The sequence below is a fragment of the Lathyrus oleraceus genome, chromosome 1, assembly GCF_024323335.1.
Source record: "Lathyrus oleraceus cultivar Zhongwan6 chromosome 1, CAAS_Psat_ZW6_1.0, whole genome shotgun sequence".
NCBI lineage: Eukaryota > Viridiplantae > Streptophyta > Magnoliopsida > Fabales > Fabaceae > Lathyrus > Lathyrus oleraceus.
This window is the reverse complement of record NC_066579.1, coordinates 461,696,320-461,768,408: the sequence shown is the minus strand read 5'-3', so window position 1 is coordinate 461,768,408 and position 72,089 is coordinate 461,696,320. Positions and strand designations below refer to the sequence as shown.

At 34.1% G+C, this 72,089-nt stretch overlaps 3 protein-coding genes and 1 non-coding gene across 4 annotated transcripts; all 4 read right to left on the bottom strand.

The window, feature by feature from the left end:
* Positions 1–34,563: 34,563 nt before the first annotated feature.
* Positions 34,564–35,143, bottom strand: LOC127085805 (60S ribosomal protein L27-like). The gene has a single exon (XM_051026361.1). The coding sequence runs from the start codon at positions 35,082–35,084 to the stop codon at positions 34,677–34,679; it is 408 nt and encodes a 135-aa protein (XP_050882318.1). The 5' UTR covers positions 35,085–35,143; the 3' UTR covers positions 34,564–34,676.
* A 4,144-nt stretch (positions 35,144–39,287) lies between these two features.
* On the bottom strand, positions 39,288–39,842 carry LOC127085797 (60S ribosomal protein L27-like). The gene has a single exon (XM_051026351.1). The coding sequence runs from the start codon at positions 39,771–39,773 to the stop codon at positions 39,366–39,368; it is 408 nt and encodes a 135-aa protein (XP_050882308.1). The 5' UTR covers positions 39,774–39,842; the 3' UTR covers positions 39,288–39,365.
* Positions 39,843–50,384: 10,542 nt separating this feature from the next.
* LOC127085791 (cleavage and polyadenylation specificity factor subunit 3-I) lies at positions 50,385–53,908 on the bottom strand. Its single transcript, XM_051026340.1, has 2 exons — positions 53,277–53,908; positions 50,385–52,278 (listed from the first exon to the last, which is right to left on the bottom strand). Exons 1-2 carry the CDS (start codon positions 53,712–53,714, stop codon positions 50,608–50,610), a joined length of 2,109 nt encoding a protein of 702 aa, XP_050882297.1. The 5' UTR covers positions 53,715–53,908; the 3' UTR covers positions 50,385–50,607.
* On the bottom strand, positions 53,880–53,953 carry TRNAR-UCG (transfer RNA arginine (anticodon UCG)). Its single transcript has one exon. It is a non-coding gene; the product is annotated as a tRNA-Arg (tRNA).
* Positions 53,954–72,089: the final 18,136 nt, after the last annotated feature.

The following is a 72,089-nucleotide window of genomic DNA, read 5'->3' as shown; positions in this document are numbered from 1 at the left end:
ATTCAAATAATGAGGTGACCAACTTAGCGACTTGGTGATGCAAAGGCCCCAATCTTGGGTTCCAACTCACTGTATCAACGTCATCTACTTCAAGATGATGCATTGTAGCTAGGGTGAATGGTTCCCTTGTTACTTTCAAGCTACTTGGGTAACACTCTTGGATGATCGTCTGATATCCTCTAACCATACCCACACACCCACTAGGTAGTGGATATTTTAGGCTTAAGTGAAGAGTGGACAAAACCACCCTTAATAAGTTGAGAGCGAGCTTCCGTAGGAGGATGTTGTAGGGGATGTGGTTTCTAATATGAGATGCTTTACTTATAGGGTTCTATCACAAGCCCATTAACTGAATGTTGTTTAAAGGAAGATATGGCCATTGACCTGCACATGTTAGCCCGACAGGCCGATCAGGAACCTTTCGAAAGGTACAATGCTTTAGGGATCCAACTAGAGCCTTTAGAAGGTGCTTCAGAGAAGGATGTATGTTGAGCTTTCAGGGTTGATTAACACTCGTCTCGCATCCTAGTTGGCATGTTAAACCGTGATGGCCATGTGATAATTGTTATGGGGGAGTACGCCGATTGCGTATTCTCTTGAAAAGGTGATTCTAAGCTCCCAGTGTCCAGATACACCGAGAGCTTTTACAGGCAAAATTTTGGTGTTAAAACCTGTCAGACATATTTTCTCTTGTAGGAGCTAGACTCCCGCCAGCGAAACCTCAACGATGGTGTTAGTGGTCTTCTTGGAACTTTGCTCGAACATCCTCATGAGAAGGTGGTGAAAGAAAATATGGGTAGATGATGTGTGTGGCCCATCTTAATTTTTATAGGGCCACACGGTGGGAGCCAATTGTACTCGATAAATATATAAATGCCTGACAATCCCTAGTTAATAAGGGTTGATAGAGACATGCATGCCTAAAAAGACCTAATAAGCTCACAAGGAATCTGTGCCCTAATAATCCAAGGCAGGCGCCCATTTCAATGGCACATAAAACAAGGTATGTGCTCAAGCCTTTGGCGCCTCTTCCTTGCATGCCTAAAAGGGCATGCATGCGCCACTAGCCTTGTGGCATGTGACCATGCATGTCATAAAGCAATCACGTGCCATAGCCTTAGGCGCCTACTCTCTTGTCACATGCATGCATCAAATCCAAAGATTCACATGTTGTATACCTATTCAACCTATTCAACACTTACTCATCTATAAATAGGACATCAACTCACAACATCTCATCATCTGCAACACTAACAATCAACCTATGCAACACTCCATCTTTACGATACTCAGCCTCTGCAACACTCAACCTCTGCAACATTATGTCTCTATTGACTATGGGTGATGAACACCGAGGAACAATCGACAATATCTCGTCATTTGTATGTTATTACTTCTTTTTACTTATGTTGTATTTATTTTGTATTTATTTATTATATATGTTTTTATTGTATATTACTTCTTCTTATTTTATTTCTTAATTATGATTTATTAGAACCCAAAACAATTTCGATGTCGTGTACATGAATAGGTACCCCACGATCCTTTGATAGAACCATATCTTAGAGGATATGATTTTGGAAATCTCCTCAACATAGTCTCGTACTCGGTTGACTACAAATTTATTCTTGCTTTATTGGAGAGATGAAAACCCGAGACCACCACATTTTATCTTCCTTTCGGTGAGTGTACCGTCACACTTGAGGACGTGTACATGTTGTTGGGTCCACGTATCGATGGTAAGGCCGTGAATGGTAGAGTTAGCAAGGATAACTCTATCTGCAATGAATTATTGGATGCCCCTTTGTGTGACGACCAAGCTGCGGGAGAGACAGTCGGTCAAGCTAGGGGGCAAGGTATAAATTTAAGATATCTCAAACAATATTATGCGAGTATAATATTGACCAAAGAATCTACCGAGTATGAAAAATAATTAAATTTCGGTGTTATATTATAATTTTATTTGGTAATTTTTTTATTTCCAGAAAGTACTGGTAATACGGTAAATATTATGTATTTACTGTTGTTATGAAACATAAATAAGGTAAGCACATATAGTTGGGGTTCAACTGTTTTGGCCCATCTATATAGTGCGATGTGTAAAAGTGCTAAAAAAATACATGTACTTTTTATTCTTGCGCGTATTTGCTACAAGCACGGGGTTGGTCAAGAATGATGTCACTCGCCCTGATAAACGAGAAGTCATTCATATTCCCGTTTGCAACAAAGTAAGTTTAAAACTTTACCATATAATTAATTAGACTTTATATTACAATTAATTATAAATAATATTTTTCAATTGATTTTGAACTAGGTGGTCCGTTAGAGGGATGCACTACAATAGGTGTCTGAAACACGCTACAGTAGTCTATCACAATCTATTGGATCAAATTGGACCAAACGATGTAATACTCCTACACAACTCTATTTTAATTTAAAAATACTTATCAAATTATTTATCATCTAATCATGTTGTATTGTTGTACAGTTTATCTGGATGCCATATCAGGGTCTTGATCATCAGGTTAACTATGATGAAGCTGCAGTTTGGACAACAAAAACACCAATTATCTGGTTCATTGCTGTGGAGATGCACCAGAGTGACCGGGTAAAACTGCAGTTCGGCATGCAGCAACAAATTCTAGAACTTCCGACGTGTTTGGGAGATTGGCATAAAAAAAGAGTCGATGCACAATGGGATTATTCCGGCTTGAGAGACTTCGCAAAAGAAATGTATCATCATTGGAGGAATCGACGACAACACATCTTAAACGAACCAGTCATACAGGGTGGTAGACCAACTCAACAATATATGACATGATTTAGATCGGTTAAAACACAACAATTTGTGTCTTAGCCAAGGTATTTTATTGATCCCCGCCAACTATCTTCGTCATCATACGCCCAATAACAAGTCCCCGTCCAACACCAATGTCAAACCACCCAAACCCAACAACTAACGTCACACAATCACCCTACCACATACACCCAACAACCAAACACCGAACCTCGCAATCCATTCATGCCAAACACTCAACCTCGCAATCCATTCATGTCACACACCCAACCTCAAACCAAGAATCAAACCCTACCCACCATCATTGTTAAAATATTAGTTCAAATTAATCTTCCACAACTGCATTAAGTTTAATCCCACTTTATCATTTTCATCTTCCTCTACCCATTTTTACCAATATTAGTTCAAATTATAATAAAAAATAATTAAATTTATTCTTATAAAAGAATGAAGAATTATTTACGTAACCAATTTAATTCAATTCAAATAAGTCAATTCAATTAAATAATTAAAAGAGAAATTTTATAGAACTATTTACGTAACCAATTCAATTCAAATAAGTCAATACAATCAAATAATTAAAAGAGAAATTTTATAGAATCATTTATCTATAAAATTGACGACAAAATTTGAACTATGGTGAAGAGAATGTTTCACAACAAAATTTTAATTTTTTAGTTTAGTCACTTTATCACTTAATCAAATTCTCATGAAGGGTGGAGAGAGGAAGAGAGAAACAATTGTCTAAGATCATACATTTCTAAATTAAACATAATTTATATAATAACACAAATTTCTCAAACTAAACGCCACAATTAATTTTTTATTAAATAAAATGTTCATATACATTTATCATAATTAAATTAGAGATTAATTATCATATATTATCAATTTAAAAAGTTTTACACCGTCGATTCATCACCATCACCCGTTTGTATTACTTTACACCGTCGGTTCATCACCATCATCCGTTTGTATTATTTTATAGATTTTTAAAATAAAAGTCAAACTTCTTTTAATATCCAACGTCTAAATGGTGGTGTAAAACCCTTTTACACTGACAGTGTATTTCAATTAATCTCATTAAATTATACTTTCTCTAATTTTATTATAAATTATTTTTAAAAAATAATTTGTATTAAGTTATAAATAGCTTTAAGATACTAATGAATTATAGATGTTATTATTAAGTGGTTTTTATTAAATTATAAATAGTTTTTATTATAAATTATTTTTAAAAAATAATTTGTATTAAATAATTTATATAATAACTCTTAATTTTTTTTATATCAGTAATTATATAAACAATTTTGTAAAATCCTTGTTTTTTAAAGTTTTCAAAAATTACAATAATATTCATATTTTTTAATGTATGTTGAACCGTGACTAAATAAAATTATATCCGATTGATCATTTGATCATAAGGATATATCTAATTGTTCAGTTATCCAACATGTGGCGATTAAGCAATTTAATGGCTCGTATTAAAAGTGAGTTTTTATTATTTCTATATGCATTATATTTCTATAAAGTTTTATTTTTTTTATATGCATTATATTTTTATAAAATATATAATTAAGAAATATAATGCATATAAAAATACAGCTGCAAATTGACTGAATTTCTTTTTATAGAATTAGGCACATGCAAATTTCTATAGAATTAGGCATATATTTTATAGAGTTAGGCACGTGCAAATTAACTTTAAAAGATCGACTCTTAGTTATACACCGCTATTCTTTTTAATGACAAAATTAATGCTTTTAAAGATTATATTTATTGTGTTAAGTGACAGTAAAAAATTTTATTGAAATTTCTTTTTTATGTATTATATTTCTAGAATTTATATAATTAAGATTATACACAAATTTTGATCTTCTTTTATGTGGGTCAATCAAAAAATTTACTGGTGTTTAATTCTTTTATAGACTTAAATATATCAAATTAGACATTTCTAATCTAGCCATATCGGTATCAGAATTCTGGGAACTCTTTGCAATAAATAACATATTCCCAAACGTACTCAAGCATCCTTTGCGGGCATATATAGGACAAACCTCTTCAACATGAAATAAAGGAATCATAAACCAATATTGAAGGATTGTACGATATTCTTTCGAAGATATATGTTTGTTTATGTAACACCCCGATAATAATAAAATAATTATTTAAAATTGAGTTAATAATTTATTTATTAATTTAATTAAATAATTGGGAATTTTATTATTATTATTTTTGGATTATTATTATTATTGGAAAATATATATACGTTGGAAATAAGAGAAAGAATTCCATTTGGTAAAAAGAAAGTTTCACGTGAAAACAGAGAACGATCGTGAAAGTGGAAAAGGGCAAGAGGCAGAGCAAGAGGAAGGGGGTTGAAGAAGAGAAGAGCTTGGAGCTTGAGATTCGCCAGATTACTCAAGTAAGGGGGGTTTATCGTCGATTAATGGGTATTATGGGATAATATGTGATGGGTAGTGATAAGCTGTTAATTTGACCCTAATTGGGATTGTTGATGCTGAAGAATTGAGTTGGATAAATTGTATTTAGACTATAATTGAATCTGTGTTTGGGTTGGTTGTGAAATTCCGAACGTATAGCTTTTTACGGAATCGGAATCGGAGGTCCGGAAGTCCTCCAATGGCGGAAAATGCGGAGAATCCTGCATTCTGCCTTGAGTTAGCGCAGGAACAGCTTCTGTCTTGCGTTAACCGGTTAACCCAGGGTGTTAACCGGTTAACACTGTTTTGAATTGTGAATATTTGTTGTTTTGTCTGCGTTAACCGGTTAACCCAGGGTGTTAACCGGTTAACACTGTTGTGATTGCTGAAAATATTGCTGTTTGTGCTGCGTTAACCGGTTAACCCAGGGCGTTAACCGGTTAACACTATTAAGTTTTGGGCAGTGAGCGTGTTTTGCCTGCGTTAACCGGTTAACCCAGGGCGTTAACCGGTTAACGCTGTTGCAGAGTGGAAAAATGTTAATTTAAAATGTTGTGTACATAATTGAGAGTTGGCCTATGTTGGCGTATGATGTAATAGGGATTATATCCCGCTGTTTTGAGCAGTATAGGTATTAGTGGAGCGTGCTAATACGGTGTTTAATTATTTGACATGATATAATGTTTTGATACATGTGTTGAGGAATGTATGATTGTATGCATAATGCTGTGAATGTATCAGTTGTGTATGCATTTGTGAATAGACTGTGTTATGGCTTAGAGTGTGAGCATACGTCTATTCTTGAATTGTTGTGGATGTTGCATTGCTAGGTGATTATCATGCATATTGTGACCTTTATGGTGGTAGCTAATTCCCGTGGTGAGGAATTAGTGATGTTGGTCATTTTGGACTGTTGTTGATGTTTGCATGCTAGGTGAGTTAGCGTGCATAGCATGGCCCTTGGGGTGGTAGCTAATTCCCATAGTGAGGAATTAGTGATGTGAGTCACTAGGTCTCAAATGAGTGGGACTAGTGAGCTTGGTAGCCGTACCTGGATTGGTCGGTGAAGTTGAACTATATGTTCACGAATAGTCGGTACCGCATGTGTAGAGTCTCATTGCATAATGTATGTATGGCGTATAATATGAATGGATGTATTCCAATATTATACGTGTGTTTGTGATGTTATGGAGTATGATTTGAGATGTGATTTATGTTGGTGTGAGTATGATGTTGAGTTGATGTGCTGTTACTGATTGTATGTTGTGATTAGGGTGATTAATGTGTTATTTACTTAGCATTACATGATATTTCATAATGCTTATTATATTGATTGAGGAACTCACCCTTACAACTATTTTTCAGGTAACGAGAAATGAGTTGAGTAGAAGCGAATGCTTGGAGTCTAGTGTAGTCTCCTTAGTGGGTCGTGCTCTGATAGATGTAACATCGGGATGGGATGTTTTATGTTGTTGAATAATTTACATGTGAATGTTACATGTTTTACATGATTGAGGAGATCTCTATCCGCTGCGTTTTATGCAAACGTTTATGTTTTGAATTAATAAAAGAGCATGACCGTTATATTGTTGAATGGTGTGAATATTATGTGTGACACCCTTGACGGGCATAATTACTCTGAATTGTTATATGTTTATTATTTTTAATTAAATATTTTGGGTATTTTAGAAGGGTGTTACATTAGTGGTATCAGAGCATAGTCGGTCGAGTCGAGTCGTAATTATTCTGTTCCCTGTATGTGATAGGTGTTGTGTAACCCTATCCGTACTTGTTGTTTTAGCTTGTTGGGTTTCAGAATAGAGATGGCTGGAAGAGGTAGAGACGATGCTGCGATTGCTGAGGCTCTGGGTATGCTAGCTGGAGTACTTGGAGGGAATCCGAATGTTGTGGGACTGGGAGCTGCTCGTCAACTGAGTGAGTTCCAGAAGAACAATCCTCCAATGTTCAAGGGAGCATACGATCCAGATGGTGCTCAGAAGTGGTTGAAGGAGATCGAGAGGATCTTCCGAGTGACTGAGTGTGCCGATAACCAGAAGGTCAGGTTCGGTATGCATATGCTGTCAGAGGAAGCAGATGATTGGTGGGTTGCTGCCCGCACTGAGTTGGAAGCTGCTGGGAGTGCTGAGATCACTTGGGCGGTGTTCAGAGAGAGATTCCTGAGGAAGTACTTTCCAGGGGATGTCAGAGGAAAGAAAGAGATAGAGTTCTTAGAATTGAAGCAGGGCAACCGGTCTGTTACTGAGTATGCTGCTAAGTTCACAGAGTTGTCGAAGTATTACACTCCCTATGATGAGGCAGTAGCAGATGGGGCAGAGTTGTTTATGCTGTTAGCGACTTTGGAGGCTAAAGATAAACTGGTGATTTGCGATCTAGCCGTGGTGTGTGATTTTCCTGATGTGTTTCCTGAAGAAGTGAATGAATTACCGCCAGAGCGTGAAGTTGAGTTCTCGATTGATTTGGTACCTGGTACTAGACCGATATCGATGGCTCCGTACCGTATGTCTGCTGTTGAGTTAGCTGAATTGAAGAGTCAGTTGGAAGATCTGTTGGATAAGAAATTTATTCGTCCGAGTGTGTCACCGTGGGGTGCACCAGTGTTGTTGGTTAAGAAGAAAGAAGGTACTATGAGGTTGTGTGTAGACTACAGGCAACTGAATAAAGTGACGATCAAGAATCGGTATCCTTTGCCGAGGATTGATGATTTGATGGATCAGTTGGTTGGTGCGAGTGTGTTCAGCAAGATAGATTTGAGATCTGGGTATCATCAGATACGTGTGAAAACTGAGGATATTCAGAAGACTGCTTTCAGAACAAGGTATGGACATTATGAGTATTCTGTGATGCCTTTTGGTGTGACTAATGCGCCTGGAGTATTCATGGAGTATATGAATAGGATTTTCCATCCGTACCTAGACCAGTTTGTTGTGGTGTTTATTGATGACATTTTGGTGTATTCAAAATCTGAAGAAGAGCATGCTGAGCATTTGAGAGTGGTTTTAGAAGTTCTACGAGAAAAGAAGTTATTTGCTAAACTATCCAAGTGTGAATTTTGGTTAGAAGAGGTTAGTTTTCTTGGTCATGTGATTTCAAGAGGTGGTGTTGCTGTTGATCCTTCTAAGATAGAAGCGGTGTCTAAGTGGGAAGCTCCTAAGTCTGTTGCTGAGATTCGAAGTTTTCTTGGACTTGCAGGTTATTATAGGAAGTTCATTGAGGGATTTCCTAAGTTGGCGTTACCGTTGACGATGTTGACCAGAAAGGGGCAAGCGTTTGTTTGGGACTCGAAATGTGAAGAAGGTTTCCAAGAGTTAAAGAGAAGGTTGACTACTGCTCCTATTCTGATATTACCGAGTTCGTCGGAATCATTTGAGGTTTACTGTGATGCTTCATTGTTGGGCTTGGGTGGTGTGTTGATGCAGAATAAGCAGGTTATAGCTTATGCTTCGAGACAACTGAGAGTTCATGAGAAGAACTATCTGACACACGATTTAGAGTTGGCAGCTGTGGTGTTTGTTCTGAAGTTGTGGAGGCATTATTTGTACGGGTCAAGATTTGAGGTTTTCAGTGACCATAAAAGTTTAAAGTATTTGTTTGATCAGAAAGAGCTGAATATGAGACAGAGGAGATGGTTAGAATTTCTGAAGGATTATGACTTTGGTTTGAATTACCATCCGGGTAAAGCAAATGTAGTGGCTGATGCGCTGAGTCGGAAATCATTACATATGTCTATGTTAATGGTTAAGGAATTGGATTTGATTGAGCAGTTTAGAGACTTGAGTTTGGTGTGTGAGAGTACTCACAATAGTGTTAAATTGGGAATGTTGAAATTAACAAGTGGTATTCTGGATGGGATCAGAGAGGGTCAGAAATCCGATATGCTTTTGGTTGATAAGTTGACTTTAGTGAATCAAGGTCAAGGTGGTGAATTCAGAGTTGATGAGAATGGCGTTTTGAAATTTGGTAGTCGGGTGTGTATTCCGGATGTTACTGAGCTTAAGAAGAGTATTCTTGAAGAAGGACACCGTAGTGGCATGAGTATTCATCCTGGAGCTACGAAGATGTATCATGATTTGAAGAAGTTATTTTGGTGGCCGGGAATGAAAAGAGAAATTGCGAGTTTTGTTTATTCTTGTTTGACTTGTCAGAAGTCAAAGATTGAGCATCAGAAGCCGTCTGGGCTAATGCAACCGTTGGCTATTCCAGAGTGGAAGTGGGATAGTATCAGTATGGATTTTGTTTCTGGTTTGCCGAGGACAAATAAGAATTTTGAAGCCATTTGGGTGATTGTTGACAGGTTGACAAAATCGGCTCATTTCATTCCGATCAGAATGGATTATCCGTTAGAGAGATTAGCCGAGTTGTATATTGAGAAGATTGTAAGCTTGCATGGTATTCCGTCTAGTATTGTTTCGGACAGAGATCCTAGATTTACATCGAAGTTCTGGGAAGGTTTGCAGAGAGCTTTGGGAACTAAGCTGAGATTGAGTTCTGCATATCATCCGCAGACTGATGGTCAGACTGAGAGGACGATTCAGTCATTAGAGGATCTTTTGAGAGCTTGTGTTTTGGAAAAAGGAGGTGCTTGGGATTGTTATTTGCCTTTGATTGAGTTTACCTACAAAAAATAGTTTTCATTCGAGCATTGGTATGGCACCGTTTGAAGCTTTGTATGGTAGGAGATTTCGGACACCGTTATGTTGGTATGAGTCCGGTGAGAGTGCTGTGGTTGGACCGGAGATTGTTCAACAGACTACAGAAAAGATTAAGATGATTCAGGAGAAGATGAGAATTGCTCAGAGTCGTCAGAAGAGTTATCATGATAAGAGGAGGAAGTCACTTGAGTTTCCAAGAGGGAGATCATGTGTTTCTTCGTGTTACTCCGATAACTGGTGTTGGTCGAGCTTTGAAGTCGAAGAAGTTGACACCTCGATTTATTGGTCCTTATCAGATTTTGGAGAGGATAGGGGAGGTAGCCTATCGTGTCGCTTTACCGCCGTCGCTTGCGAATTTGCATGAGGTTTTTCATGTGTCTCAGTTGAGGAGGTACATTCATGATCCGTCGCATGTAGTCCAAGTAGATGATGTACAGGTGAGAGATAACCTGACTGTTGAGACATCACCTATGAGGATCGAGGATCGAGAGTTGAAGCAGTTGCGGGGTAAAGAGATTGCCTTGGTGAAGGTAGCTTGGGGAGGACCAGCAGGTGGCAACGTGACTTGGGAACTGGAGAGTAAGATGGAGGAGTCTTACCCAGAGTTGTTCGCTTGAGGTATGTTTTCGAGGACGAAAACTCTTTTAGTGGGGGAGAGTTGTAACACCCCGATAATAATAAAATAATTATTTAAAATTGAGTTAATAATTTATTTATTAATTTAATTAAATAATTGGGAATTTTATTATTATTATTTTTGGATTATTATTATTATTGGAAAATATATATATGTTGGAAATAAGAGAAAGAATTCCATTTGGTAAAAAGAAAGTTTCACGTGAAAACAGAGAACGATCGTGAAAGTGGAAAAGGGCAAGAGGCAGAGCAAGAGGAAGGGGGTTGAAGAAGAGAAGAGCTTGGAGCTTGAGATTCGCCAGATTACTCAAGTAAGGGGGGTTTATCATCGATTAATGGGTATTATGGGATAATATGTGATGGGTAGTGATAAGTTGTTAATTTGACCCTAATTGGGATTGTTGATGCTGAAGAATTGAGTTGGATAAATTGTATCTAGACTATAATTGAATCTGTGTTTGGGTTGGTTGTGAAATTCCGAACGTATAGCTTTTTACGGAATCGGAATCGGAGGTCCGGAAGTCCTCCAATGGCGGAAAATGCGGAGAATCCTGCATTCTGCCTTGAGTTAGCGCAGGAACAGCTTCTGTCTTGCGTTAACCGGTTAACCCAGGGTGTTAACCGGTTAACACTGTTTTGAATTGTGAATATTTGCTGTTTTGTCTGCGTTAACCGGTTAACCCAGGGTGTTAACCGGTTAACACTGTTGTGATTGCTGAAAATATTGCTGTTTGTGCTGCGTTAACCGGTTAACCCAGGGCGTTAACCGGTTAACACTGTTAAGTTTTGGGCAGTGAGCGTGTTTTGCCTGCGTTAACCGGTTAACCCAGGGCGTTAACCGGTTAACGCTGTTGCAGAGTGGAAAAATGTTAATTTAAAATGTTGTGTACATAATTGAGAGTTGGCCTATGTTGGCGTATGATGTAATAGGGATTATATCCCGCTGTTTTGAGCAGTATAGGTATTAGTGGAGCGTGCTAATACGGTGTTTAATTATTTGACATGATATAATGTTTTGTTACATGTGTTGAGGAATGTATGATTGTATGCATAATGCTGTGAATGTATCAGTTGTGTATGCATTTGTGAATAGACTGTGTTATGGCTTAGAGTGTGAGCATACGTCTATTCTTGAATTGTTGTGGATGTTGCATTGCTAGGTGATTAGCATGCATATTGTGACCTTTATGGTGGTAGCTAATTCCCGTGGTGAGGAATTAGTGATGTTGGTCATTTTGGACTGTTGTTGATGTTTGCATGCTAGGTGAGTTAGCGTGCATAGCATGGCCCTTGGGGTGGTAGCTAATTCCCATAGTGAGGAATTAGTGATGTGAGTCACTAGGTCTCAAATGAGTGGGACTAGTGAGCTTGGTAGCCGTACCTGGATTGGTCGGTGAAGTTGAACTATATGTTCACGAATAGTCGGTACCGCATGTGTAGAGTCTCATTGCATAATGTATGTATGGCGTATAATATGAATGGATGTATTCCAATATTATACGTGTGTTTGTGATGTTATGGAGTATGATTTGAGATGTGATTTATGTTGGTGTGAGTATGATGTTGAGTTGATGTGCTGTTACTGATTGTATGTTGTGATTAGGGTGATTAATGTGTTATTTACTTAGCATTACATGATATTTCATAATGCTTATTATATTGATTGAGGAACTCACCCTTACAACTATTTTTCAGGTAACGAGAAATGAGTTGAGTAGAAGCGAATGCTTGGAGTCTAGTGTAGTCTCCTTAGTGGGTCGTGCTCTGATAGATGTAACATCGGGATGGGATGTTTTATGTTGTTGAATAATTTACATGTGAATGTTACATGTTTTACATGATTGAGGAGATCTCTATCCGCTGCGTTTTATGCAAACGTTTATGTTTTGAATTAATAAAAGAGCATGACCGTTATATTGTTGAATGGTGTGAATATTATGTGTGACACCCTTGACGGGCATAATTACTCTGAATTGTTATATGTTTATTATTTTTAATTAAATATTTTGGGTATTTTAGAAGGGTGTTACAGTTTAGACCGTCAATAAAAAGATAACAAGGAGAAAATCTTAATTATGTGCAGCTTGCAAACAATCAAAAATTTATTTTTATCTTTTGGTCATGTCAAACTTTACATTTATATTCTGAACAATTTTACTAAAAATGACACTTGCCAAAATATATTATACTTTAAAAGAAACATTGTCCTTTCTATTAAAATCACTAAGATCAAAATACAAAATCAATACACTAAGACCGCTCTATTGAAATCAAGATTTATACTACCATATATCCCAATGTCTCTCTTTATATGATCATGCAACATGTTTTTTCCCATTTCAATGTACTAAAAATTGTCTTTCTCCAAATTCATTTCCACTTCAACATTTCCATTCCTTACCAAATACATTAAGAATGTCGCTAAATACATCAAACTTACATCAAATACTATTTACCGTATAAATATAATTTTTGTTTTTTTAATAAATAAAAAAAAAAAATTTATAAAAAAATATTTTTATCTTTAAAATTATTTTTCTAACACAAATATAAAGTTTGTCATTAACCAATTTTATTATTGTATTAACCATAAAAATATAAGTTATTAACCACATATTTTACTTATAATTCATTAACCAAATTTATTGTTTCATTAACCAATAAAATATATAGTATTAACCAAACTCTGACATAAAAAATAAAATATAATATAGTTTTTAATTATTTTATATTTTAATTTTAAATTTTGATTATTTTATTGGTTAATGAAATAGTAAATTTGATTAATAAATTATAAGTAAAATATGTGGCTAATAACCTATATTTTTATGGTTAATATAATAATAAAATAGGTTAATGATATATTTTATATTTGTGTTATAAAAATAATTTTAGAACTAAAAATATATTTTTTTATTTATTAAAAAAATAAAAACACTATTTATCATATAAATACGGTGAACAATATTTCATGTAAAAATTTGGTGTAGGAATAACATTATTCTTTTTTTTTTCATAGATACAAAAATGACATAAAAATTAGGCTCCATACTTTTCTTCAATCTAGTCACTCAATAGTAGTATAGACATGCGATGGAAGATCAAAACAGAGTATAAGTGACCCGTGGTGTGGTATGTATTGGATTTGTAAAAGAGAAAATAAAAAAAAATGTTAAGAATATTTGACTAAGGCAGAAACTTTTATTAACGGAAGTAATTTATATAAAAAAAAATAGTTTAAAATTAAATATCATATTTATGTTATATATGGTTTTTTATAAAATAATTGTATTCAACTGTTAAGTTAATATCTACTTTTAATATATAAAAGTTAATTACCACCATAATTATTTAATTACCCTAATTACAATCCATAATACAACTACTTTCATGTTCCTATAAGTAATTTCGTACTAAACTCTATTTATACTACTAAAAAATATTACCGTTATTTTATTGTTGTTGCAATCTTATCATTCCAAAATGAAATTAATATTCTGAAATCAAATTAATTATTATTGTAGTTTTTTTCCCAAATATTATCGTTACTTGATTTTCTTTAAATGACAAAATGAATATTTAATTGTATAATTATATGTTATTAAATTATAACTTTAAAATTAAAAATAACTATTTAATATAGTTGATTAATATTAATTGAGTAATTTAATATTATTGTTAATTTACATACCAATTAATTATTATTATTGTTATTATTATTATTGATATTTACCCGCCATATATGATAAGAATATTTTTAAAATTTAAATAGTATATTTATTATTTGATTTGATTTGATTTAATTGAGATCCAAACTCTATAAATTAAAATCGGTTACTTATTATGAAGAATAATATAGGGTCATTCCAATGTCAATCTATTATTAATTGAATTTTACATAGATGTAATTTTGCAATAACACGCTGGCATATTGAATCTTATACCGCTGTTATCTTTGCACTAACATATTTTATCCTTTCAACAGAATAATTATAGTAAATACGTACATTCTGTATACCGAATCATAATAAAAATGTATTAAAATCAAAAGCAATAAAACTGTTTACAGTAAATAAAAATATAGAAAAACATCTTAAAATTCTATTCTATTTGATTATTCATTTACTTATTACTAATTTATTTATTATATAAAAATATATCAAATAAAATTTTAAATATATGTTGTGTCATTAGCATTTATTTCAACTTTTGATTTATTATTGATTTTTTATTTCAATGAATTTTTCTTTAAATATTTATGATCATGAAGAAATTAGACTATATTTTTATTTACTGTAAACAGTTTTATTGTTTTTGATTTTAATACATTTTTATTATGATTCGGTATACAGAATATACGTATTTACTATAATTATTCTGTTGAAAGGATAAAATATGTTAGTACAAAGATAACATCGGTATAAGATTCAATATGCCAGCGTGTTATTCCAAAATTACATCTATGTAAAATTCAATTAATAATAGATTGACATTGGAATGACCCTATATTATTGTTCATAATAAGTAACCGATTTTAATTTATAGAGTTTGGATCTCAATTAAATCAAATCAAATCAAATAATAAATATACTATTTAAATTTTAAAAATATTCTTATCATATGGCGGGTAAATATCAATAATAATAATAACAATAATAATAATTAATTGGTAGGTAAATTAATAATAATATTAAATTACTCAATTAATATTAATCAACTATATTAAATAGTTATTTTTAATTTAAAGTTATAATTTAATAACATATAATTATACAATCAAAACGATGTTATATATGTGTAACATCAAAGGTTGGATCATTTTCAGCATTTTGCCACACACCTCTATCAAATTTATATACTCTTTTTTTTTCCAGATTATTAGGTTTGTAATTTTATAGTCATCTAAATTTGCAGTTACATTAATTTTTGAATTTTTTTCCAGTGAAAATGAGTAAAAAGATTGATTCTGTGAAAGACATCAATGACTCAAAAGAAACTTGGCGTCTTGCTGTTCGAATAATGGATGTTTGGAGTGTTGTGAATAATAAGGGTATTGAACATTTGGAGATGATTGTTATGGATTCCTTGGTAAATTGCTTTTCTTTTTTTAAGTATAAATTTTTGTATGATAGTTAGTAATTACAACAAAATGCTTTTTTGTATAACATATAAAAAGAAGATTATTTTCATTTTGTTAGGGTGATCGGATTCAGGTCCTTATTCGTCATGACCATTTACTGAAATGGAAAGAGGTCATTAAGGAGAATATGACCTGCATTATAAACAACGGCAGTGTCTATAACAATGATTTTCAGTGAAAGGTATGTGATCATTAAAAAAAATTGTGTTTCTTGGTGGTACCACAATGAAGGCAATCGAATTTCAAAATATTCCACCTAAAGGATATTTCTTTAATGTAGATATTATTGGTGCTGTTAGTGAGATAAACCATATCCAATCCAACACTCTGGGGAAGAAAGTTATTGTTTCTGTTGTGCTGAAAGATTTGAACTAATGCGCATTGTTTTCCTAACTTATGTGTTTGATAAATTTATATATTTTGCATCACTGAATCCCATCATATAATATTGTTTATTTATATTGCAAAATATGGGTAATTGCATAAATTGCAATTTATGGGAAATCTATGGATCAAAATTTTTGGCTTACTACAATGATCCTAAAAACAATGGAGCTATTGTAATTCTGCTCACTCATGCAATGGTAAAAGATGGTCAAGGTATTACACTATCAGACTTTATAAATACATAGCTGATTTGTATTTTTTATTATACGTTCAATAATTTTTATAATAATTATACAATTTACAGTGTCAAATGCATGGAGTGGTTCCAAATTGTTGATAAATGTAGACATCCCTGAAATTCAAGATTTTATGTCTAAGTATGGATTTTATTTATTTATTTATATTCAGATTATTATACATAATTTTTAATTTCAAAAACAATCTTATTTCTATAGGTTGCCTACTAATGAACAGAAGGAGAAGTCTACTCAATCTGCAAAATCTCTTTCTAATTGGTCTGGTGGTTCTCAGTATTCGCCAATAGAAAGGTTTGTTCATAATGCGAAATGTATGTCCTTAAGTCAGTTCTGCAAAATCAAACATGTAAGTTGAATACTATAGAGCCGAATTTATCTTTACTATTACAATTATATTGTTTGCTTTTTGAAATTAATATCATTTTTGATTTGCTTTTAGGAAACTTTATGTGTTACTGCAGCAACCACATTGAAATTTGCTGTCTCAAAGTATGGATGGTTTTATTATGGTTGCACAAGGTGTTCTTCGAAGGCACCTAATCCTGAAAAAGCTTATGAATGTTCATGTGGGCAAAAAGTCGAACAGCCTATACCAAGGTACATATAATCTAGATGAATTGCAAATAAATTTGGTAATGGATTTGTTATTAATCATATTATTTTCTTCGTTTAAAATACTATAGGTACAAGATTGAGATATATGTTAGCAATGGTGAATCAAAATATCGATTTGTATTCTGGGATTCCGAATGTGCTGCTATACTTGGAATGACTGCTGAATTTATGCATAACTCTATGGTGGAGGTACATTGTTATACATAAGTTAAAATGTTAATAGTTTATCGAGTTGTAAAGTTCAGATTATCACTCATGGTTGATATTTTATTTTTCCATTAGAATGGAGAAGATGATCCAATGGTTTATCCTGATGAGCTTGAAATGTTGTTGAATAAGAAAATGGCTTTTAGAGTTAAGGTGCAGCCAACGTTTTCCCAAGCGTTTGTTTGGAAGCTTTGTGATGATGAAGCCTTTGTTAAAGAGATTGAAAATGACTACATAGTAGAAGACGTATAATATTCACTTAATTCATGTATTATTTAAACATTTAATAAGTATAATAAATATTCGATGTTTCAATGTACAGAATCAGTCTAAAACTGAATATGCAAAGTTGGTCCCTAACAAAGAAAATTTGGAAACTTCCACAGTAAGTATCTTCATTTGTTAACATAATAATTTTCTATGATAAATATTGTATTATTATAATTCATTTTATATCTGACAATTAATTTTTTATATTGCAAGCAAACATTATCTGCATCTGGTGAAAATGATCCAGAATCAATCATTCTAATGACTCCGGCTAAGGATGTTGTAATTGCTGACAAGGGTGAAGAAGTTGATTTTGAAGCGTCTGGCGCTACGCAATTATCAGGCACCAAACCATCCAAGAAATTAAAGATAGAACCATCTTCTTAATTAGAATTTTCGGAAATTTGATATTGAAATATATTTTATGAACTTTTTAGCACCAGAATGAGTTTAAGCATGAAGTTGTTAAGAACATGATATGTTTTGGTTGTAGGATGTGTTCTTACTTTTTTGAAGTGTTTATTTTGTAGGATTACAATTGACATTTATATTTCATGTATGGTTTAAAGGATGATAATGAGTATTTAATTCATGTGTGTGAAATTATTCAAAATCCTATGTTGATATGTTGAACATTGTGTTTTGTGTGTTCTTTCAACTACAAAATTTATATGAGTATCATATCTTCAAATGTTAATAAGTATTTTAGATTGATAACAAAATACGTTGTCATCTTATGAAATATGTGTATACGACTAAATTATAAATAGATTATTGCATGTCATGTTTGGTTTCAGCATGCCTAATGGTGTTAGAAATTAAAAAAACAATTACATAAAAATTTATTATGAAATCCTTCAAAACTAATTATAGAAAACACATAGAAACATATTTTTTTACAATTTTTTTCAAAGTCTAATACATATGTTAAAATTGCAGGTAGTTCAGAAATGTTGGAGCAATGTTTGAATCTTGCATTCAACTGAATTAAGGATTTATAAAAAAACAAGGTATAATTATCAGTGAATTGTCTTTTGATTGGTAATGGAAAATCTACATTGTTTGTTTGAAATGATTAAGTTAAGCATGCAACTATACTTTTTACCAATCTCACGTCATCATATATAGTATTATAACTCAACATATTTAAATTATTTATTTGCCAAAATATAGTTGGGGGTTGAAATGAATAATTATGTCCACTGTCTCCTTTCTATTGGCTAGGTCAGTGGAATATTAAAATAATTCAGCCGTAAGATAATTAATGTTATGCATGATTGGTAATAAATCAATAAGAATATCAATTCTTTATACATTTAGTTGTACAAGAAAATGATTGTAAATAATTAAAATGGGCTAAAAAAATGGGCCCCACTAAATCCCACTATATATTATATAAAATATAATTAAAAAATTGATTCAAATATATCAAAATACATTAAAAGAGAGTTTTTCATTGGGTAAGGTGATGTATGATATGAGTAATTTCCAATGGATGAATTATTTTATGGATTTGGGATAAAAAGAGAATTTTGAAATCTTGAATTATGGTGTGGATTTGGAATAAGAGGTGGATTTCCAAAATATGGGGTGTTTTGTTGATTTGGGATACAAAGAGGACTTCCATCATTTTACATAAAATTGGAGTATGTGTTATGTTGATTGAGGTTCATTTTCAAATGAAATGTGTACACAAAAAAATTAAAATTAAATAAAATAAATTGGTCAAATTTAGATTAGATGTGAGTGAAAAATGTGATAAAATAAATTACCTATTTATACTACTAAAAAATATTACCGTTATTTTATTGTTATTGCAATCTTATCATTCCAAAATAAAATCAATATCCTGAAATCAAATTAGTTATTATTGTAGTTTTTTAAGGTTGCGGACAGGTTTTGAATCATCACTTCCTAAAAGGTTGCGGACAAGTTTTGTATAAACCCAGTTTTTTAAGGACCAAAGAATTATACGAAGTTAAATCATTTTTGTTGCTGTACTTATTTCTCACAATTTTAACTAAAATTGTGAACCTTTTGTTTCAATATCTTTTGTTGCATTTAAACCTTACTGTATCAATTGCAATTAATTTCAACATTTGGTAGTATTCATTACTATATTTTAAAACAATTGAGGTTCTGGTATTTCTTTTACATGGTTTATGTATTTTTGTTAAATAATCATTTATTATGAAGGTTAATATTTGCGCATTTATACCTCAAATTAGTAACAGATTGAAAAATTTCATCCATTACTAAATAAATATATTTTTATTTCTTATGTCCAAAATCTCAATGATAAATGGAATGTTTATTCATAACATTAACAATGGAATGTTTATTATATATCAATATATCAAAAAATTATAAAAATATTTTTGTATTATATTTTTTGATTATTTCCTTCATATAGTATACAAAAAAATTAAGCAAATTATATTATTATAAATTAATAATGTTTTACTTTATTATGTCCCAAACTGGAAAAAGTTATTTGTGGAAATTTTTTGAACCCATTTATTGATCATTTAACATCCATTACATTAAAAAAAACTCTTATGCAATAAATTTGTGTACGTTGATCCAACTATATATATATATATATATATATATATATATATATATATATATATATATATATATATATATATATAAATAAAAAAATATATTATATTTTAATTTTTTTAAAATAAATAATTGCACTTGCGCGACCCGTGCGAACGCACGGGTCCTTTACTAGTTGTTTATTAAAAATAATAAATAATAAATAATAAATATTATATTATTATTTTAAAATAAAAATTATTCTAAGATAAAAAATATATATATAACATATTGAAACAACAATTTCACATTAAATTGTGATATTCATACTTAAAACAATTCTCAATTAAACTTTCAATAACCTTAAATATAACTCTATTTAAAATTTAAAATTTAATTATCATAAATTTTATAATAAGATTTTTAAAACTATAAACATTTCAGTCTCTCTCTTTTTACTCAACATGCATCAATATTTTACTAACCGAAATATATGTATCATTATAATTAATATTAATTATAATAAATATTTAAAATATAGTAGGGGCACTAATCCATACGACTGTTTGCCTCGAATTGAAAAGAAATAGAGGTGACGAATGCAAATCTTTATTGAAGAATTTCTTTCATTTTCTTATAATTAAAACAAACATATTATTTTAACTTTTAATATTAATGTTTACACACCTTTATTATTCAACATAGAGAAAATATAACAATCCCCTGTATATACACAGGAAAATAACAACATAATCCTATAAACTAGAAAGTAACGGCTAGTAGCTTTAACCGGTCATAATGGTTAAAGAGATAAAAATATAAACTATGTAATATTTCCTATATGTGATTACATTTCCACAAACAAGACTATGATTGTTCAGTAGTTCAAGTTTGGAAATGTGAGTCTCAAAGGCTGCTGTTTGGTTAGGAAATCTGGTATTTGAGTCTTGAAACTGATAGGAATCAGTTTTATTGAGCCCAGATTTTATCTTTTCCAGAATCACATGACAATTGAGTTCCATATATTCGAATTAGGGCTTGTAAAACGGGTCGTGATCCGTCGGGCCGGCCCGTGCACCCGTTCAAAAATGGTGGATTAGGTTGGGATTTGTATCCACTTATCCGCTCAGTCCGTCCCACTTTAAATCCGTCTCGTCTTAAGTCCGTCAAAAAAATGGGAGGGTTGGCCCGTCAGCCTGCCAACCTAGTTATTGTTGGTGATTTTAATATCATCAATGTATTTTAGTAGTAATGTGATTTACTATAGGCCGATGCAATTATGCGTTAAAGCTTGGAAACGAGTTAGGGGTAGTGCGGAGTGCACGCTCGTCGAGTAAACGTATAATTGAAACGGGGTTCCAACGTTCGAAGTTTTCTTTTGAATTTCGAATCCTTTCCCAACCGACGTAACCGTTTCTGAACAGTTGCGTCTTTTCGGTTTCTGTTATTGATCTCCTATATAAGGAGTCATTTGGCCTCAGTTTAAAAGAGATAACGAAATCAAACTTTCTCTCTACATTCCTGAACATCTCTCTTTGCCAGAAACAAATTGTTCTTCAAGAATTATCCCCACAAAGATTTCGTGAACCCAGGCAAGAATAAGGTCGAAATACTTTGTTCGGAAAGTGTACGAACACGATTCTTCGAAGTTATCCAGGATTATCATACCCATTTTCTAACAAACGAACAAAGTATTTTCTGATAATCATGGCTGGAGGAAGCACCGTCAAGGAGATGACTACAAACTTCGGAAAATTGGACAAGTTTCAAGGACAAGACTTCAGGCGTTGGCAAAAGAAGATGCATTTCATGTTGACAACATTGAAGGTGGTGCACGTCCTGTCTACACCGATCCCAGAACTTCTGGAGGAAGACACGGTTGAAAATCTGAGACGTAGATCAAAATGGGAGAGCGACGACTACATATGCAGAGGGCACATTCTTAACGGTATGTCTGATCCCTTATTTGATATTTATCAAAACATAGAATCTGCAAAGGAATTGTGGGATTGTCTCGAATCCAAGTACATGGCAGAGGACTCATCCAGTAAAAAGTTCCTGGTAACCGATTTCAACAATTACAAAATGGTTGAATCGAGGTCTGTCATGGAACAATTCAATGAACTCCTCCGAATCCTTGGACAGTTCACACAACACGGATTGAAGATGGATGAAACAATATCTGTCTCAAGCATCATAGACAAGTTGCCTCCTTCGTGGAAGGATTTCAAACACAATCTGAAGCATGGAAAAGACGAATTGTCTTTGATCCAACTTGGAAGTCACTTGCGCATAGAAGAATCTCTAAGAGCGCAGGAGGATGACAAAGGAAAAGGCAAAGAAATTGTTGGACCCTCGGTTAATATGGTCGAAGAGGGTGGTAAGAACGGTAACAACAAAACCAAAGGAAAGAAGTGTGCTTTCAAGAACAATAAGGGCAGTTTCGGTGCTAAAAAGAAACCGAAACTAGAATGCGGGAAGTGTGGCAAAACAGGCCACTTCAAGAAGGATTGTCGTTCCGGCAAAAAGCATGATAACGCGAATGCAAGTGGTTCAGGAAAGGGGTCTAAGGACCAATCCGAAAACCAAGGTCAGAAATCAATTCGTGATTTGAATAGTTTGATTAAACATTCGGTTTCACTAAATTCTGAACCATTCTATGTGCAGGATGATGCTATCGCGTGGTGGATTGATTCTGGCGCTACAACACATGTTTGCAAGGATCGTTTCTGGTTCAAGACTCTTGTTCCAGTGGAAGATGGTTCTGTCCTCTACATGGGAGATGATCACTTCGCTCCCGTTGAAGGCAAAGGAAACATGGTGCTAGAATTCAGTTCTGGAAAGACTATTACTTTGTTTAATGTTTTGTATGTTCCTAAACTACGTAAGAATTTAATTTCTGGTCCTGTATTAAATAAGTTTGGATACAAGCAAGTGTGTGAATCCGATAAATATGTTTTATCGAAGTCTGGTGTGTTTGTAGGATTTGGATATTATAATAATGGTATGTTTATGATGAATTTGAATGGAGTTCCTAATGATTCTGGTTCTGTATTTATGTCCTCTTCAAATGTTATCAATTCATCGTTATGGCATGCTCGTCTAGGACACGTACATTATAAAAGAATGCATGAAATGTCTAAAGATGATTTCATTCCTGTTTTTGATAAAAATGTAGAAAATTGTAAAACTTGCATGTTAACAAAGATCATTGGGCAACCTTTTAAAAGTATAACAAGGAAATCTGTCATTCTTGAGTTGATACATAGTGATTTATGTGATTTGCATGCTACTCCATCATTAGGACATAAAAAATATTTTGTCACTTTCATAGATGATGCATCTAGATTCTGCTATGTTTATTTGCTGCACGCTAAGGACGAATCCTTAGATAAATTCAAAATTTATAAAACTGAAGTTGAAGTGCAACAGAATGTGTTGATTAAAACATTACGTACAGATAGAGGTGGTGAATATTATGATCCTGTATTTTTCCAATCCGTAGGAATCATTCATGAGACTACGGCACCTTATACACCTCAACAAAATGGTGTGGCTGAAAGGAAAAATAGAGTGCTTAAGGAAATGGTGAATGCCATGTTATCTTACTCTGGTTTGAGTGAAGGGTTTTGGGGAGAAGCTATGTTAACGGCTTGCTATTTGTTAAATAAGGTTCCTAATAAAAGGAACAAGACTACCCCATATGAACTTTGGTATAAGAAACGACCCAACTTAACATTTCTACGTGTTTACTCCCGGACCCAAAAAGGAAAACTTTGGGTGAAAAGGGTGTAGCTTGCATCTTTGTTGGATATGCTGAGCACTCCAAGGCCTATAGGTTTTATGTTATAGAACCTAATGACTCGATTTCTATTAACACGATTATAGAATCGAGAGATGCAATATTTGATGAGAATTGTTTCTCTTCTATACCTAGACCAAAGGACTCTATACCTAATTCAGATGAATCTCTAAGGGATGATCATTCAAATGATGTGCCAAGTAAGACACTTGAACCCCGTAGGAGCAAAAGAGCTAGAAAATCTAGATCTTATGGATCTGATTTTCAACTATATTTAGTTGAGGGATCAAAGGATCAGATTGACACTCAATACTATTATTGCTATAGTATAGAGGAGGATCCAAGAACGTATGATGGAGCTGTGAAATCTCGAGATTCTGCTTTTTGGAAAGAAGCAATTGACGAAGAGATTGGTTCTATCATGGAAAATAATACTTGGGTATTATCTGATTTACCACCAGGTTGCAAACCATTGGGTTGCAAATGGATCTTCAAAAAGAAGATGAAAGTCGATGGTAAAATTGACAAGTTTAAAGCTAGATTAGTTATCCAAGGCTTCAGACAAAAGGAAGGGATTGATTATTTCGATACCTATGCTCCTGTTGCCCGTATCACTACTATTAGATTGTTGATTGCCTTGGCGGCTATTCATAATCTAGTGATTCATCAAATGGATGTCAAAACATCATTTCTGAATGGTGATTTGGAGGAAGAAGTGTATATGAAGCAACCTGAAGGATTTGTAATGCCTAGTAATGAGCATAAAGTGTGTAAGCTAATTAAGTCGTTGTATGGGCTGAAACAAGCTCCGAAGCAGTGGCATCAAAAGTTTGATGAGGTTGTTTTGTCTAATGGTTTCATTCTAAACCAAGCTGACAAATGTGTATATAGCAAATTTGATACTTCCGGTAAAGGAGTTTTCATTTGCTTATATGTTGATGACATGTTGATCTTTGGCACCGACCAAAATCAAGTTGATAAAACGAAGAATTTCTTGTCATCAAAGTTCTCCATGAAGGATATGGGAGAAGCGGACGTTATTCTTGGTATTAAGATTAAACGGGAGAATAAGGGGATTGTAATTACGCAATCTCATTACATTGAGAAAATACTCAAGAAGTTCAATTATGAAAGTTGTTCTCCAGTAAGTACTCCCATGGATCCGGGAGAAAAGCTTATGCCAAATACAGGTAAACCTGTGGATCAACTCGAATATTCAAAAGCTATAGGCTCTTTGATGTATGCTATGATTAGCACTAGACCGGATATTGCTTATGCGGTTGGAAAGTTGAGCAGATTTACTAGTAATCCTAGTAGACATCATTGGCATGCAATAACTAGCGTATTCAAGTACTTGAAGGGTACAATGAATTATGGATTGTCATATATGGGATTTCCTTCGGTGTTAGAGGGTTATTCGGATGCTACTTGGATAAATAATGCTGAAGATTCATCCTCTACAAGTGGATGGGTGTTCTTGCTTGGGGGAGGTGCCATCTCATGGGCTTCCAAGAAGCAAACATGTATAACTGGTTCCACAATGGAATCTGAGTTTGTAGCATTAGCTGCTGCTGGTAAAGAAGCGGAATGGCTAAGGAATTTGGTATATGAGATTCCGATATGGCCTAAACCGATATCACCAATTTCTATCCGTTGTGATAGTACTGCCACATTGGCTAAAGCTTATAGTCAAATATACAATGGAAAGTCTAGACATTTGGGTGTTAGACATAGTATGATTAGGGAATTAATCATGAATGGGGTGATATCTATTGAGTTTGTTCGGTCGCAACAAAACTTAGCTGACCACTTGACGAAGGGGTTAGCTAGAGACTTAGTGAAGAAGTCGGTAATTGGGATGGGATTAAAGTCCATTTAAATCTATTAGCTATGGTATACCCAATTCCCTTCTAATACAACATTAGAAGCAAAATTCAATGTGGAAAGATCATAGTTAGAGATTGGAGCAATTGTGTTTATCTTCCCAAGGTATGTGCTCAGACCTGCAAGTGATGGCTAGGTTGAATTATATCTTCTTAATGGTTCTTTTGGAAAATTGCAAATGCAGGTGCAAGATTAAAAGAATCACCTATGTGAGCATGAAGTTTTGCCGCTTCAAGAAGCTTGGACTTGGCTTCCTATATGCTTATTAATGGATAAGGACACATGGCTTGTAAAGTGTCAAGTATGAATAGTAGAGTATTGTAAGAAACATATGTGTACTATATCTTCAGACACTCAAATGGATTGACGGGTTCAATCGCTATGACACCCCGATTTTCGAGTATTTGGAATGTGTATTTGTACTAAGATGAAAATTCAATCGCAAGACATTTTCATTTATGCATTTGTTTGATCGTTATACCTGTGTGTTATACCCTTGTATATATAATTGTATATACTGAGTAAATCAAGGATTACACTAAAATGGGGGGGATTTGTTGGTGATTTTAATATCATCAATGTATTTTAGTAGTAATGTGATTTACTATAGGCCGATGCAATTATGCGTTAAAGCTTGGAAACGAGTTAGGGGTAGTGCGGAGTGCACGCTCGTCGAGTAAACGTATAATTGAATGCGAATAATTGAAACGGGGTTCCAACGTTCGAAATTTTCTTTTGAATTTCGAATCCTTTCCCAACCGACGTAACCGTTTCTGAACAGTTGCGTCTTTTCGGTTTCTGTTATTGATCTCCTATATAAGGAGTCATTTGGCCTCAGTTTAAAAGAGATAACGAAATCAAACTTTCTCTCTACATTCCTGAACATCTCTCTTTGCCAGAAACAAATTGTTCTTCAAGAATTATCCCCACAAAGATTTCGTGAACCCAGGCAAGAATAGGGTCGAAATACTTTGTTCGGAAAGTGTACGAACACGATTCTTCGAAGTTATCCAGGATTATCATACCCATTTTTCTAACAGTTATCAAACACTTAAAATATTTATTTTTGTTGGTTAAAGGTTAATACTTGAACTCTAATTTTGAAATACTTGTTGATAGTTCTATTTTACTTATTTATTTATGAATATATGCAATATTTTTTTAAATAAAATTTGTTAAAAATACGCTTTATAAAAAATTATTCTAAAAAGTAAATGAAAAAACTAATTGAAATGTAAAAATAAGCATATTTATTTATTAAAAAATAATAATAAATAGATAAATAAATAGACTGACAAGCCCGCCGTCGGCCAACCCGCCACCTTGGCGGGGCGAACTAGATTTTCAAGTCCAACCTCACTTGACGGGCTTGTCCGTCCCGCCCTTGTTTTTGGCGAACTAAAGATGTGGCGGGACGGGACGGACGACCCGTTTTGTCACCCCTAGTTTGGACCGTTCATGAAAAGGAGGATTGTGAGTGGGGTAGATTAAAGAATTGTTGTCACAATATACTGAAGTTGGTTGATCAAACGAGGTGTTGAGATCGTTAAATAGGTAGTGTAGCCATTGAATTTTATTGGCTAGGCTTCCCAAAGCACCGTATTCTGCTTCTGAACTACTTCCAGAGATAGTGCCCTGCTTTTTAGATTTCCATGAGACTATAGAAGTGCCGAGAAATACAACATAATCCGTGACAGATCTTCTAGAGGTTGGACAAGTAACCCAGTCAGAATCTGCAAAGTTAGATAAGCATAAATCAGCTGATGCAGAATAAAAAATACAAGTACCTGGAGCAAATTTTAAATATTCTAAAACACGAATAGCAGCTTTGAAGTGAACTAACTTTGGTTTGGAGATATATTTACTAAGCTATTGAACAACAAAGTTTATGTGGGGTCTAGTAGTATTTAAATAAAAAAGTCTTTCTATAAGTCTTCAAAATTGAGATTCATCCTCATAAAGAGGGGAATATGGACTAGCTAGCTTAAGGGAAGGATCATATGGGGTGTTAGAAGGCTTGGTAGCAAGTTGGCCAGAAGTGTATCTTCTTTATTTATCATGATTCCTTTGAAAGAGCTAGCAGCTTCTAAACCAATAAAGAATCTAATATTGCATAAGTCCTTGATTTTAAAACAATTGTGGAGATAGGCTTTAACAGAGTTGATTTCAGATAAATCATTTCCAGAAAGAACAATATCATCAACATAAATTAATAAAGTGGTATATGAAGAGTTTTCGTGTTTTATGGAAAGGGAGTAGTCAGCCAGAGAATGTTTATAACAAATAGAAATTAAGGAATCAGACAACTTTGAATACCATTGTCGACTAGCTTGTTTGAGTCCATAGATGGACTTTTGAAACTTGCAGACTTTGGTAGTTGAAGATGAAGGAGTATTAATAATTAATCTTTTAGGTAAAATCATGTAAACTTCGTCACTAAAATCATCGTGTAAAAAAGTATTATTAACATCTAACAATTTGGCTATTGAGGAAAGCTTTCCCTTCTAGCCTGGCAGGCCTAATTAGGTTAGCCGATTGTTGAAGCATTTGGATGAAGGGAAATAATACTTCATTTCAAGGTACAGTTTTCAACATAGAAGATATACACTTATCTATTAAGCTTCTTTCTTGGAATTGGACTGTTATAGGTAACAATAATAGCTTTGTTTATAATTTCTACGTCTGGTTTACATCCCCCTTGAATTGCTTGATTAGAGGGTGACAGGTTGTATATGTATTGTTGGGCTAGAGTACCCATCGTACTCTGTTTATTGTAATGAAATTTTGCTTATAAAAAAAACTCAAACACATTCTTAACTACTAAAATATATTGTTTGTTGGATTACTTTTTATTTTTCTTAAGAATATGGTTGTTGGGTTTCTTTCCACACTAAATTGGCCTATGTTATTGATAAATTTAGGTCTAATATATTTGATTTGATCAAGTTTGTTTCCCATTTCTTATGTAAAATACGGATTATGAACATGAGTTGTAGTTCACCTATTTTATTCCTATTTATTTGATGTACTCTTCTAATTCAACACATAAGTTAGTTTTTGCATCTAACATTTTGGTATCAGAGCAATAGTTTAAGAGAAAACATGTAAGGGAATGAAGGGAGATGGGGACAGAAGTAAAAAGTTTTGCAGAACCTTCCATTCTGAATTTTAATGGCGACTACGATCAATAGAGCATGGTCATGAATAATCTCCTTTGATCTAAAGAATAATGGGTTGATGTCGAATTAGGCGGCTCAGAATGTGAGAGTATGTAAGGGATGACAACAACAGAAAAGCAAATCTTAGAGGAGATAAAGCTGGAGGATTTTAAGGCTAAAACTAACTTGTTTCAATCTCTTGGAAATTCAATTCTAAAGACGGTCACACAAAAGGAAACATCTATATAGCATATGGACTCCATGAAGATCAAGTTTCAATGCTACACTTGAAAGAAGAGAGCTTAACTCAACCATCCATAGAAGAATTTTGAGGTTCTAACAATGAAGTAAGATGAGTTGATCACTGATTACTTTAGTCAAATAATGACGATTGCAAAGGGCATAATAAATTATGGGGGAAGATATGAGGGATGTTAAGATCATTGAGAATATTTTTTAAATTCTTTACTAATAAATGGAATTACTCCCTCCGTTCCTTTTTAAGTGTCACTTTTTTACTTTTTACTCATACCAAGGAAGCTAATAATTATTGTTACTTTTCAAACAATAATTCTTCTTTTACCTATAATACCCTTAATTATTTATTACATTCACTTTACTTTTTCTCTCTCTGCAATCATTATATAGGGGTAATTTTGACAAAATAGCAATTAATACTACCTTGAACTTTGCAAGTGACAATTAAAAAGAAACAAATTTTTTTGTAAGAAAGTGACACTTATAAAGGAACGGAGGGAGTACATTGTTTGTTGCATTTAAGAATCCAAAGATATAGATTAACTCTCTGTGGATGCCTTAAAAAGTTCTTTGCTCGTTCGTAAGCAAAAGTTCAAGATAAATGGAGAAGAAGAACACATTTTGAAGGTGATTCACGAAGAGACCTCTGATGATAAAGGTTGTGGAAGAGTCACTTTTAGAAGAGGACATGGACAAAGCAGAGACTGAGGCAATGGTCATCAAAATTGGAATAAAGAGACCATTTAATGCTATAAATGTCATAAAATCAAACATTTCTAATACGAATGTGAAGCAAATTATGCATTCTTGGAAGATTCAAAGGAGGTGGTATTAATGGTGCAGGCCAATACACATGAAACTAATCAAGATGATGAGTGGTTTATTGACTATGGGAGCAACAATCACATGTGTGATAATTAATCACTTTTTTACAACTTAAAAGAAGGGTTCAATAACCTCGTCAAGTTGGGGAATTATGCAAGCATGCACATTGTTGATAAAGGAAGCATCTAATTGAGAGTGAACAAAGAAAACCATCTAGTGAAGATGTGTTTTATGGGCCTAAATTAAAGAACTACCTTCTCAGTGATGAGCATTTGCAAGATAAGGGTCTATTTGTTTTAATGAAGCCAAATTCATGTTGAATCTACCATCCTACAAAGGGATTGTTTATTCAAACCAACATGACAACGAACAAAATGTTTATGTTGTTATCAAACGCACAACCAATGGAGGGGGAACCTAAGAAATAATGTTTTTCAAGAAACCACTCAAGACTTGGCTTAACTTTGACACTAAAGATTTGGTCACCTCATCTACAAAGGTTTGAAAACTCTAAAAACAAAGGCATGGTGAGAGGTTTGCCGAGTTTTTTTTAGGTTGAAGTTATATGTACTGATTATCTGAAGGGGAAGCAACACATAGAAATTATCCCAAATAGCAACACATAGAGAGCATCAGAAAGGTTGGAGCTCATTCCAGAGTTATTTATCCCAGATAACGAAGCGGAGCGGCAGACTCATAAAATGGGATAACGGATATTAGGATAATTTTTTTGACTAATAATATGAATAATCTACCTATAGATTTAATGTAGATTAAATAATATTTTTGACTAGTTATATAAATAATCTATATATATATTAATCCCAGAATCAATATACTTTAAAAGAAAGAAAAAAAACAATAATATGAAAGAAAAACTAACCTGAAAAGGAATAGAAAATTAATTAATAGAAAAGAAAAGCAGAAAATCGAAATAGGGAAGAAGGAGAATAGAGAGAACCTTGAAGCAGTTGAGGCGGATGATGAGTTATGGCATAAGAAGCAGCACGTGAAAAACACGAGAAGTAGCGAACAAAAGAAACGCGCGATGGAGAAAGGTGAAAACACAAATGAGAGAGGAGAAAACACTAACGATTATAATAATTTTTTTCATTTTTTTTTAGGATTAAAAGGTTTTTCTGCACTCCAAAAAAGTCTTAAAAGCAAAAAACTGCTCCGGACCGGGAAACGCTCTGCTCCCGCAACAGGTTATCCCAAATTTTCCCGCCGTTATCCAAAACTGGGATGTGCGCCACTCCTTCGTAGCAGAGGGTTGCCACACCTGGAGAGAATCCCGGGATAACGCCTGGAGCGGCCGCTATTAATAATATTGTGGCTAGTTCATGATGATATTATGGCCAATATTTCCAATATCAGAAAGTAGCAAAATGTGTCTCATTTCCTTTGTTGATGATTATAGTATAAATGAAATCGGTGTATTTTCCTTTGTTGATGATTATAGTGTAAATGAAATCAGTGTATTTTCTTGTCTCAAAGGCTTTTCTGCATTCATATCTTTTAAGTTATTTAAAGTTCTTGGGAAAAAAGAAATTTGTTCACCCATTAAATGTTTAAGAACAAATCATGAAGGTGAATTTATATTAGAAGAGTTGAAGGAATATTGTAGAACGAATGGAATCAAGATGAAATTAATTGTTGCATATATGTCATATCAAAATATAGTCGATGAGAAAAACAATAAAGAAAAGTGATGAACATGGTGAAGAGTTTATTGATTGAGAAATAAGTCCCAAAAAGGTTTTGGCCGGAGAAATATAATTTTGAAATGTCCAATATTTTTAGTAAAAAAGATGACGTCAAAGGGAAAATTTTACCTTGTACCCCTACAATTAACCCCATACCCCTACAAAAATTTAAAAATTTCCATTTTACCCTTAATTGGTTTTAACCAATTTACCATTTCATTTTTACCATTCGGTTGAAAATTGCAAAAATTACACTTTCACACCCCTCGCACCGGAACTCCTGCAAAAAGACTTCCGGTATGTATTTTTCCAAACCGAAAGACTTTAAGAAAGACTTCCGAAACACAAAAAAAGCAAACCGGAACACTTAAGGAAAGAGTTCCGGTTCATATAAAAAAAATTCAAAAAAATTTGCATACCGGAACTCTTTGGAGAAGTGTTCCGGTATGCATTATGTGTGTTCCGGAAGTCTTTCCTAAAGTCTTCCGGAACACACATAATGCATACCGGAACACTTCTCCAAAGAGTTCCGGTATGCAAAAATTTTTGATTTTTTTTTTATATGAACCGGAACTCTTTCCTTAAGTGTTCCGGTATACAGTGCAAAAACGCCAAATATTTGTCTTCTCCGGAAGTCTTCAACGAAAATGGTAAAAAAAATTTGAAAGGGAAAATATATCCTATTTATATGAGGGTATTTTGGTCAAAAAAAATTTAATGTAGGGGTATGGATACAATTGTAGGGGTATAGGGTAAAATTTTCCGCCAAAGGAAGCTTGTTATATGGTAAATCCTTCAATCTAACACTCGAGAGATTTTTGCAGTATAACATAGGCTCATGTACCAAATTTTCGACGGACAAAGATAAGAGTCGCAATTGTGTTTTATTTGAGGTTAACGACAAATAAAAAATATACATACTATATGATCACGTCTCAAAGTGGATTGTCATCAATCGAGATGTCATTTTTGAAGACAAAAAGTGGAGTTAGGGTGAGAGTTGTGAAGAGGATAATACATTGGAATTAGAATATGGAGATGACAAGGATGACAGAGAATCTAGAATACAATGAAGAAGATAATTTGACTCCTCAAGGTGAAGAAAAGTATACTTCCCCTGTTACGAAAACCTAAAAGAGAAGAGCATCGACATGGATGAATGAATGTCTATGGAAAAGGCCTTTCTGAAGAGGAAAACACATACTTAACTAGCTTTGTTTGCTCATTTTATTCACTCTGATGAATTTCTTCTGATGAAGATAAAAGATGCAACTGTGTTTTATTTGAGGCTAGCAAAGAATAAAAACATACAAAATATATGATAACGTCTCAAAATTGATTATCATTAGTCGGAATGTCAATTTTGAAGAAGACAGAGCATGGAATTGAGATGGGAGATGTAAAGAGGGAATACATTCAAATTAGAATAGGGAGATGATAAGGACGGAAACAATGAAGAGAATGGATAATACAATGAAGATTTCTATGCTTCCCCTGCGATGGAAACCCAAAAGAGAAGAGAACCATGACATGGATATATGAATATGTCTCTAACAAAGGCCTTTGTGATTAAGAGGGGACACACAAACTCTACTAGATTTGTTTGTTCATTTAGCTCACTCTAATCCAACTTCTTTTGATGAATGTGTGTAAAGGATGAAAAATGGACAGGCATAGGTTTTGAAATAAAATCAATTGAGAAAAGGATGAAAAATGGAAGACAAGAGAACCATGGGTTTTGAAATAAAATCAATTGAGAAAAATAAAACGGGGAAAATTACTGAACTACCTACCGCCAGGAGCAAAAAGGATACAAGTCAAATGAGTCTACAAAGTTTGGAGAAGTCGAAAAGTTGGTCGCAAATGGATATGCTCAAGAATAGTTATTTATGAGAAGCACAAGCCCCATGTTGCTTGTATGGACACAGTGCAAACAATCTAAGCAGTAGTTGCTCAAAGAAGTTGATGTGTTCCAACTTGACATAAAATCAGCCTAACTTGACATAAAATCAGCCTTTCTTTGCACAAAATTAATTAGACAGAAAATTAGTTAGAATTGTGTGTGTAGAGCAAACAGTGGGTTATCAGATAAAGAATGTGGAACAGAAGATGTGCAAGCTCAATAAAAGAATTTGATTTGGTACGTTTGATTTGGGTAAGATGATGTGCTTTTTTGATATTGAGGTGCTATGTTCATTAGTCAAATAAAGTATGTCACATGAATGTTAAAGAAATTTGGAATGCATTCAAAATCTTCTAGGATGAAAATGCTCTTGAGATGGACGGTCCATTAACAAGCAGCTAGTCAAAAGCTTGATGTAGCCCACAACTACAAGGCCGAATGTAATGCATGTGGTTATATTTCAATGCCCATTGATTATACTTCAATGCAGTTTTTTCTATTCTTTTCCTACGACTACGGAGGATAAAACACATTTCAAAAAACAACTAATAGTCTAAGCAACTCAAATTCATAATTTAGAGCAAAAAGCAACTAATAATGACATAAGTAACACAGAAGCATAGTTTTTTATGCTACAAGGTGTAGTTGTCAGGCTATACGAGTGAAAAGAGTGCCAAAGAAGATAGGCTACAAAGTGCTTTTTGTGATAAATGATGCATGAAAGAAGATATCAGGAGGTAGCCTTTTCGAGAAATTAGAAGGAGGATGGAGTTTGTGAGATGCCTGCAATTGCAATCTAACTTAAAGACAGTTTGTTTATTCAAACACAAAAAAAACACATTTATCGTGGCCTATTAAAAATTACCGTCGCTAAAAACCTACTAAGCAAGGCAAGCTTAAACAAGCAGTAATAGTATAGCAGATAGAAAAATTGTATAAAATACAAAATCGTGACATTTCCTGCATTCCTTGTCTTATTTTCTGAATTAACCAAATTAACCACAATTTCAAAATGTAAATAACCAATCTAATCAAGCTAATATATGAGATAGATCAAAGATGCATAATATAATACCTTCATAATAATCAAAACTATAAGCCACGAGTTCATCCATAATTCATTGATAATAATCAAAAGCCAAAATGTATAACTAGAAACAAAACAGTGAAAATTCAAAACCTAAGCTTGGTGAAAAACCACCTGTTCTTCCCTGTTTTGAACCTCTCTTCAAGCCTCTTCTTAGTTTCTTTCAGTGCAGTCACCTTCTTGTCCTTTGATTGAAGTACATCAGGAACAACAGCATCCTTCAGATCCACATCCAGAGTGTAACGAGTAGGCATCAGATGTTGGTAATTCACCAGCTTCACGAATGCCTTAACCCTAGATTTCTTCGCCGTCTTCTTCGCTGAGTCTTTCTTGATCACTTTGCTAGGGTACTTCTTGATTCCAGCTACAAGACAGTGTCCGTAAGGCTTCTCGCGGGTTCCGTCGTCGAAGGTTTTCACAATCACGGCTTTCTTGCCGGCATATCGGCCTTGCAAGAGAATGACCGCCTTGTTAGGTTTCAAGAACTTCACCATTTTCGCTCCCTAAGCCTCTCTGGTTCGGAATCTGCTTCTTCGTCTCTCTTTGGGGGCTAAAAACCCTAATTCTGTATATATATTGTAGCTTAAACCCAATTGGATCCTGGGCCCGTTATTTAGAGCCCAATTTGCTATTATTACGGCCCAATTTATAAAACAAAAATGAAAAACAAAAATACATCTCATTCATAAAAGTAAATAAATGGAGTAATTACTTTAAAATTAGATTATAGTCTAGGGCCAACATTTTTTGTGCAAAAGTATGTCTATTTATTTACAATATGATTTTTAAAGAGCTTTATTCACATTCTTATAATTTTACTTATATTGTACTAACAAATATTTATATATTGTACCATAATAAATAAATAAAAACTATAATTAATAAAAAAAATGCGAGTCGTCTTGATATTAATGATTCGTTGTGATCTCAATTAAAAATAAGATAGATTAATTTTTAATGGAATAAATAATTATGAATCATCATGCAAAAGTTTCACACTAGTCAATAGATGTAACATATTGGATTAGGTTGGATCGGGATTTGTCTAATCTATTACTCAGTCCGTCTAGACTTTAAAAAATTGATTTATCATCTAATGTGCAATTTTATTATCAAAATCAAATCAGAATGACTCATTCGTTTATATGTTGGAAGATATGGTTAGGTTCGCAGGTTGTATTTTAAATATAAAAAATCTTATCATTTTTTTCAATTATAAAAAATTAAATACAATTATGCAAGTTTCTAAGGTAACATGAACATTAAACCGATATAGACATGGGTTTAGAGTTTTAAGGTTTGATCGGGGTTAGACCGAGATTGGACAGTTATTGTGTAGGTTATATCATTTAGCACTAGTTCTCATTTAGATCAATGACTTTTATTACATCTAATTTCTTTATGAGAGTCACCTTAAGAGAGAGTTAAAAAATGATAGAATCATGTGGTTTAGGTAAAATATAGGCTTAATTCATCTTTTGGTCTCTTAATTTTTAATTTAATGTTTCATTTTGGTCCCTCAATTAAAAAAATTACACTTTAGTCCCTTAAAAATGTTCCATTAGTATAATTGGTATTTTCGTTAAATTTTATAGAAAAATGATAAGTATTTTCTATGTGGCAATTTAATTGTCATTATATTTATTTAAGGTGGCTTTTTATTTATTTTATATTTTATTTATTAAACATTAGTAATCTCCTTCTTCCCCTTTCCCCAAACCAAAACCCTAGCGGTCACAACACCTTTCTCATTTCTCTTTTTCTGTCGATTCAACTTTCAATTAAATCAATAACATATTAACTCTCTCTCGAAACCTCTTCTTCTACCTAGGTTCAAACAACTGTCTCTTTTTCTCAAGGTTCATCTCTTCTTCCTCACTATAACCATTTTTCAGAAAATGAACAATAAACATCATGCTCTCTCGGTTTCACTTGGATTCACATTCACCCAATTTTATTTTCAACTATGATAACTGAAGAACATCAATAGCAACAAACCAAATTAAGATTCAAAATTAAAATCTAAAAGGGGATGGAAAATACTGATGGATCTGATGTGGGGTGTTGTTGTTGTGTTGTTGGTGGAAAATGTAGCATTGTAGAAAGTGGTTATGGTTATGCTTTGTGTTGTTGTTGTTATTGTAACAGGTTCATTAATGAAGGTCATGAATATTGTTGTATAACATTGTGAATGGTTGTTGTTATGAGATGTATCAGTGATGTATGTCAATGAATTGATGGTCCACTTATTGATAAGTTTTGTTTGGTTTTAATATTTGTTGAAGATACTAATGTTAATGAGAAAAGTAATTTTTCAAACTTCCAAGTGGTTTTGATTAGTACTTTCTCAATTAAACATTGTTGTGTATTGTTGGTGTCATATTTTTTAAGCACCATTAAGAAACCCTCAAATTTAAATAAAATATTAATTTTTAAAATAAATTTGCTGACTCAATATGCTAGTTGACATACACATTTTTTAATTAAAGGATCAAAGCGAAATTTTAAATTAAGTTAAAAGACTTGGGGAGTAATTAAGTCTAAAATATATTAGTGAGATGTTTGTTATAGAAAAAATAATATTAGAATTTAGAACGAAACATATTCTTTTTAAGTGTTGTTAACTTTTTGAAAAAACTGTCATAACATTAATATAAAATTAAGCCTGACATTAAAAATATTAGAAACTAAAATAGAGAGTGTTATTTATAAATATAAGTCTCTACTTTTCACTAAGAAAATCAAAATTTTGAAGGGGTTAGAGATATGCCTTCAACTGTAAGGCTCATCTAATTTTATCGTACCACATTGATATTTTTTTCACCGCTAAAAAATGTTAAAATCCAATTCAACCTATGTGATTGGAGAAACCTTTGGTTTTGATCGATTTTCCCGATTTTCATCTGGTTTTTGTCCCGATTCTTTGGTAGACCGGTTATAAGGGTTTAATAGACTGTATGTAGGCTCGATTCCAAGTCTAACCGGTTGAACTGGCCAATCCAATATGATTTCCATAACCTTGTTTCTAACAAATTATATATTGTCTACAAAATTTACAAAAACACTTAGGGCTTGTTTGATTCAATTTTAATTTTTTGTTTTTAAAAACTGTTTTATAAATTAGTTTTAAGAATTATTTTTAGAATGAAAACAAAATAAAAATTCTTTTGGAAGCTGTATTTTGTAAAATAATTTTTGAGATGATGAAAGAAAAAATTTGTTTGGTTGATTTGTTTTTAAACTAATAAATAATGTGATTATAAGTAAATGATAAACAATTATTTATATTAAATAGTTATTAAAAAAGTTATAAAATCATTTTTTTCAATATGTATAATAGTAATCACAAAATAAATACACAAAGAAATAATAATTAAATTTTATTTAAAAAAGTAAAAAGTAGACAAATATATAATGTACATGTTATAGACATGAAGATATTCAACCAATTAAAATATGTTTCCTTATGCAAACATAACATTTTCTATTTGTTGAATTCTTCTTAAACACAACAAAAACAAATTAAAATATGTTTCCTTATGCAAACATAACATTTTCTATTTGTTGAATTCTTCTTAAACACAACAAAAACACATTTTTTATTACATATTCATATTTAACAAATCAATATAATTATAATCATACCATCAATAAAAATTTATAAATTTTGGTTTTTTAGTTTTTAACACTAAAAAACAAAAACAGTTTTCAAAATCACGTTTTTAAAAATTATTTATCAAATAAGTTTTTAATTTTTCAATTTTCAAAAACTAAAAAATTATTTTTGAAAAGGAAATCCAAAAGGCTCTTAATTTCCATAAAATTCTTGAATTAAAAATATACAAAGGAAAATAAGATAAAATAATTAGTCTTAAAATTATTTAAACTCGTTAATCTAGTAGTAATATTGATGATAAATAATTTTTTTTGACAAAATTGTGGTTTGTAGTAATAGATTAATTTTATATACATTTAAAATAATAATAAAAAAAAGAAATCACTAATGTCACGTCAACAAGTTGGGTCAATGGGTCAACGATTCAGAAACTCAAACCTAATATTGAACCAAAATTATATGAGTTGTTGCACGTTGGATTAGGTACACACATAAATAAACAGGTTTTGATAATTAATGGATTGTTTTGGTTTAGATCGGTGGATTTGTGGGTCGACTAATAGACAATATTCGAATACTCCCTCTGATCTTTTTTTATAAGAGACAACTTACTTTTTAGATTTATTGAATAATCAATGTATTTGCTATATTACTAGAGCAAATACATTGATTATTCAATAAATTAAAAAAATAAATTTTCTCATAAGACAAAAAAAAAAAAAAGTTTTAGTATTAATATTGCTTCAAGCCTTATTATTTCTCTGCGTGGAAAACGTGTATGTATATTTTGGGGCGATTTCAAAATTATATAGTGTGGCAATTGGCAGTAGCATTTCTTGATTTTTTTTTTAAAATAATCACTATTTCAAAAATAGTATCAAAATAACATATTTTGTGATAAATGATGCATGAAAAAAGACATCAGGAGGTAGTCTTTTCGAGAAATTAGAAGGAGGATGGAGTTTGTCGGATGCCTGCAATTGCAATCTAATTTAAAGACAGTTTGTTTATTCAAACACAAAAAAAGACATTTATCTGTGACCTATTAAAAATTACCGTGAAAATTCATAATAATCAAAACTAAGCCACAAGTTCATCCATAATTCATTGATAATAATCAAAAGCCAAAATGTATAACTAGAAACAAAACAGTGAAAATTCAAAACCTAAGCTTGGTGAAAAACCACCTGTTCTTCCCTGTTTTGAACCTCTCTTCAAGCCTCTTCTTAGTTTCTTTCAGTGCAGTCACCTTCTTGTCCTTTGATTGAAGAACATCAGGAACAACAGCATCCTTCAGATCCACATCCAGAGTGTAACGAGTAGGCATCAGATGTTGGTAATTCACCAGCTTCACGAATGCCTTAACCCTAGATTTCTTCGCCGTCTTCTTCGCTGAGTCTTTCTTGATCACTTTGCTAGGGTACTTCTTGATTCCAGCAACAAGACAGTGTCCGTAAGGCTTCTCGCGGGTTCCGTCGTCGAAGGTTTTCACAATCACGGCTTTCTTGCCGGCATATCGGCCTTGCAAGAGAATCACCGCCTTATTAGGTTTCAAGAATTTCACCATTTTCGCTCCCTACGCCTCTCTGGTTCGGAATCTGCTTCTTCGTCTCTCTTTCTGGGATAATAACCCTAATTCTGTATATATATATATATATATATATATATGGTAGCTTAAAACCCAATTGGATCCTGGACCCATATACATCAGTGACTTTTATTACATCTAATTTTTTTTTGGGTAATACTTATTTGTGGAGTTTTTCTTCAAATGTCCTATTATTGAAATTTTATTTTTAATATGCTCTATTCTGAAAATTATTTTCCAATCTACCTTTTTCCAGTTATGGCTCGTCACCACTTGAAGTGACGAGGGGATGAATAAGTTTTTTCGTTGGGTGAGCTCGTCACTTCACTTGAAGTGACGAGGAGATGAAGAATTTTTTTTTTTTAATATTTTAAATAGTTTATTAAATACTAATAATAATTAATCTAATTGATTTTTAATTATTAATTTTATATTTAATTAATATAATTGATTTAATTAAAAATAATAATAATTTTTTTATAAAAAAATATCTAAAATAAATAGTAAATAATTATAGTTTTTCATGATAATAAAAAAATTAATAATATAATAATATTTATTTAATCAGTTTTATAAAATAATTAGTCAAAAATTATATTTCTTTCATTAATTATTTAATTTTTTTTGTAGTTTTTTTTCAATCTCAGTCTTCTAATATTGTGTCATATTCTAACATATAAATAATTATATAATTTTTTTTATGATCATATATCAATTGTGAGTTTTTCATATTATATCATAATTTTAATAATATTTAATTCATATATTACATATATATTTAAGAATAAGATGAACATAAATTGCATTTAATTCTATTTATTCTAAATTCCATTTAATACGATTGATATTTTTAATGTTCCACAAAAAGTCCAATCATTATTATATATTTTCTTATGATAAATTTAATGTCATTAATTATATATTAATATATTTTATTATTTATAATTTTTTATAACACTGTGTTGTGTGCTCTCCATGACAACTATAGATCAATTCCTAATTTCTTTCTGAGAATTTAACACTATGTTATATGTTATGTGCTCTCTATGATATTATTATCCCTTAATGTTATCATCATAGCAATATTATTACAACAATCATCAATGATCATCATTTATAACTTACATATAATTCGTATATTCGTAGATTGTAATAAAATTAACATTACAATTATTAATGATATAGTTTAATAATTAATTCATGATTAATTTATTTTAAAATAAAAAAATATTTATTTACTAATAATTAAAATATATGTAATATTTATTCAAAATTTCTTATTTTTCCAGTAAATTTTGTCTTATTTACATCAAAGACATAAATTTCTCCCCTCAAATATATAAAAAAATTTAAATAATTTCAATAAGTTTTACCGCCTATATAAATGTTAATTTAGTAAAAAAAAGTAATTGGATAATTTAATAATTTAATAATATTTATTTAATCATTTTTATAAAATAATTAGTCAAAAATTATATTTCTTTCACTAATTATTTAATTTTTTATTGTATCTTTTTCCAATCTCAGTCTTCTAATATTGTGTCATATTCTACTATTATTTGATAATATAACTATATAACTCACATAATTAATAAGATGCCAAAAATATATAAATAATTATATAATTTTTTTATAATCATATATCAGTTGTGAGTTTTTCATATTATATCACAATTTTAATAATATTCAATTCATATATTACATATATATTTAAGAATAAGATGAACATAAATTGTATTTAATACTATTTATTCTAAATTCCATTTAATACCATTGATATTTTTAATGTTCCACAAAAAGTCCAATCATTATTATATATTTTCTTATGATAAATTTAATGTCATTAATTATGTATTGATTATTTTTAATTAAATCAATTATATTAATTAAATATAGAATTAATAATTAAAAATCAATTATATTAATTATTATTAGTATTTAATAAACTATTTAAAATATTAAAAAAAAAAAATTCTTCATCTCCTCGTCACTTCAAGTGACGAGCTCACACAACGAAAAAACTTCTTCATCCCCTCGTCACTTCAAGTGACGAGCCCTAACTGGAAAAGGGGGTAGATTGAGAAATAATTTTCAGAATGGGGCATATTGGGAATAAAATTTCAATAGTAGGGCAAGGCAGGAAAAAACTCTTATTTGTGTTCCTAGGGCAAAAGATAAAAACTAAATAAAGTAATAATGTATTGGAAATTGTGTATTAATTTTAATAAAGATATATAATTGATTTTTTAATTGATTTTTTCAATACAAACTTTCTACAAATGTGTGTCTTATCTTGTGCCCCTAGGACACAAGTTAGCATTTATCCTTTTTTTTTATGAGAGTCAGCTTAAGAAAGAGTTAAAAAATATAGAATCGTGTGGTTTACGTAAAATATAAGTTTAATTCATTTTTTGGTCCCTTAAATTTAATTTAATATTTCACTTTAGTCCCTCAATTAAAAAAGTTACACTTTAGTCCCTTAAAACTATTATATTAGTATAATTGATATTTTCGTTAAATTTTATAGAAAAATGTTAAGTATTTTCTATGTGGAAATTTAATTGTCATTATGTTTATGGGTCTTGCTAACTTGTGCCCTTAAGGCACAAGTTAAAGATACTACAATTAGAAAATTCGTGTGGAATAAAATAATGATTTAAGTTTCAAAAAATTAAATACACGCATTCCAAGAGAATATTTCTACAAATAAATCATTAACTTGTGTCCTTGGGGCACATGTTAACATTAGCCTATGTTTATTTAAGGTGATTTTTTTATTTATTTTATATTTTATTTATTAGACATTCAGAAATTTCCTTCTTCCCCTTCCCCAAAACCCTAGGGGTCACAACACCTTCACTTGGATTCACATTCACCCAATTTTATTTTCAACTATGATAACAACAGAAGAACATCAATAGCAACAAACCAATTTAAGATTCAAAATCAAAATCTAAAAGGGGATGGAAAATACTGATGGATCTGCATTAATGGATCTGATGTGGGGTGTTATTGTTGTGTTTGAGGGTGTTTGAAGAGGCGCGACGGTTTCTGACAAAAGTTGCGGTCGAGTTTTTTTTCTCAGATGATTTGATAGCACAAATAACTAATGTCGAAAGTCTCGCAACTTGTTGATTCTCTGTTTCTTTCTGCTTATATTTTTTTTTCATATTTCTTTGCTTCTTAAGTTTTTTGAGACATTGATATCACTTTGTTGTTATGAGATTATGAGATGTATCAGTGATGTATGTCTGGGAAATTGATGGTCCACTTATTGATAAGGTTTGTTATGTTTTAATATTTGTTGAAGATACTAATGTTAATGAGAAATGTAATTTTTCAATCCTGCAAGTGGTTTTGATTAGTATTTTCTTAATTAAACATTGTTGTGTATAGTTGGTGTCATATTTTTTAAGCATTATTAAGAAACCCTTAAGTTTAAATAAAATATTAATTTTTTAAATAAATTTGATGACTCAATATCCTAGTTGTCATGCCACGTTGGCAAAAGTTAACTGTTATCTTTTAAATAAATTTGATGACTCAATATTAATTTTTTAAATAAATTTAAGGGACGGAAGTGTTATCTTTTTTAATTAAAGGACCAAAGCGAAACTTTAAATTAAGGATCAAAGCGAAACTTTAAATTAAGTTAAAAGACTTGAGGAGTAATTATGTCTAAAATATATTAGTGAGGTGTTTGTTATAAGAAAAATAATATTAGAATTTAGAACGAAACACATTTCTTTTTAAGTGTTGTCAACTTTGCGAAAAAACTGTCATAACATTAACACAAAATTAAGCCTCACATTAAAAATATTATAAACTAAAGTAGAGAGTGTTATTTATAAATATAAGTCTCTACTTTTTACTAAGAAAATCAAAATTTTGAAGGGGTAAGAGACATGTCTTCAATTGTGAGTTGAAGGGGTTAGAGACATGTCTTCAACTCTGAGACTCATCTAATTTTATTGTACCACATTGATATTTTTTTCACCTTTAATTATGTTTTTATTTTAAATAAATTTAAAAAAAAAAGCTAAAAATATTAAAATCCGGTTCAACCTATGTGATTGGAGAAACCTCTGATTTTGACCGGTTTTCTCGATTTTCATCTGGTTTTTTGGTTTTTGTCCCGATTCTTTGGCAGGTCGATTATAAGGGTTTAATAGACTGTATGTAGGCTCGATTCCAAGTCTAACTGGTTGAACTGGCCGATCCGGTATAATTTCCATAACCTTGTTTCTAACACATTATATATTGTCTATAAAATTTCCAAAAACACTTAATTTTCATAAAATTCTTGAATTAGAAATGATACAAAAGAATATAAGATAAAATAATTAGTCTTAAAATTATTTAAACTCGTTAATCTAGTAGTAATATTGATGGTAAATAATTTTTTTTGACAAAATTGTGGTTTATAGTAATAGATTAATTTTATATCCATTTAAAATAATTAAAAAAAAAAAGAAATCACTAATGTCACGTCAACAAGTTGGGTTGACGTTTCAGAAACTCAAACCTAATATTGAACCAAAATTATATGAGTTGTTGCACGTTGGATTAGGTATACACCTAAGTAAACAGGTTTTGATCATTTATGGATTGTTTTGGTTTAGATCGGTGGATTTGTGGGTCGACTAATAGATAATATTTTTTATAAGAGACAACTTATTTTTTAGATTCATTGAATAATCAATGTATTTGCTATATTAGTAGACCAAATACATTGATTATTCAATAAATTAAAAAAGTAAAATTTCTCTTATAAATAAGACAAAAAAAATAAAAGTTTTAGTATTAATATTGCTTCAAGCCTTATCACTTGGAGTAAGTTTTTGCACATCACTAGAAAGATCCAACACCTTTATTATTTCTTTGGGTGAAAAACATGTATGTATATTTTGGGGCGATTTCAAAATTATATAGTGTGGCAATTGGGAGTAGCATATCTTGAATCTTTTTTTAAATAACCATTATTTCAAAAATAGTACTAAAATAATATATTTTTCAAAAAAAAAAACCAATATAACCACTTTTCAATGGTGCCTGCATGCAGCATTATGGTGCCTGCATGCAGCATTATGCCATTAAGAATCTGCGTCATTGCAAGTGGAGTATCCTTTATTTTTATTTTTATTTTTATTTTTAAAAAATTTAACTTATAATTAAAAAGAATTGAAATAAAAATGAAAATGGAAAATAATTAATAATACAATGTTATAAAGCTAAAATACACAATAATTGACAAGAAAATCAATGATTCGTCCGATCGAAACATTCACATGTTCTACATCCTGATGCATTAGCCTGCCTTCAGAGTCTCTCACGCTTTCCTTAAGGTATTTGAGGTCTTTGAGTATGATGAAATATTGGTTGGATGAGATGATGCCCTGTTTAGTCTTGGTGTCCGTACTCTCCAATCCCAAGCTACTATTTAAAAATTTTATTCCAAAATTATCCTTATTGATAATTATTTTTGTATTAAAAGAGTTTTAAATTGAAAAAAGAAAAACCAAAATCAAACAATCCTATTAAACCAAACTGGTCACTTGTTAAATTCTAAAAATAATTTTATTGACATCTCGACAAAAAATAAAAATAAAAGGATTTAAAATAAATAAAAATTGAACACAAAAATGTTTGAAGTATTAAAATGAATGCACTAAAATAATCAGTGCGAAATATACTTTCGAAAAACAGATAGATTTTGAGCAAATTTTCAAGTAAAAAATGTCTAGTTGAAAAGGATTAGAAATTACACGAGCACGTCGGATGAAACTACACGAACCGTAAATTAATTAAATTGACATCTACATGAACCGTAGATTAATTAATTTCATTTACATACATTTTGAAATTTGATTCAACCGATTTGTCTGTAGATCCAAAAATTTATTTTGATGATCTTGAATTGCTTTAAAAAGATGCATGAGACGATAGAAATGTACGGAATGTAATTAAATGAATTTTTTATATTTTAAAACGGAATGAAAGTTTATTGAATTTTGACTTTTATTAAACTAATGAATGACTAACTGGAATATGATGCAAATTCTTCAGTGAACAAATGCTTGGGGAAAATTTGAGGTATAATAAATATGATGGTTGATAAACATAGGATTGCAGGTAGAAATGAGGGTTTAGCAGTTTTGTGGAAAGAAAAAGTCAAGTGTAGTGTGATGAACTTCTCAAGGAACTTTGTGAATTTTCTGATACAAGATGAAGTGAAGGGGGGTGGACACTAATGTGCTACTATGGCTACCTTGAGAGGGGAAGAAAAACACAATCTTGGGATTTGCTTCGTGAACTGCAGGATATGTCGAAAGTTTCGTGGTGTATCATTGGTGACTTTAATGACTTTTTATCTCAATAAGATAAATGAGGAATCCACCCTCACTTGAACTGGTTATGCATGAGATTTTGAAATGCGGGTAGTAACTGCGACTTAACTGATATTACACTTGAAGGCCATCGGTTTACATGGATTAAAAGTAAATGAGTTGTCTAGGTAGTGGAAGAGAGACTGGACAAAGATTTAGAAAACTCATATCGGATTGTTAATTTTCCTAATGTCAAGCTATTTAATTTGATAGCCTCACACTCATATTATAACCTTATTTTATTGCAATGCGGGCCAACTAAAAGAACCAGCAACAAATATTCATTCAAGTTTGAAAGCAAGTGGTTGAAGGAGGATGAAATATATAATATCGTGATGTATGGTTGGATGCAAGGCGAGAATATTGATGTAATGCAACATATAACATCGTGTGGAGTAGAATTAGAGAGATGGAATAAGATGAAATGGAGGAAAACTAAAGTAGAGGTTGCAGGATGTTTAGAGAAGATGGAATCGTGTCATAATAGCCATGAACCTGGGTCAGTTGTTATGTTTCTCGAAGCGCAAAGGGAGTACAATCGTGTATTCATCCAGGAGGATACTTTCTAGAAATAAATAGTGAAAATTCATTTGCTTCGAGACGGAGACCTTAAAATTAAGTTCTTCCGTATGTCAGCAACCACAAGGATTTTTTTAAGAAAATTCGTATGCTCATTGATGAGGAGGCAATGGAAGTGAAAGACCAAGCTGGCATGTGCGAAGTTGCAAAAAAGTATTTTGAGATTTTATTTGCAGTTAAAGACGGTGTGTAGGAACCGATTCTATCTCTAATCCAGCCATCGATCTTAAGCGTAGATAATGATAAGCGGGTAGCTTTACAAAAGAGGAGCTACACGAAGTTCTTATTCATATGCATTCTGATAAGTCCCCGGGACCTGACGATTTTAACATGGCTTTCTATCATATGTTTTGGAACATGTGCGGGGAGGATATTTTTGTTTACGTTACCCATTGGATGGATGAGGTTTCTTCCATTTGTCTCTTAATGATACAAACATTTGTTTGATTCCAAAGTGTGTGAAGCCTAATAATATGAAGGATTTAAGACCTATTTCGCTGTGTAACATGGTTTATAAGATGGTTTCGAAGCTCATTGCTAATAGAATGAATGAGCGTTTGCCTAAATGTGTGTCTGAGGAGTAATCGGATTTTGTTGAAGGGCACTTTATTTTGGATAATGCCTTGATAGCCATTGAAACTATTCATGCATTAAAAAGAAAAAGAAAAGGAAACAAAGGTGAACTACAACTTAAAATAGATATTAGTAAAGCATATGATGTAATGGATTTGAGATTTTTTGAAAGGTGTTTTAGTCGAATGGGGTTTGTAGAGAGGTGGGTTCATTAGCAGATGATGTATGTTACTTCGATTAATTATTCTATTCTGGTTAATGTAGATAGAGTCGGACATATTCAGCCAGGTGGGGGATTAAGACAAGAGAACCCAATGTCCCTTTATCTTTTCATCCTATTGGAGGAGGGCTCGTTCGCTCCTATCAATAGAGTTGTGGCTAGGGGAGATATCCATAGAGTTCAGATTTGTAGAGGGGCACCTCGAGTGTGCCATCTACTTTTTGCTGACGATTAGTTTCTCATTTACAAGGATAATTTAATAGAGGTGACTAACCTCATGGAGTTTCTTAAAGTCTATGCAAAAGCGTCGGGTCAGGAGATTAATATGACTAAGTCTGAAGTGTTTTCAGTCGAAATATTAGTAGACTGGCACAGGAAGATTTAGCTCGTATCATGGGGGTCCGCCAAGTGTTAGGTACTAGGACATATACGTGCTTACCTTCGATGATTGGTAGAAGTAAAAAGGCTACTCTTGCTTTCATCAAGGATCGAATTTGGAAGAGAATAAATTCTTGAAGGGGTAGGTCATTGTCTAAAACAAGGAAAGGGGTTATGATAAAGTCATCGTTTCAAACAATACCATCATATGTTCTGGGTGTTTTTGTCATCCCTGATGTTATTGTTAATGATATTGAGAAGATGTTGAACTCTTTATGGTGGTGAGGAGGTAATAACAATAAGGGTGTAAGGTGGCCTGCTTGGGATAAGTTAAGTTGTACCAAGAATAAAGGGAGGCTTGGTTTCAAAGATTTCAAACCTTTCAACTTGGCTATGGTTGCAAAACAAGGTTGGCATTTAATGACAAAGCCAAAGAGTTTGTAGTTAGAGTTTTCAAAGTAAAGTATTATCCCATGACCTTTTTCTTCAAGCTTACCAGGGTAACTATCCAAGTTTTGCTTGGAGAAGTTTATGGAAAGCAAGGAAAGTCTTGACCCTTGGATGGAAATAGAGTATTGGTGACGGGAGTAAGATTAAAGTGATGACCGAACCTTGAATAATAGGTAAATAAGAAGTTTGCTTAGGAGGCCCACAAAGGCAAGGTGCTTATGATATTACTCTTAATGACATAATGTTGGCAAATGTTAAACAATGGGATGTTTAGAAATTTCGTTGACTATTTACCCATCATGTTGCTAATGAAATTCTGAAGGCACCTCTCTTTGAGGAAGTTATAGAAGATGGTAGGGTGTGGAAAGAAGAACAAAATGGAAATTATAGTGTAAAAATTGCTTATAGGTTGATGAAGAGATCCCACACAAATCAGGATGAGGAGATCTCACACAAATCAGGTAAACCATTGTGTGGAAGTGGATTGGTGTAGCTTGTGGAACATTATGGTGCCACCTAGAACCAAACATTTATTGTGACGCGTTTGTAGGGACTGCCTCCCAACTCGGGTTAAGGTTCGACAATATTGGGTAAAGTGCCCCTCAAACTGTCAATTGTGTAATGATATCGAGGAAGATGAGTGACACGTGTTCTTTGATTTCACTTCAACTAATTAGAGCTGGAGAGTAGCAGGTTTGTCTCCTATTATAGAACTTCGTCTTCATATTTTTAATTATGTTAAATTCTTTATCATTGATATTTGTAGTAAAGAATATAAGAGGCCTGTAGGGAGAGTTGCGGTTTCGATGTGGGTACTTTAGAATAACAAAAATATTGTGATATTGAATAATGATAGAGATGAGGAGTCGAAGTTAGGTATGAAAGCCTACCATACTTGACATGATTGGTTTAAAGCTCAAGATAGACATATGAGTGATAACGATGCCCACAACTTCCAAACAAATTGGAACCCCCCTAATGAAGGGTGGGTGAAGTGTAATGAAGGGTGGGTGAAGTGTAATATCAATGCGGATTTCAATAAGCAGAGAGGGAGAACTAGTAGGACTTGGTGTGTTAGAGATTGCTTTGGTAGATTCATCATTTGAGGTATGTCTTGGGATCTTGGCCTTTTAACGATCATAAAAGCAGAAGCCTTAGTCATGAAAGAAGCAGTTCAAGCAGTCGTCCAGATGCAACTGAATTATATGATTTTTAAAAGTGATTCTCAAATAGTGGTTCAAACTATCCACTCTAACCAAGGTGACAACTCGGAATTTAGCTTACTCATTTTGTCTACTAAGAATCTTTTACATTGTATTCCCAACTTTGATGTTAAATTTGTTAAGTGCCAAGTAAATTTGGTTGCTGATGTATTGACTAAAGTGATCAATTCTTAAACTAAGCATACGTTAAATTTATTTGTGTAAAAAAATCAATTTGGTCAATAAATATTTTTTTTACTTCAACTCAAATTGTTAAATGCCCATGTGATTAACTTGTTGGCAAAGAGTAAAACATATTCCCATCGTTTCAAAATGAGTGTCGGTTAAAAATTTTATATACAAATTAAGAATTGTGTTAATATTGTCATAAGACTTTGCACTATTTCTAAATTAACCTTGTAAATTTGTTAAAAGTAGTGTAAAAAATAATTATCAAAAAATACAATTAAAAAAATAATCATCATTTTTAAATTGAGAAATGAGAATAAAATTCATTTTGAAACAAATTTTATTGTTGTTTGAAACTGAGGGAGTAAATGATTGTATTACTTAAACTTAATAAAGAGTGCACATTAATGGTTCTGCATGTCTGTGACCTTGTGATTCTATTCAAGGAGGGGATTCTCTCCTGTGGAATTTTCATTGAACAAAACTACTGCACAAACCCTGAGGGGAGACTTCACAAAGGCTCACCTAAAAGTATGCCAAAACTAGATACGATAACAAACCATTAATACCAAAATTTAATCATATATAAAATAAAAGAAACTGAATGCTACCATTAATACCAAAATTTAATCATATCTAAAATAAAAGAAACTCAATGCTAAAATGTATGATACAAAGAACATTGGGGGCTAACGCCAATTAAATAAAATTGGAGCAAATAATGTTGTGCCGAAGTTCATGTTACATGCCAATAAGTACAATTTATGATAAATGACTTACATGTTAGTGGAGCATGAGGGCTAGTATTCCTAGGACAGCATATGGAAAAGAAAGAACTATGGCGGTGAAAGAGGAATCGGCTTCACAGAATTTTGAATTTGTGAAAGAGGTATCGGCTTCACAGAACTTTGAATTCGCTTGAAAGTTGTTCTTACTCTTTCTTTAAGGGCTTCATTTTGACTCTCAACTTCACCACTTTCCTTGTCGAGCTCAGCCACGTTGCCATCAATGTTAATTATCAGCTTCCCATTTTCTCCAACCTTCACATCTCCAAAGAGTGACTTGAGGAGAGCATGCATAACCTTCTCTATCTTCTTCTCATTTGCTTCCTCAATTTTTGTAGCATCTGATTCAGCTATTATTTTTGGAAGATCACGGTTAATATTTAAAACTAGAGCAACAACCGAATCTGATACCATATCACTAATGGGGTCTGCTGTCCAATGCAAGGAGACATGCTTCTCCGACTCATGCTTCACTGTCACACGCTCATGAACTAGCAAGGTTGGAACTCCAGATTCTTCATCCACTGACGGCTCAACACTCTCATATATTTGTCTCAGTCTATGTTGTATGACACTAAAGGCACCTGGATAAGGGATGGTAATTCTCTGAGTAACGTTTGCCGTTGATAGCTGCGAGAAGACATGGAGATCATCGGGTGCCATTATTTGATATGTGAAGCCTTTTTTAACTAGCAAACCACTGACGGTTTCACCGACCTGTGGTGTTTTTTCAGCCAGCTTCCCAATGGTTTTTGCCATTTTCTGTGAATTGAAATACATTTCAACAGACTGACAGTTTTTGGGAGTGAGGATCTTAGTGTTACGATCAGCAAACTGAGTCACAAGTTTCTGTTTGAGCCTCCCCATCTCATTAGCTTCCCCATGAACAAGAATTATGTTAGGCGGGTTGAGCTCTTCCAAGAAAGCACTTGTTTGAGCAGAGTCAGCATGGGCAGAAAAGGAAATGTAGTGAACCTGCATGTTGAGAGGTGCAGAGAGTCCATTCATCAGAGTAACTTCCTTAGGTTCATTAATGATAGTTTTTGCTAGTGTCCCCTCCACAACATACCCAGGTAAAACACAACAATTTTTCTTGTCAGAGCACCACATATCAAATAATTGCCGTGACAACCCACTCTGAAGTCCACCGGGGCTCGCCATCACCACAGACGGTCCTACGTCTTTGAAAACATCAATGCTGCTCAATGCCGATATGTGCTTAAAGGAAAACGGATTTGACTTTGCATTCTGAATCCTATCATTCATTGAAAGGGTGTAAGTCTCATAAACAGTCAAACATTTTTTGGCAAGAGGAGAAGCATAATAGATAGGTATATTCTGGAGTTCCGGATGATTTTGCCAATACTCATCAAGGATCAGCAGTAGCTCTTGTGCCCGACCAAGAGCAAAAGCTGGAATCAACACACGACCCCCTTGAGAAATGGTCGAATGAATAACATCAGTGAACCTCTTTTCTCGTGTGTGCCGAGGCTGATGGTGTTGTACACCATAGGTAGATTCTATAATACAGACATCAGGTGAAAACTGTGGGGTCTCTGCAGCTCGAAGATGCCTGTCTTCCTCACGTGAATAGTCTCCTGTATACAACACTCTAACACCTGCAATGTCAACCATAAACATAGCAGCACCAAGGACATGGCCTGCAGTGTAACACCAGAATCTAATACCGTTCACTTCAAGCGTTTGATGGAAATCAATAACCTGCAACCATCAATTAAAAGTACTGTTTAACATATACATCAAAATGTTGAAGCTACAAACATACACATTATTGTAATTACATGCCTCCAAGGAAAAATAAATCTCTAAATCTAATACCATTCACTCCCAAGAGTTTGATGGAAATCAATAACCTGCAACCACCAATTAAAACTACTGTTTAACATGTAAATTTAAGTTTTGAAGCTAAAAACATACACATTATTATAATTACATATCTCCAACAACAACGACAACAACCAAGCCTTACCCCACTAAGTGGGATCGGCTACATGGATACATATCCCCAAAATGTTCTATCCAATACCATGTTTCTATCCAATTTATTTATCTCAAGATCTTTATTAATCATATCTCTTATAATTTTTCTAAGTCTTCCTCTATCTTTAGTTGTTAGCCTCCTCTCCATCTTCTTTGTCCGGTATACTCTCCTTACAACAAAATCCACATGTCTTATGTCTTCTCTCTACATGCCCAAATGCCCAAACCACCTAAGCACATTTTCCACCATCTTACCCCAACCCTCTCTCTATTATTGTCATTTTTAATCTTCTAACATCTAGTCTTACCACACATCTAACACAACATCGTCATATCTATCTAACACAACATCCTCATATCTGCTACATTTACTTTATTCTCGTATTGATTTTTAACCGCCCAACATTTTGTCCGGTATAACATCACAAGTGTTACCGTTGTTCGGTAAAATTTTCCCTTTCAGCTTTAGCAGTACTTTTGTGTCACATGAAACCCCTGAGGCTCTCCTCCATTTCATTCAATCAGCTTGAAATCCATGACTCACATCCCTTTCTATCTCTCCAAAGAAATAAAACCCTAAATCTAATGAATTAGAAATGAATAACCCACAGTCCCCAATTACAACTACTAACAACAAACACATTAACACACACTAAAACCCTAAATCCAATCAATTGAATTATGATAAATCAAAGCACGAGTCTGAAAGAAATACAGACCTCAATTTTATCCATGGAGCGATTAATATCCTGCTCATCAAAAAGCATATCTTCAATAGAAACCTTACTGACTTTCACATAATCAGACAACAAAAGCTTGTAAATCGCCTTCGTTGCGTACGTCATGAAAACCCGACCTTTGAAAGTTGTTTTCTCGAGAAAATAAGGAAGCGAAGCGGCGTGATCCAAGTGAAAATGAGTGATGAGAAGTACGTCGACAGTTGAAGGATCGATTTCGTCGAAGTACGGCAGCGCCGCCATGCCGGAGTAAGCAGGATGAATACCGCAATCGAATAAAACTGTTTTTCCTTTGTAGGTCATGTAGACACAAGAACGACCAACTTCATTGCCGGCTCCTAATGGTGTTACTATCAATTGATCTTCGGCTTCTCTGTTGTTGCTTGCAACATTCGGTTCGCGTTTCTTTACTGAACTCATTTCCGATTCCGATTTGAGTTCAAGAAATGAAGAGTGTCTTCACTTTACTCTGCAACAAACAAGTAACAACGATGAAGTGAAACCCTAACTTTGGGTATGCCTGTGAATGTAAACGATGTCGTTTTGACAACCAAAAAAGGATAATAGAGTGAAAACCAAAAGAAACGACCACAGTGGGAGTCGAACCCACGACCTTCTGATCCGAAGTCAGACGCGCTAATCCACTGCGCTATGCGGTCCTTGGTGAAAGTCTTTACTATGAGATAATTATGATATTCAGAACAAATGTTGCAAACTACTCCAAATTTTATTGTTGAAGAGAAAGAACATATAGCACAGACGTAAACTTAAAAAAAAAAGCTCATTTCATTAAGCATATAGCCTTTATAAATAGTAGTAACTGTAAACTATAACTCAGATAAATAAATAAATAAAAACTAATTCGAAAGCAATTAATTCCTAAAGACTAGGGTTTATTAAAACTAACAACAATAAACTCCTATTTGCTAACATCAAACTAAAACAACAACAAAAAACACGTTAATGCCCTCCATTATCTAATTGCAGTATGTAATTAATTTTTACTGTTTCCTTAAACATTTTATAAAATAATTTTAAACTTTGATTTCAAAAAAGATTTTGTTTTAAATTATCAATTTTCGAACTCAGATAATCTTATTTTAATAAAAAAACACTAAAACTAACTATATACATATATAGAATGACATGTCTCGTTGATATACCAGTTGTATGACCCAAAAGCAGAGCTGGAGTCATACAGAGTCGTAGTAGGATGTTGATGATCTCATAAATTTGACTCAAATTGTGGGGGAATATTACGGTTGTGATTTGTATGTTTATATAGGTGTATGGGATTCATGTTATTATCTCTATAGTGTATGAAATTGATTATGTCGCAATTTTCTTTAAAGATGTTGAGTATCTCTTGCATTCTTATGAGTCCTTTATCGATAATGGTAGTGGGTTATAGGTGTCGTAGCTTTCCACATACAGAATTTATGGATGTAGTAAGAACTCCATTGAGATTTGGCTATCTCAGTCCATGTTTGTTCCTTTCCTTACAGATGATCAAGTGACAGATAAAGGTAAGGTGAAGCTTACTTAAAGAGTGAATGGATGGATCTTTAACATCCTTTAGTTATTTACTAATTTTACATTGCGTACATATACTTTTATGTACTTTATATAATGTTTTATTCAGATGTACTCTTGATGTTGTTCACCTTATTTTGATCTACCAATACCGGTTATGATAATACCTTGTATTGATATTCTAGACTATTCAATGTGGGTATTACAGTAACTATAAACAAACTTATGATCAATATTGTAATGATATATTTGTAAAAGACTTGTCAAGGGCGAGGAGAGTGTGGCCTCCAATAAGGTGTGACACCCTTCAAGCACTCAAAATAAGGCAACCTCGCCTTAAAACACTCCTTGCTCGCCTGTTGCGGGATACATGGGAAAAGATGTAACACCCCGATAATAATAAAATAATTATTTGAATTGAGTTAGTAATTTATTTATTAATTTAATTAAATAATTGGAATTTTATTATTATTATTATTGGATTATTATTTTGGAAATATAAGTGGGACTTAAGGAAATATCCCATTTGGTAAGAAAAGGTTTTACGTGAAACAGAGAACGATCGTGAAAGAAGAGGAAAAGGGCAAAGAGACAGAGCGAGGGCTGAAGGTTGAAGAAGGAAGGGCTTGAGCTTAGAGATTCGCCGGATTAACTCAGGTAAGGGGGGTTTATCGTCAATTAACGGGTATTATGGGATAATATGTCATGGGTAGTGATAAGCTGTTGATTGACCCTAATTGGGAATTGTGAATGCTGAAATTTTGTTGGATGAACCGTGTTAGGAGTTGAAATTTAGTCGGTAATTGAGTCTGTTGTAATTTCCCGATCGTATGGCTTTTTACGGAATCGGATTCGGAGGTCCGGAAGTCCTCCAATGGCGGAAAATGCGGAGAATTCTGCATTCTGCCTTGAGTTAGCGCAGGAACAGCTTCTGTCTTGCGTTAACCGGTTAACCCAGGGTGTTAACCGGTTAACACTGTGTTGGATTATGAATATGTGCTGTTTTGTCTGCGTTAACCGGTTAACCCAGGGTGTTAACCGGTTAACACTGTTGTAATTTCTGATATTTGGCTGTTTGTGCTGCGTTAACCGGTTAACCCAGGGCGTTAACCGGTTAACACTGTTAAATTTTGAGACAGAAGGCGTGTTGTGCTGCGTTAACCGGTTAACCCAGGGCGTTAACCGGTTAACGCTGTTGCAGAGTGGAAAAATGTTAATTTTAATGTTGTGTGCCTATTTGAGGGTTGGCCTATGTTGGCTTATGATGTAATAGAGATTAATTTCCGCTGTTTTGAGCAGTATAGATATTAGTGGAGTGTGCTAATATTGTGGTTGTTGTTTGGCATGATATAATATTCTTTTGTGATAAATTGTGTTGATAATGTGGAATGGTATACATGATGTTGTGAATGTATGCATTTGTGAATAGACTATTCTATGGATTAGAGTGTGAGCATGTGTCTATTCTTGATTATCGTTGATGGTGCATTGCTAGGTGATTAGCATGCGTATTGTGGCCTTCGGGTGGTAGCTAATTCCCATGGTGAGGAATTAGTGAGTAAACCATGTTGATTGTTGTTGTTGTTGTTTGCATGCTAGGTGATTAGCGTGCATATCATGGCCCATTTGGGGTGGTAGCTAATTCCCATGGTGAGGAATTAGTGAGTGAGTCACTATGTCTCAAATGAGTGGGACTAGTGAGCTTGGTAGCCGTGCCTGGATTTGGACGGTGAGGTTGAACTATATGTTCACAACATAGTCGGTACCGCATGCATAAGAGTCTCATTGCACAATGAATGTATGGCATATGATATGAATGGATGCATTCCAGTATCATATGTGTGTTGTGTGTTGTGTTGTTAATGTTAAATATGATTGAGATTTTTACTGTTGAATATGATGGTTGGATGGATATTGTCGTTGTTGAGTGCGTAGTTTGATTAGGGTGAATTAATGTGTTATTTACTTAGCATTACATGTTGTTCTATAATGCTTATTATATTGATTGAAGAACTCACCCTTACAACTATTTTTCAGGTAACGAGCAGTGAGTTGAGTAGAAGCTAGTGCTATGGAGTCTAGTGTCGTCCTTAGTGGGTCATGCTCTGGTAGATGTAACATCGGGAGGGGATGTTTGACTATGTTTTAATTTAGTTGTTGATCAACTTTACATGTAATGTAGTACATGCTTTGAATTGTTGATGTTTTGTATCCGCTGCGTATTATGCAACTGTTTTATTTGATAAATAAATGAGCATGACAGGATGTTTTGATAAATGTTTGTGAAATGATTGTGTGACACCCTTCGGGGCATAATTACTCTGATTAACATGTTATTATTTTAATTAAATAATTTGGGGTATTTAGAAGGGTGTTACAAAAGACATGTCTCAATTAGAGGGAATTCATAGTCAACTGGCTAAACAAAGTCTTTCTAGGAAGTAGGGATTCAACGGTCCACTACTAAGACTAAGTGGCCGGTTATCATTCCTGAGAAACCTAACTCCAGGCCCACGAGCCTCTTTAAATACCTTATCACTAGCATGACGAATGACAACTTATAATGTACACAAAATACCCTCAGAATAGATAACTTATCACCTCATGTGAGCTTGCTCTCTCCATAGCCAAAAACATCACAAAATAAGGTTTTCACCACCATGAGTAAGCGCTAACCCACGGAAAATAACTAAGGCCTCTGGCCACCCCTTCCAGCATTGGGGTGTCACACATTATGTACTTTTTGACAAGCACAATGACGTCCACCGTGGGGTCCCTATAAAACTAACTTGGGTCACACATTCCATCATCACCGTCATTTTCACCACATTCTCTTGAAATGGCTAACAAAGATCCAGACTTCATGGTTAGCACTATAGCCATAGGTTTCGTTGGTGGAGGAAGTTCCAGCGCCTCCCAAAGGAAATATGTCTGGCAGGTGGTGACTGCAAATGTAATGTCCCCAGGACTCTCCAAAGCCAAGCAGAGAGAACTAATGGCCAACATTGTAACACCCTTCTGAAATACCCCAATAATAATTAAAACAACAAATATAAATCAGAGTAGATATGCAATTTAAGGGTGTCACACTTGACACTTCACACCATTCACCAAAATAGTTTGTCATGCTCATTTAATAATCAAAATAAAACATTGCATAATTCGCAGCGGATAGAGATCTAATCAACCATGCAAACCATGTAACACATTACATGTAAGTTGTTCAACAACCAAAGGAAAACAAAGTAAAACATCCCGTCCCGATGTTACATCTACCAGAACATGACCCACTAAGAAATTACACTAGACTCCAAGCACTAGCTTCTACTCAATCACTGCTCGTTACCTGAAACATAGTTGTAAGGGTGAGTTCCTCAATCGATATAATATGCATTATAAAATATCATGTAATGCTAAGTAAATTAACACATCTCATCACCCTAATCAGAACACACATTCAGCAACGGCAACATCAACTCATAATCATAATCATACTCAACACCAACACAAAACAACACGTATAATATTGGAATACATCCATTCATATTATACGACATACATACATTATGCAATGAGACTCCATGCATGCGGTACCGACTATTCGTGAACATATAGTTCAACCTCACCGATCAAATCCAGATACGGCTACCAAGCTCACTAGTCCCACTCATTTGAGACCTAGTGACTCACTCACTAATTCCTCACCATGGGAATTAGCTACCACCCTAAGGGCTATGTTATGCACGCTAAATCACCTAGCATGCAAACATCAACAACAATCCACAATACTCACTCACTAATTCCTCACCATGGGAATTAGCTACCACCATAAAGGCCATGCTATACACGTTAAATCACCTAGCATGCAAACATCAACACAATCCAAGATAGACATATGCTCACACTCTAAGCCATAGACAGTCTATTCACAATTGCATACATAACAGATACATTCACAGCATTATGCATACCATCATACATCATCAGCATGTTTATCACAGCATCATATCATATCATGCCAATTAATAAATCACAGTATTAGCACACTCTACTAATACCTATACTGCTCAAAACAACGGGAAATGATCCGTACTCTATCATACGTCAACTAAATTACATCACTCAGCTGAAACGACCAAAATCCGCACAACCACAGCTCAGAAAAATCACAATTCTGCCCATACGCGTATTGCCTAGTCCCATACGCGTATGGCCCATTTCTCAGCCAATCCCATACGCGTATTGCCTGCCTCATACGCGTATGCTACGCGTACCACTTCCTCATACGCGTACCAACAGAGACAAAACCACGTTCAAAACATCATCTTCCTCATCCATACGCGTATGGCCTCACCCCATACGCGTACCACTCACAGAATACGCGTAATAACATGCGTATGGCGCGTATCAGCGCCAATCCTCTCCCTTCCAAGCCATCTCATACGCGTATTGCCTAGTGCCATACGCGTATGACCAGAACCAAAATTTCAGATCTGAAATGGGTTTTCTCTGCCACGAGATTCCTCAGATCCAACCTCCCACAGTCCAATTTTACACAGTATTCGTTCATATCATCTAACACGAATCATACCCTATTCAATTTCACAAATTCTAACATTATTCCATCTAATCCTTACGAATTTTCTTCAATTATAACCCATATCACATTCATCCATAAATTCATAAATTTCGACATTCATCATTCTAATCAGGGTCAAATCAATGGCTTATCACTACTCATTATATGTTAACCCATAATACCCATTAAACGACGATAAACCCCCCTTACCTGAGTAAATCCGGCAACCTTTTGCTTCCAACTTTTTCCTTTCTTCAACCCTCGTTCTCTTGGTCTTTGCCCTTTTCCACTTTAGAGTCGTTTCTCTGTTTTCACGTGAAAACCCCCTTTTACCAAATGGGACCTTTTTATTTCCAACTCTATTATTCCAATAATAATAATAATAATAATAATCCAATAATAATAATCCAATTATTTAATTAAATTAATAATATACTATTAACTTAAATTAAATAATTATCATATTTTATCGGGGTGTTACAACTCTCCCCCACTAAAAGAGTTTTCGTCCTCGAAAACATACCTCAAGCGAATAACTCTGGATAAGACTCCTTCATCTGACTCTCAAGCTCCCAAGTTACATTGCCACCTGCTGGTCCTCCCCAAGCTACCTTTACTAAAGCAATTTCTTTACCCCGCAACTGCTTCAACTCTCGATCCTCAATCCTCATAGGTGATGTTTCAACAGTCAGGTTATCTCTCACCTGTACATCATCTACTTGGACCACATGCGACGGATCAGGAATGTACCTCCTCAACTGAGACACATGAAAAACCTCATGCAAATTCGCAAGTGGCGGCGGTAAAGCGACACGATAGGCTACCTCCCCTATCCTCTCCAAAATCTGATAAGGACCAATAAATCGAGGTGTCAACTTCTTCGACTTCAAAGCTCGACCAACCCCAGTTATCGGAGTAACACGAAGAAACACATGATCTCCCTCTTGAAACTCAAGTGACTTCCTCCTCTTGTCGTGATAACTCTTCTGACGACTCTGAGCAATCCTCATCTTCTCCTGAATCATCTTAATCTTTTCCGTAGTTTGTTGCACAATCTCCGGTCCAACCACAGCACTCTCACCAGACTCATACCAACATAAAGGTGTCCGACATCTCCTACCATACAAAGCTTCAAAAGGTGCCATACCAATGCTCGAATGAAAACTATTATTGTAGGTAAACTCAATCAAAGATAAATAACTATCCCAAGCACCTCCCTTTTCCAAAACACAAGCCCTCAAAAGATCCTCCAGTGATTGAATCGTCCTCTCAGTCTGACCATCAGTCTGCGGATGATATGCAGAACTCAATCTCAGCTTAGTTCCCAAAGCCCTCTGCAAACCTTCCCAGAACTTCGATGTAAATCTAGGATCTCTGTCCGAAACAATACTCGACGGAATACCATGCAAACTTACAACTTTCTCAATATACAACTCAGCTAATCTCTCTAACGGATAATCCATTCTGATCGGAATGAAATGAGCCGATTTTGTCAATCTGTCAACAATCACCCAAATAGCTTCAAAATTCTTAATTGTCCTCGGTAAACCAGAAACAAAATCCATACTGATACTATCCCACTTCCACTCTGGGATAGCCAACGGTTGCATTAGCCCAGACGGCTTCTGATGCTCAATCTTTGACTTCTGACAAGTCAAACAAGAATAAACAAAACTCGCAATTTCTCTTTTCATTCCCGGCCACCAAAATAACTTTTTCAAATCATGATACATCTTCGTAGCCCCAGGATGAATACTCAGGCCACTACGATGTCCTTCCTCCAGAATACTCTTCTTAAGTTCGGTAATATCCGGAATACACACCCGATTACCAAATTTCAAAACACCATTCTCATCAACTCTGAATTCACCACCTTGACCTTGATTCACTAGAGTCAACTTATCAACCAAAAGCACATCGGATTTCTGACCCTCTCTAATCTCATCCAGAATACCACTCGTTAACTTCAACATTCCCAATTTAACACTATTGTGAGTACTCTCACACACCAAACTCAAGTCTCTAAACTGCTCAATTAAATCCAATTCCTTAACCATTAACATAGACATATGCAATGATTTCCGACTCAATGCATCAGCCACTACGTTTGCTTTACCCGGATGGTAATTCAAACCAAAGTCATAATCCTTCAGAAACTCTAGCCATCTCCTTTGTCTCATATTCAGCTCTTTCTGATCAAACAAATACTTTAAACTTTTATGGTCACTGAAAACCTCAAATCTTGACCCGTACAAGTAATGCCTCCATAACCTCAGAACAAATACCACAGCTGCCAACTCTAAATCGTGCGTCGGATAGTTCCTCTCATGAACCTTCAGTTGTCTCGAAGCATAAGCTACAACCTGCTTATTCTGCATCAAAACACCACCCAAACCCAACAATGAAGCATCACAGTAAACCTCAAATGGTTCTGATGGACTTGGTAATATCAGAATAGGAGCAGTAGTTAACCTTCTCTTTAACTCTTGGAAACCTTCTTCACATTTTGAGTCCCAAACAAACGCTTGCCCCTTTCTAGTCAACATCGTCAACGGTAACGCCAACTTAGAAAATCCCTCAATGAATTTCCTATAATAACCTGCAAGTCCAAGAAAACTCCTTATCTCAGAAACTGACTTCGGAGCTTCCCACTTAGATACCGCTTCTATCTTAGAAGGATCAACAGCAATACCACCTCTTGAAATCACATGACCAAGAAAACTAACCTCTTCTAACCAAAATTCACACTTGGACAGTTTAACAAATAACTTCTTTTCTCGTAGAACTCTTAAAACCACTCTCAAATGTTCAGCATGCTCTTCTTCAGATTTCGAATACACCAAAATATCGTCAATAAACACCACAACAAACTTGTCTAGGTAAGGATGGAAAATCCTATTCATATACTCCATAAATACTCCAGGCGCATTAGTCACACCAAAAGGCATTATAGAATATTCATAATGTCCATACCTTGTTCTGAAAGCAGTCTTCTGAATATCCTCAGTTTTCACACGTATCTGATGATACCCGGATCTCAAATCTATTTTACTGAACACACTCGCACCAACCAACTGATCCATCAAATCATCAATCCTCGGCAAAGGATACCGATTCTTGATCGTCACTTTGTTCAGTTGCCTGTAGTCCACACACAATCTCATAGTACCTTCTTTCTTCTTAACCAATAACACTGGTGCACCCCACGGCGACACACTCGGACGAATAAATTCCTTATCCAACAGATCTTCCAGCTGACTCTTCAATTCAGTTAACTCAACAGCAGACATACGGTAAGGAGCCATCGATATCGGTTTAGTACCAGGTACTAAATCAATCGAGAACTCAACTTCATGCTCTGGCGGTAATTCATTCACTTCTTCAGGAAACACATCAGGAAAATCACACACCACGGCTAGATCGCAAATCACCAGTTTATCTTTAGCCTCCAAAGTCGCTAACAGCATAAACAACTCTGCCCCATCTGCTACTGCCTCATTATAGGGAGTGTAATACTTCGACAGCTCTGTGAACTTAGCAGCATACTCAGTAACAGACCGGTTGCCCTGCTTCAATTCTAAGAACTATATCTCTTTCTTTCCTCTGACATCCTCTGGAAAGTACTTCCTCAGGAATCTCTCTCTGAACACCGCCCAAGTGATCTCAGCACCCCCAGCAGCTTCCAACTCAGTGCGGGTAGCAACCCACCAATCATCTGCTTCCTCTGACAGCATATGCGTACCGAACCTGACCTTCTGGTTATCGGCACACTCAGTCACTCGGAAGATCCTCTCAATCTCCTTCAACCACTTCTGAGCACCCTCTGGATCGTATGCTCCCTTGAACATTGGAGGATTGTTCTTGTGGAACTCACTCAGTTGACGAGCAGCTCCCAGTCCCACAACATTCGGATTCCCTCCAAGTACTCCAGCTAGCATACCCAGAGCCTCAGCAATCGCATCATCGTCTCTACCTCTTCCAGCCATCTCTATTCTGAAAACCCAACAAGCTAAAACAATAAGTACGGATAGGGTTACACAACACCTATCACATACAGGGAAACAGAATAATTACGACTCGACTCGACCGACTATGCTCTGATACCACTAATGTAACACCCTTCTGAAATACCCCAATAATAATTAAAACAACAAATATAAATCAGAGTAGATATGCAATTTAAGGGTGTCACACTTGACACTTCACACCATTCACCAGAATAGTTTGTCATGCTCATTTAATAATCAAAATAAAACATTGCATAATTCGCAGCGGATATAGATCTAATCAACCATGCAAACCATGTAACACATTACATGTAAGTTGTTCAACAACCAAAGGAAAACAAAGTAAAACATCCCGTCCCGATGTTACATCTACCAGAGCATGACCCACTAAGAAACTACACTAGACTCCAAGCACTAGTTTCTACTCAATCACTGCTCGTTACCTGAAACATAGTTGTAAGGGTGAGTTCCTCAATCGATATAATAGGCATTATAAAATATCATGTAATGCTAAGTAAATTAACACATCTCATCACCCTAATCAGAACACACATTCAGCAACGGCAACATCAACTCATAATCATAATCATACTCAACACCAACACAAAACAACACGTATAATATTGGAATACATCCATTCATATTATACGTCATACATACATTATGCAATGAGACTCCATGCATGCGGTACCGACTATTCGTGAACATATAGTTCAACCTCACCGATCAAATCCAGATACGGCTACCAAGCTCACTAGTCCCACTCATTTGAGACCTAGTGACTCACTCACTAATTCCTCACCATGGGAATTAGCTACCACCCCAAGGGCTATGCTATGCACGCTAAATCACCTAGCATGCAAACATCAACAACAATCCACAATACTCACTCACTAATTCCTCACCATGGGAATTAGCTACCACCATAAAGGTCATGCTATACACGCTAAATCACCTAGCATGCAAACATCAACACAATCCAAGATAGACATATGCTCACACTCTAAGCCATAAACAGTCTATTCACAATTGCATACATAACAGATACATTCACAGCATTATGCATACCATCATACATCATCAGCATGTTTATCACAACATCATATCATATCATGCCAATTAATAAATCACAGTATTAGCACACTCTACTAATACCTATACTGCTCAAAACAACGGGAAATGATCCCTACTCTATCATACGTCAGCTAAATTACATCACTCAGCTGAAACGACCAAAATCCGCACAACCACAACTCAGAAAAATCACAATTCTGCCCATACGCGTATTGCCTAGTCCCATACGCGTATGGCCCATTTCTCAGCCAATCCCATGCGCGTATTGCCTGCCTCATACGCGTATGCTACGCGTACCACTTCCTCATACGCGTACCAACAGAGACAAAACCACGTTCAAAACATCATCTTCCTCATCCATACGCGTATGGCCTCACCCCATACGCGTACCACTCACAGAATACGCGTAATAACATGCGTATGGCGCGTATCAGCGCCAATCCTCTCCCTTCCAAGCCATCTCATACGCGTATTGCCTAGTGCCATACGCGTATGACCAGAACCAAAATTTCAGATCTGAAATGGGTTTTCTCTGCCACGAGATTCCTCAGATCCAACCTCCCACAGTCCAATTTTACACAGTATTCGTTCATATCATCTAACACGAATCATACCCTATTCAATTTCACAAATTCTAACATTATTCCATCTAATCCTTACGAATTTTCTTCAATTATAACCCATATCACATTCATCCATAAATTCATAATTTTCGACATTCATCATTCTAATCAGGGTCAAATCAATGGCTTATCACTACCCATTACATGTTAACCTATAATACCCATTAAACGACGATAAACCCCCCTTACCTGAGTAAATCCGGCAACTTTTTGCTTCCAGCTTTTTCCTTTCTTCAACCCTCGTTCTCTTGCTCTTTGCCCTTTTCCACTTTAGAGTCGTTTCTCTGTTTTCACGTGAAAACCCCCTTTTACCAAATGGGACCTTTTTATTTCCAACTCTATTATTCCAATAATAATAATAATAATAATAATCCAATAATAATAATCCAATTATTTAATTAAATTAATAATATACTATTAACTTAAATTAAATAATTATCATATTTTATCGGGGTGTTACAAACATCACTTTCTATAGCAGTAACACCAGTGGCGTCCTCCCTCACCATGACAACCTCATGGTCATCATTGTGCGATACAGTAACTCAAATATTAAGCAATTCTTGATAAACCTAGGAAACTCACGTGACATCCTATTTTGGAACAAATTCCAAAAGCTTCAGCTCGATCCCAGCAACATTAAGGCGTTCTAGGGTTCGCCAATAGGTTCGCTAGGCGAACGGGTGCAGGTATGAGGTCACATAGCCTTAGAGACAACATGCATCGTGGGATCATATTCCAATGTGATTGAAGTAAATTACCTCATAATGGATGCCTTATTTCCCTATAATGTCATCTTTGACAGACCATTCATCAACTCGTTAAAGGTGATTATATCAACCCAATACATGGTCCTAAAATACCCGCTACCCAGCGGGAGACTCATGACGGTTATAGGAGACCAGCAAAAACGCCCAAGAATGTTATGAGAATAGCCTGGCAATAACAAGGGAAGAGCTCGCCCACGAGGCTACCACAGTCCCCGGAGCACAGGATGCAGACACTTATAGCTAGGATCCCAGGTTGGGCATTGAAAGAGAAAGGCTCACTCCCTTAGAGGATTTGAAAGAGGTTTATATAGGCCCTTTATCTAACTAGGTGAAAAAGATAGGCACCTCAGTTTCTGAAGAAGAAGAGTGTGAACTAGTTGACCAACTCATCAGGAATGTCGACTTATTCTCCTGGCCCCATTTGACATGTCGAGGATAGATATTAGGGTGGTGTGTCATCGCCTCACCGTCAACCCCTTTGTATGACCAATATCACAGAGAAAGCGGAAAGTTGGCAAGAAGAAGATAATCTTTATGAACAAAGAGGTAAACAAGGTATCAATCACATGTTTCATCATAGAAAAAAATACCATACTTGGCTAGCCAATGTAGTGTTGGTGAAGAAAGCGTCGAACAAGTGGCGCATATGTTTGAATTTCACATACCTCAATACGGCATGTCCTAGGGATCCTTATCCCCTATCGGATATTGGTTGCCTGATTGATGGGTCATCAGGTTACTATAAGTTAAGCTTCATGGATGCCTATTTGGGGTACAACCAGATTAAGATGGGTCCCTTTGACATGCCCAAGACAACGTTCATGTCAAACCATGGCAAGTACTATTATAATGTCATGTCATTCAACCTCAAGAATGCTGGCTCCACATACCATTAACTCATGAAGGTCGTATTCTCCCACCGGATAGGGTGGAATTTGGAGGTCTATATCAATGACATGATAGTGAAAACCGCAGAAGGGCATAATCATGCAGTAAACTTAGAGGATGTCCTACAATTAGTCAAGAAGTAAAACATGCGCCTGAATCCCTCCATGTGTCCCTTCAGGGTGCAGGAATGAAAGCTCTTGAGCTTCATGTTAACGAATATGGGCATTGAGGCAAAATCAGATAAATGGTAGGTTGTCATTAACATTACCAATGTCAAGGAAGTCCAACATCTAATAGGTCGCCTCACCTCCCTATCTCGTTTCCTTTCATATCTGTGTGACAAGACTTTCCTTTTCTTCACCGCCCTAAAAAAGAATGAGAGGTTCGAGTGATTAGAGAATACGAGGAAGCCTTCTTTAGAATAAAATCCTTTCTCACGTCTCTACATATCCTCACTCACCAGAGGCAAGGATTATTACTTCTCCTCTACGTATAAGGCGAAATGACCTGTGTATTTCATAAGAAAAGTGTTCAATGGCGCTAAGGCACTTTACCAGACGATCGAGAAGTTAGATATGGTCGTCTTTGTCGCAGCGAGAAAGCTTTGGCCCTATTTTCAAGGTCATAAAATGCTCTTAAAAACCAACTATCTTTTTTGACATGTCCTTAAGAACCCAGATATGGTGGGAAGAATGGTATCTTGAGCAGTGGAGCTCTTAGAGTATAACATCCAATATGTCCTAAGAAGAAGCATCAAGTCCCAAACTATGGCACATATTTTGGAAAAATTCAGCTCATTGGTGGATGAGGAGGCACCCTCATAGTGAACCCTGTCGATCGATGGTGCCTCAAATGTTAAAGGGAGCAGCGAGTGATAGTATAAGAAGGACCATGCGAAATTCCAATCAAACAAGAACTGAAGTTTGAATTCAAAGCTAGCAATAACCAGACCAAATATGAAGCTCTCATCACCAACATGGTTCTCACCCTAGAAATGGATGCCTCTAGGTTGAAGGCAAAAAGTGATTCCCAGCTAGTCTCCAATCAAGTCACTAGAGAATATCAGGCAAAAGAACCACAACTCATAAAGTATCTTCATAAGGTAAGAAATTTATCGAGACAGTGTCATATCCCAAAATTTGCCCTACTTTTTTTTTCTTTCATTTTTTCACTTGGCTTGTGATTTTGTTCATATCCATACATTTGTCTATTTGATCATACATTTAGATCATTCATCGGCATTTGCATATTGTAACAGATTTAGGCCAAAGGTTCTACAATAATGATTTATTTGGTTTAAGTGAATTTTCGAGAAGGATATTATGTGGTAATTATTCAGTTTTATTATTTGTGTTATGGATTATCTCTTTTCATGATTAGTTGGGAAATCGTAATGATTGTTACTTAATTCAGATGATTGCTTGGGTTCAAAGAAAATGACAAAGTTGAAATAAAAGAAAATTTTCATTCAATTATTGGAAATTCACAGAAAATTGCATATTTCTTGAGATACAAATCAAAAGAATTAATTACAAGGAAAAGGGCTAAAGATTACATCTTTCAGGTACAATTGACTTTTTGGTCAAACAATTGACTTTTTGGTCAACTATTGACGTTTGGTCAATTGTCGACCATTGACTCGGTTTTGACTCCTAAATTTTCCTAGATATATTCTACAAGCATTTGATCAAGAGATTTATCATCATTCATCACAAATGACTTGTGTCATGATTATGTCAAGTGCTAATTTCCAACAAATTCTATCTTTCATCAAGTTTTACTTCCATGACTTATTTTTTCAACACTTTCCAACATTGTTCCAAACCTAAAAATTCAGAATTTGATCCATGAGTTTACACCATTCAAAAGTGCTTATTTTCAACACAAAATCACTTGCCAAAAGCATTTAAAGTCATGGAATAATTCACAAAAGATCCAAGGCAAAAATGATGAAAAATCAAAGGGAAAAGCATTTAAAATCAAATTAATTACTAGTGACCATTTGCCTTAAATTCCAACATAGCATTTTTACAAAATACAAGCATCATTTGTCTCTAACTATCTATGCATCCACAAACTATTCAATTACCCAATTAACCCTTAACTACCATAGCCCCAAAATAACACAAATAACTTCCAAACAAACACAAATCTAAACTTTTATTTTTTTTCACTCAATCCTAATCATTTTTAACAATTAATTCAAGGGTTAAAATTTGTGATCCACGACTAAGGATTAAATTAATTTTAAACTATTGATAAACTTATTACTTGGATCACAATTCAATGGTGATCATTCATTTATAAAGTCTATATAAACATGTAATTTCTCACAATTTTGGCTTAATTATCTTAACTAACATAATTGATCGAATCATATTTTTTCCACTATTTTTTCTCAAGTTCTCTCTTTTTTCTTCACTCCCCCAACATCACCAAAGTCCATATTTATTACCATATAGAATTTCACATTGAAGTTCTAAAATGGTGGAACTTAGCCACAATCTAATTCTCACAAATTATCAATCAACAATTCATACATTATCATAAACAATCATCATCTAAAGTTTATCAAGATTCAAGCACAATCATCATACAAAGTTCATCAATTCAAACTTATTCATCAATATTCTACATCAAGATTTATCTTATATATTCATTCGTCATTAAAAACAATCATCAAGCTTGAAATTTAATTGGATTAAAGAGCTTATTCTTGAAGTATTTTGGATTTCTCTTCGACACTCTGATTTTCAACACTAACCGGAGTAAACCTCCGCTCCGTTGATAATCTTTCATCTCTTCTATACTCTTGCCATGAATTATTGGACGTTTACTTGTTGATTAATTTAAGTTACTATTTTGAAATAGCTTATTGGAATAATCACTTATTTTAGCATATAACACATAAACTTGAAATAGTGATTTTTTAATTCTTAACTAGTAATAACATGTAAATATATCACTAGAAGCAATTTTTTGTCATGATTCCGAATATGTGATTACTTTTTCACGAATCATTATAACGAATGTGAATCGACCGATTCTTTATACACTTTGTTTTTCACCTTATCACCTGATTCTTCAAAATTCGTGGCCCATTTGTAAAATTCAACCACATATTTAGATTCCTTGAGAAAAATCGAGTCCAGTGATATATAATGTTCATATTGTTTATTTGAGTTAATAATTTTAATAGATTAATTTCAAGAGCTATGAACAATTGATGAAGAAATGAAGAAAATATCCAAAACCTACAGTTGTGTGACACGTGTCCAGGCACTTTTCCTTTTTTTCCCTTTCTCTCTCCATGCCACATGGTGTATTACCACTGGTCGGGCATGAGCGAATAAGACGAAATAGCGCATAATGATAAAACATAAATATCATGTATTTCGTCGTGCAGCGCGCCATCTTGATCATCACCATCAGATTCAACGCATATCAATCAGATGACATGTAGTGTTTCCCTTTATTGACTTCTTAGTGAATATTGACTGCTAAGTTGTTAGTGGCCTTCTGGGCCTTTTTGGTGCCCTTGTTGGGCTTATTTTTACGACACACCCTTAATTAAACCAAACCTCTCACGCTAAAAAAAAACAAAAAAAAATATTTGGACTTTAATCTACATGTGTCAGCATTTTGCTTACTATTCATCACCACCTCTTTCAATTTCATCACCCTTGACAATTATTATTTTTTATATTTTCTTATTTGTTTTTAATATTTTCTTTTCTTTTTTAGCACATTTCAAAAGGACACTTCCATAACATTTAGTTAGATTTTTTTATGTTAAAAATAAAATTGTTAATTAGTAATTGGATTAGGATTTTAATTTAATTTAATTTTGTTAGAATTTAGTTTCTAATTTCAATTAATTAGGATTAGCTTTCAATTGAGTTTAATTACTAATTTCTTTTAATTTTATTTTATAGTTAATTAGAAATTGAAGTTGACATGATTATTTCAATTCTTAATACCATTATTTTTCTTATATTTCCATGTGCTAGATTGTATGATTCTTAACATGATCCCTCATATCCTTAATCAGTTGATCAAAAGTCAATTTTGATCAATTAATTAAATGTTACAATTAGGCTTGCCTCTGGGTTTTTTATGAACGATTCGGGTGCTCACCCATATTCAGTCAAGTGATCATAAGTACCTTTATCACTTGATTGAATTAGATTCTTAAACTTGTCTTGCACCTGATTCTTCAAGTCAAACACAAGCTCAATACATCATTATGCAAGACTCTGAAGACTTTCAATATCAAGCATAACAAAAAGATTCACCTTCAACACTTGACAGTCACAATGTGAATTATGCGCCATGAGCCTTAAGCAATGGAGAAGAATGAGAAGGATTATTCTTATCCTTGTTCTGGGTATCTTTGAGGACGGGGCGTATGCCCCATTTATTCAAAGTATTCGCCTTCATTCATAGACTTTAGTTCAGTTCAAATCAAATGTCTATCAAGTCTTCTTCCTAGCATTTCTCCTCAATACTTCAACGATCATCATCCATTACACTCATCAACAATACACTGCTCTTTGGACCATACTGTCGCATCCGCGAAAAACAACCGGCGGGCTAAAACAAAAACACAACACAGAGCCGCCACTGCGCGTTATTTATCCCAAAATAGGGAAAGGAAACGCTCAGAGAAACCTGGAAAGGAAATGGTCTCGCGACCAAAGAGAAAGGGTAAGGGAGTCGGTTACGCAAGGGGAAGGTATTAGCACCCCTCACGTCCGTCGTACTCGACGGGATCCACGTTCTAAAATAAAGAATAGGTTGCTAAAACATCACACACACACAGGGAACGCAGGTGGGGTTAGGAGAAGGGAGCTCGATAGGACATCGCGTCCTATGCCTACATATCTCGTCTGGAACGAGAATCAGAGCCACTGTAGTTCGGCTTACGCACGCCAAACAACACAAAACGCACAAACAGATGGCAAACATGGAGCCCGACAACCACTTGATGGAATTACGTCAGCATCCGAACCAAAACACAAAAACGGCAAACGTGGAGCCCGACAACCAATCATTGGACTTACGTCGGCATCCGAACCAAACACAATCAGATAACAAATAAACACACGCAAAAAGAAAAAAGGTTGCCCGGAGTGGTCTCGCACGACCACCTGCCTACATACCTCGTCTGGAACAAGGATCAGGGCGATGTAGTTCCCCCACGAGGGAAAGAAAATCCAGCCAGAAACCAAGGGACGACACACTACCAGGGAGCTGGACTCGAGCCTAGTGTTGTCATGCATCGTTACCCTACGTTGAGGTTTCTACCTATTTGCACAACT

What these genes read in the sequence shown, in the direction of transcription:
- LOC127085805 (XM_051026361.1), bottom strand. Translation starts at nt 35,084, where the DNA reads ATGGTGAAGTTCTTGAAACCTAACAAGGCGGTCATTCTCTTGCAAGGC.
- LOC127085797 (XM_051026351.1), bottom strand. Translation starts at nt 39,773, where the DNA reads ATGGTGAAATTCTTGAAACCTAATAAGGCGGTGATTCTCTTGCAAGGC.
- LOC127085791 (XM_051026340.1), bottom strand. Translation starts at nt 53,714, where the DNA reads ATGAGTTCAGTAAAGAAACGCGAACCGAATGTTGCAAGCAACAACAGA. An exon ending in GCTCCATGGATAAAATTGAG is followed by an intron (nt 52,279 to 53,276) that starts GTCTGTATTTCT and finishes TGATGGTTGCAG; the next exon opens with GTTATTGATTTCCATCAAAC.